This window comes from Eptesicus fuscus, chromosome 11, assembly GCF_027574615.1.
Source record: "Eptesicus fuscus isolate TK198812 chromosome 11, DD_ASM_mEF_20220401, whole genome shotgun sequence".
NCBI classification, from domain to species: Eukaryota; Metazoa; Chordata; class Mammalia; order Chiroptera; family Vespertilionidae; genus Eptesicus; species Eptesicus fuscus.
In genome coordinates this window covers 11,885,883-11,957,971 of record NC_072483.1, presented here as the reverse complement: position 1 = coordinate 11,957,971, position 72,089 = coordinate 11,885,883, and the positions used below count along the sequence as shown (strand labels likewise).

General features: G+C 41.2%; 1 long non-coding RNA gene across 3 annotated transcripts; it reads left to right on the top strand.

Annotated features, from left to right (window-relative positions):
- The first annotated feature begins 28,348 nt into the window (after positions 1-28,348).
- On the top strand, positions 28,349-43,723 carry LOC114232193 (uncharacterized). 3 transcript variants are annotated; one of them, XR_008557448.1, is made up of 6 exons: positions 28,349-28,473; positions 30,325-30,545; positions 33,009-33,180; positions 34,355-34,508; positions 41,973-42,164; positions 42,979-43,723. It is a non-coding gene; the product is annotated as an uncharacterized LOC114232193 (long non-coding RNA). The 3 variants fall into 3 exon arrangements; XR_008557447.1 differs by having other exon boundaries at positions 42,939-43,723; XR_008557449.1 differs by lacking the exons at positions 30,325-30,545; positions 33,009-33,180 and having other exon boundaries at positions 42,939-43,723.
- The last annotated feature ends 28,366 nt before the right edge of the window (positions 43,724-72,089 follow it).

The following is a 72,089-nucleotide window of genomic DNA, read 5'->3' as shown; positions in this document are numbered from 1 at the left end:
CCCAGGGTTGGGAATTTCCCAGCCACTATTTCTTTAAGTGAGCTTTCTACCCATTTCTCCCTCTCTTCTTCTTGGACTCCAGTGATACATACATGATGGTTTTCCATAAGTCTCACAGACTGTCTTCATTCCTTTCTGTTCTTTTTAATTATTGCTCTTTTGGTTGGGTAATTTTAATAGATCTTTCATATAACTCATTGATTCTTCTTGTTCAAGTCTGGTGTAACTCCCTATTAAATTCTTCAGCTCAGTCTTGCATTGTTCATTTTGTTCTTGTATGTTTTTCTGGTATTGTTAAAGTGTTTGTCTGTGTGCTCTTATAGCTTTCTGATTAGGTTTAAAGTAATTATTTTGAATTTTTTATCAAGCAATTCCTGTATCTCCATTTCTTTGGAGTTAGTAACAGACTTTTTTTTTTTTTTTCCTGTATTCCTTTAGTGGAGTCATTTTTCCCTCATTCTTTTTGATCTTTGCAATCTTGCATATTTTTCTGTTACCTCCTCCGTACTTTTTGGACTGACTTCAGTAAGGGAAGCCTTTCAACTGAAGGGGGTGGGCATGTAGGGGCATGGCTCTGACCACAGGTCTGGTGCTGCAGTCGCACCATGTGTGGGGGATGTGATATCTCTTCAGCTCAAGCTATTAGGGTCCATAAGCATCGACAACTGTGTAGTTTTAGCAAGTAATGTGGGAAGTGTGCAGTGGTTGCAAGGACTGGTGGGGTCCTCAGCAGCTCTTCAAGACAAGTGGCTAGGAATCAGGGCAAACAGAATTGGTGACCAGAGCTAGTGGTGTGTACACACTCAGGTGCAGGTGCTGTGTAGTGATGGGGGCTGGCTGTAGGCACACAGGAAGTGATGTGCCAGGGCCACCTGCAGGTGCAGAGGTCCTGGCTATCAGCATGCTGTCCTGTGGTTTCCCACTCTTCCTTTAAGTATGCACTCTGCGATGGAGGCTGTTGATGGGTATTGGACTGGAGGTATGCAGTAGGAGGGGCTTAGCACAGGTGGGCATGGTAGTGCTGGCCAATAACAGAAAGCATGGCCTGATGGGAGCCCACAAGCAGCTGCAGGGATCCTGGTTGTTGGCTGCACACTTTCCCGCTGAGCAAGTGCACTGCAGTGGAGACTGATGATGAGTATTAGGCTGGTGGGATTCAGATGCACAGCTGCAGGGGCTAACCCTGAGTACAGCACAGCTGTGACGATCAGCCTCAAGTGTGGAGGCCAGCATCTTGCATTTGCAGGGCCATAGAGGCCTGAGTAAACTGCTGCTTTTTTGCAGGAATAGGGAGGTACTCAAGTGGCCAGCTTCTTACCCCAGGATAGCCCAGAGGCCAGGTAAGGCTGCTGGTGTGGTCCTGGGCTTCTGGGGTGCAAGGTTGGGAGGAGGGATTGGGGAGACTCAGGCAGCTGGCATCAGTGGCCCAAATAACTATGGGGCAAAAATGGGTGAAGTCTGCAGGGGGTTCACAGTGGCTGTGTGGGCTGTTGGCTTAGTCAGTGGTGAAATCTGCTGAGTTTGTCTGCAGAGCAGGCTTCTGTGAACACAGTCACTCCTGATGCATGTGTGCTGATAAGAGTTTCTGCTTTTCTTATTCCTCCTCCTATACATTTTAGCTGCATTAGTCTGGGTGGGGCGAATTCGAGAAGACTTTCATGCAGTACCTTGAACTGGCTGGGGAAGCTGGTAATTCACCCAGCGCTTCCTATCCTGGCGAGGGAGACTCTCTCTGGCTGAGGAGCTCCTTTGTGTTGTTGAAGGACGCCAGCTTGGGGCAGGGGGGGTGATGCAGACCAAAATGTAGTTATCGTCCTACTTTTCTTGTGTAATTATTCTCATATGTTTTCATTCTATTATGTTGCTAAAATTTCCCAAGTGAACTCTGGAAGTTTCCGAAGCTGTTTTTGTTTGAGGGTAGCTATCCAATCATTGATCTTCGTGTGGGGGTAGGAGGCTGAGTTTACTTATGTCACCATGTTGGTCTCCTCTGCATTTCTTATTCCCATAGAACTGGAAGCTCTCTAAGTCTGTTTTCTTGTGAACTAGAATTTCACCCACCACATTCACCTGTACACATGTTAACATTTGTTCAAATTTTATACCAAGATACAGCTGAATTTAATATTCAAAATTGTGCTTCAAGAATGTAAACATTTTAGAAGAATAATTCCTAACTAGAAACTTGACAAACAGGCCTTTGTAACTAAAGTAGATAATAATTATGACTTTTTTCCTCTGGTTGAGGTTGGTTATATGGTCTAGGGTGCAGAAGGTTGTTATTTTGAAATGAATTAAATATTTGTGAAAATATTTCCACCCCTTTAACCAGAATGAAGTATTTATTGTCACCTATACCAGTATATATATATATATATATATATATATATATATATATATATATAATGCTTTAAAAACATTGAAAAGTTATTATGAGATTATCCATTTGAAACTCCTTTCTTTATAAATACAAGGTAATCAGTCAACCACATTGAAATGAAAAGTGTTTTACTACTTCGTTTTCTTATTCAGTAAACACATAAGGACACTCATTTATGTTCACTTAAAATCACTTCTCAATTGACAACCATAAAATTGTAACTTTCTCTAACAGGCAAAGAATTTGATATCCACATCTCAAAAATAACGACTGTTATATATCTTATTCAGCTGACTGGTGGGTCAAATGGGTCCTATCTGGTATCTTGAAAAAGATAGCTTTTTGCTTGATGATAAATGGTAGCTTCAAAGAAAAAAAATCCATCAATAAACTTCTAACATTAGCTAATCCTTCTAAATGTACACTTTTTGTTTGGATTCTAACAATGCATAAAAATTTTACATACTTTAGAAGTACAGTAAGTAGAGATAGTAGGTACTTAGATAAGAGAAAATATGATAGATGACTTATAGATAGATAGATGATGGATAGATAGACAGATGACAAGTGATGCAAGTTAAATATTTTTAAGGAATTATCTTCCCCAATAGGCAGTGACTTGGGGAAAGATTCCAGATGATTGAAGACTGACATAGGCATTGTTCATGGAAGAATCACATATTTCAGAAAGAGGGAAAAGTAAAGACTGCTACTCGTGATTTCAAAATCACCATAGCATTAAATATAATAATACCATGAATACGGTACTTTCTCTGAATAAGATTGAGGTTATCTCATTAGTATTATTAACAATCCACATTTTGTAAACACATTAAATGAAGTTCATTGAAGTTGGGTCCTTCTTCCAATGTCATACAGAAACAACACATTATGATAGGATTTTGATGCATGTTTTTTTAACTCCAAAGCCTGGGAGTTCTTTCCACTGTTCTATGATGCGAGATTCACAAGGGAATCAAATCCTGGAGAGTTGAAAGGTAGGGATAAAAATCAGTGTAAGAGCAGAAAGAATATAGATGCAGTGTAAGCAATTTGGGAGTGTGAAAAGCAGACAGATGTCCTGAAATCATCTAGAAAGTTCAGAATTTGAGCTTGTCTTTAAAAAGATTGATGTGAGTACATCGGCTTGATTATAGGTTCAGGGCTGGGTTGGGTAATAATTACAGTAAAACAAAAACTTGTTTTAGATGATTCTCTAAGTAGTTGAGCATCAGGAAGAAAAGGTGGCATTTATATCTGCATTTCCTCCAAAATGCTTCTCCCTTTCTTAGTTATGTTGTGACAGAGGGAATGTAAAGCTATGGATCATATGCTTTAGCTAAAATAGCTATTATAGCAATTTTCTTTCCCTGAAACATAATTTAATTGATCACATTGTATTTTCTCAACATTGTTTTTCTTTTTTAAACAGAGGAAAAAAACCTCTCTACCTGTTTGAGTTCTTAGCTGAAACCATCTGTAATAAAACACAGATTAACAAGAGAAAAGTGAACAAAAGTTTATTAACATGTATACCTCAAGTACACATGGGAGATGCCCAGGAAAACTGAGTAACTCCCTAGATGTCCAGGCCACCATCTTAAATGTCATCTTCAGCTGAGACAAAAGACAGATGTTGGGACAGGAGAGAGTGGCAGTTGTGAGAGATTACCAGGGAAAGCATGGTAAATGAGGATAGAGTTTGTTATGCAGATGTAAGTCACCTTCTCTGTTGATCAGATTCTCTTATGATTTAGTCATTTTTTCCTTCTGGCAGAGACAGAGAGAGAGAGAGAGAGAGAGAGAGAGAGAGAGAGGCCCTTACATACAGGAATTTTCTTTATGAATGTAAGGCTCCTTACAAAGGGTGACCTCTATCTGCAATTTCTCAAAATAATCCTTATCCAGAAAAGCACATTCTGGGGCTGCATATTCTGCTACTCTTCACTTTCTTCCCATTTTTAAAAGACATTGAAGTCCATATTTAAAATGGATTCTAAATAATCTTCCTGCCTAGCATTTTAAACTGTCAGTTTTTCTCCAGCATTAATTTTTACATGTTGTCTTTAAATTAGCCTTCTAACTGTCCACTTACCATTTAGCTTCTCAACTCAGAAAGCTGAAAGAGGCCCCAGGCTCATCCTATTAGGGTTAAGATACAATGCTTTCCTAAGTAATTCTTGAAAATATATCTTATTTAGTTTCTCATGCTTTCCTGCTAATGGCTCCTCAGTTTACACAGCTAAGGTCTCTAGCAGATCTCATTTTCAAGCTGAACTATCCTGTGTGTTCTGGTTGTCTCTGGTCTTTTAGCAACTGGTCATTATTCTCAGTTTTGATAAAGAAAAACTAGTCTTTGAATATGACTCTTAAACATGTTTTAAACTTGGCAGTATCTAAGTTACAATATCTTATGCTATGTCATCTGTCTTGGAATGTTTAAGTATTTCTTGGTAGTGCTAATATCAATTTAAATTTAACTTGCTTTAAATAATGCTCAAAAAATTGAGTTGTACTTTTGCAATAACATGATTTTTTTTTCATTTTGCAATAAATTTTAAAATGATCATTGATTGCATATTGTGTAGAAGACACAGCATAAAATCCTACTCAAATCCTGTATGACTCTTCTAATCTCTTTGAACACACTGGCTTTTTTCTTTTCTTAATTCCCACAGATTGCTTTTCACATAAAATCCTATTTTCTATGTTTTATGGCTCAAAATTATAGCTCCAACTATGCTAAGAAAATCTGGCATTGTTAACATTAACATATGCTTGTATCAGAAACATAAAATGTATTTTTGGTTCCTTAGTAACGTAAATGGTTGTCAAATGTGAAAAAAAAAATGCACATTTCCAAAATGTATAATATGATTTCTAATTTATTTAAAAATGAAATTGCCAGTTTGGCTCAGTGATCAGAGCATGGGCCCCATAGACTGAAGAGTCCCAGGTTTGATTCCAGTCAAGGACACTTACCTGAATTCCAAGCTTGATCCTTGACCCTGGTTAGGGCTCCTGCAGGAGGCAACCAATTGATGAGTGTCTCTCACATTGATGTTTTTTTCTCTCTCTGTCTGTCCCTCTCCCTTCCACTCTCACTAACAATCAAAGGGGGAAAAAATATCCTTGGGTGAGGATTAACAAAACAACAAAAAAATGGAAATTGCAAAAAACAAAAAGCTAAGTCATAAAATGTATTTAGTACTTAAAATAAGAAAACTGTTTCCCAGTAGCTTCTTTTGGAACTCGTAACCACGTTTGTCTAAATTTCCACACCCTGCATCTTCAGTACACAGCACAAGTGGACTAATAGCGAGCTAACTATCAACTTACCTCATCCCAAAGATTAGGCTCTCATCTTAAAAGCTGCAATAAATTCTCACATTTCCACACACAGCTTATCCTCAGTTTGCTGAATCAGCATTCTGGGCTATGCCAGCTATATTTCCAGAAATATGCATTTCCAAAGCAATATTTCCAGATATGCTGAATCAGCATGCTGAAGGACAGGCAACACAGAGATGTGTCTGAGCCCAAGTCTATGAGTGGAGATGAGTATTCATCCTGTACACAAAACATGCAAGTGGCAAGAATCTTTTACCCTAATACTGGTTACTTGTACCTAAGTATTGTACTAGTAGTTTGTTTTTTTTTTAATTTGATTAGAGAAATTCTTATTACCTGTCTATGAAAGACAGGCAAAGACAGGCAACAAAACCACAAAGTGGTTTTCATAATTCTCCAAATTTGATGCATTCATGTGATTATAAGACTTTACAAAGTGATCTCTTCTATTTTATCTTATTTAAATCAACTTATATCTGTTATGCTACCATATCATTAAAATATATTTATTTGATTTGTCATGTCAACTTCAGAAATACATGGCTATTGATTGGTAAGGCAACCACTTATAGGAACTCAAAGAGCTGATGATCATTCATGCTTATCTAAACTTATGGTTATAAAAAATCAATCTTGAGATGGTTATAGCTAACAGTTTTGGAATTGTTTGTGAGCTGTATCCATTTCTGACTGCTGTCACTATAAAAGAGCAAGTTGAAAGGCTTGATCATCAGATGTCCATCTCATGCCTGTTTCAATCCCCATCACCAAAATATAAACACAATAACACATTTACTAATTCATAATGGCTCAAATATTTTGCATTAGTACATTGTTTCCATTACAGGATCTCTTCAAAATTTCCAATTAATATGTTTGAAGAACTTCAAGAATCTTCAAAACAAGCATATGGTATACAATTTTTAAATTTTCTGGGCCAATAAAAGAATCTTATATTGATTTAAATAATATCATACATTAAATGAGAATTTAAAATCTTACTTAGAATTGGTGCTGGTTAGAAGATAGGTTGATTTATTCAAGACCTAAATAATTTGTACTTATATATTAATTTTACATAATTAATTCTATACCTCAACAAAATAATTTATCCATCTAATGGAATTTTATAATCATTCACAAAGATATGGAGACGTAAATCCCATAAATGCAAAGGGTCTATTAAAGTCACACTAATTTATTGGTTTTTTGTTTTTCTTACCAAATGTTCAAGCTCTATTTGTTAGATATTAATATTCATATCAAGTCTATTTGACTCTGCTGTTCACTCTAGTTCCATTCCTCAGATGAATAGAAAACCATTTCTCAGAAATAATTTTGCCAATTATCCTCCTTCTATATCCTAATATATAAAGAGCCAGGGTCCATAATGTCCAAAATGACCCAATAGATGACCGAACACCAGGCTGCACATGCAGCAGGCTCAGGTGGGTGGGGACTGGCGAGCAGGCTGAACTGCTGACCTCTTGGTCCCTCCTGGGTCGCCGCCACAGGTGCTGTGGCGACCCAACACTGACTGCCGCTGCCAAGGTGGGTGCGATGTGATTGGATGGGGGGGCCACCATTGCCCCAAAGAGGGAGGCCCAGGCTACCTGGCCGGCAGCGGTGGGCGGGGCCTCCCTTTGTGGGGTGATCAATCGCGGGGCTCCCAGACTGTGAGAGGGCGCAGGCTAGGATGAAGGACATACAGGATTTTCTATGTTTTATGGCTCAAAATTATAGCTCCAATTATGTGCACGAATTTAGAATAGATCCACTGAGTGCACGAATTTCATATACTGGGCCTCTAGTGTATTTATAATTTATTAAAGCACCCCCATTCCATTCCAACCCCACCTTATTTGATTGTGTTGGGTCCCTTCCATATAGATTTCTAAGTTACAGAAATGCTACCATCTTGAAGGTCAGTATGTTTAAGCATATTTAAATCTGTATCCAAAGAACTTCAGGGTATTTAAATAAATCTTGATTTTCAGTCTTCTTTTAACAGTTTGTCAAATCAAATCTTATGAATACCAACATATTAAGTAGATAAAAATGGAATAATGACAGACTGAAGGGCAGGAAGAGGCCTGTATGCTTGATGCTCCCAGCCACTACTCACCTGGGTCTTGAGGCACTTGTACCAAGTCCTGGGCTAACTCAGCACAGTAATTGTGAGACACTAAAATAGAGAATCTCTGAAGTCTCTTTTAGTTCCAGCACTTTAATTGCAATTATTAAATATTTTTTGTAATTTCTGAATTTAATCTAAATTGTATATTAACTTTTATTGTTTAAAATGTGGCTAAAATACATTTAGCATAAAGCATCATGACATTTTTATTTCCTCTTTAGACTTGAAGATACTTTTCTGTTTTCTTGTTTTTATTTTCTTTTTTCCATCACCATTTATCCCTTCTATGCCCTCTTCCACCTCCACCCACCCGTCCCCACCACAATCACCACTGTTGTCCATGTCCATGAGTTCTTTTTTTTTTCTTCTTTGCTCAATCCCTACACCACCCCAATAAACCCATCCCACCCTCACTTCCCCTCAACACACACTAGAGCTACCTGCCTGCTTTCTATCTATGAGTCTGTCTCTATTTTGCTTGGTAGTTTAGTTTGTTCATTAAATTCCACATATGAATGAAATCATATGGTACTTGTTTTTCCTCTAACTGGGTTATTCCACTTAGCATAATGTTCTCCAAGTCCATCCATGCAGTTGTAAACGGTAACATTTCCTTCCTTTTTATGGCCAAGGAGTATCCTACCTAATAAAATAGTAATATGCAAATTAACTGCACCTTCGCTATGCCCAAAGCCACGCCCACCAGCCAAAGCCACGCCCACCAACCAATCAGGGTGAGTATGCAAATTACCCAACAAAGATGTCAGTTAATTTGCATACACTGAGGGAGGGAGGAGTGGAGACTGAAGACAACTTAGAAGGAAGAGGGAGGAAAAGTGGAAAGTAAGGTGGCTGCCAGAGGGAAAGCCCAGGCGGGGTGGGGCGGGGCGGGGCGGGGCAGGGCAGGGCGGGTGGCAGCGGCCCGAGGGTACAGGCGCAGTGGCCGCTTGCAGGATTCTTCCTGCAAATGGGCTACTAGTCCCATTATAAAAAAGTACCATAGCTATTTTATCCACTCAGGGGCACTTGGGCTGCTTCCAAATCTTGGCTATTTTAAACAATACTGCAATGAGCATAGGGGTACATATAGTCTTTTAAATTAGTGCTTTGGATTCCTTAGGATACATTCCAAGAAGTGGAATTGCTGGGTCATGAGACAGTTCCATTTTAAATTATTTGAGGAAACTCAGACTGCTTTCCACTAATCTACATTCCCACCAGCAGTGCATGATTATTCCCTTTTCTCCACATCTTCACTAGCACTTGTTGGTGTGAGGTTTACTTTTATAAGGTAGTTTTTTTAAACTTTCTAGATTTAGGTCTATGCTTCATCCCAATTAGCAGTTCTATATTTTTATCTTTGTTGAACAAAATGAAAGTGAAGAAATGGTTTCCTAAGCACCAGTATAATAAGTGAAGGAAACACAGTAATATTATTAGAATTTGTTTCTTTTTAAAAAAATTATTACCTGTGTTTTCTTAACATGAAAGAGAGAAAAAAAAAGAAGCTCTAAAGCAAAAACACATTTATTGTATATGTTTAACTGATTCAAATTTGACTTGGTCTATACTTCTTAATTAATGAAAAAATGAGAAACCCTACATAATGCACTAATGCAAGAATTACGATATTTTTCTGTAAAGCGCCAGATAGATGCCTTTCAGACCATAGGGTCTCTATCGCAACACCCCAGCCTTGCCATTGTAGCACAAAGGCAGCCATAGACAACACATAAATGAATAGGCAATACAATTAAAAAAGGAAGCAATACAATTAAAAAAGGAAGCAATCGATGGGTTTGGACCGGGGGCTGTAATTTGGCAATTTTTGCTCTACGCGAAAAAAAAAGCAGCTACCATTTATTGTGCATCTACTATACAACAGCTGTTGCATTCCAGAATATAAAATTAATGTGAACATTTAAAAATTAAAAAAAAATACTTTTTTTTTTTCATTCTGACAGTCAATCAATCCCTTGGCTAGCTAGCATATAGATTAGACTGGTAGCTAATATCTGATTTGAAATGTTACAAGTTTGAAGGGGGAAGTTCTGAAGGAGGCCCTGAGCGGCACACCACAGCACACCACCCACAACAGGAAAAGTGCAGAACAAATCTGTCCTTAATGGAGTCAACAGAAAAGAACTTCAAGAAATGGAATACAGGGTAAATGCGATCTGGAAAAGGAAGCATTTTGAATTGCTAAACTTTTATTTAAAAGTTGAAATATGACTTCATCCACTCTTTCTACTTACAGTAACAGAATTTCAGCTTACTACCAGCCCTGCCTTATTTACCCACAGGCACAGTCATTGATAGTTTCTAAAAGCCTTAACAGCAAATGCTCTAACTTTTATGTTTATGGAAGGAATACTTGTAGTTGAATCCAGAAACTTTGCTTTATAAATTCAGTTTTTGCAAAGCTTCCTGTTATAATATTCTTATCCTCTCCGTTTTTGCATTCTTGCCCTGTATAATGAAACACCATGCACCTTGCAGTGCCATCAAATGACATGTAAAATATCTTCAATCCTTCAGAAAAAGTTAAATGATTTAACATTTCTGAAATAACAGCACTTTGTATCATAAATTGTCCAAAGCAATGACATTTCTGGTAATAGTCTAGTTTATGTCCAATCTCACTTAAAGAAAAGTGGATATTTATAACATCGTTTGGAAAATACAGCCTGAACATTAGTTTAGCATCATAGATCTGTGTAATCTCTAGAAATTTAATCTGAAGAACTTTAAAAGCCTTGGGGATATAATTTTAAAGATGCTAAAGTTTAAAACCAGGCAAAAGTGAAAACAAACAATATCCTATAAAATCTAAAAGTGAGACAAACAAACCCATGAAGGATGATCAGCAAAGGGCACCAAATGCTTGAGAATTCTGAAGAACGCTGGGCCCAAAGCATGGCTCCTCCTTTGCATGTGTCTATGGCATCTTTCTTTTCTCAGTAGAGGAGCGGAAGGCAGTTGAATATGGAATTCCTAACTTGAAAACAACCACGTCTAGTAAAAATAGAAAAGTAACACCTCACCACACTGCCTAAAATATTAAACCTCCATTTCTCTCTGCCATTCTCTCACCTGCACACTCTATACTTCCCTTATTCCTTTTTGTTTTGTCCGTAGCACTTCGTAATTTTATCATATACTTATAGGTTTATGTTTGGTTTTCAAGCTGCTTTTACTAAAATGCATGTTCCATGGGCATTGCTTTTTCTAGTTTTGGATTTTACCGATTTCCATCTTAATTTTCCCAGCACAGATGTGTGAGATACTGAGCTCTGATGACATAATTTATAAAACTCTTCCTTCTTAAACTCTAAGGGAAGGCTTCCCAACTTCAGCACTGTCAACATCCCAGGCCGGCTGGTCTGTACTTGCAGGATGTGTAGCAGCACCCCTGGCCTCTACCCACCAGATGCCAGTACCCCACTCTCAGTGGTGACCACCAAAAATGTCTCCAGAGGTTGCCAAATGTGTCCTGGGGAGCAAACAGGGCTATAGAGGATTTAGTCGAAACAATTTAGTTGACAATTATTAAGAACTTCTCTATACCTGAATTCTGAAGCTGTTAAGAGCAAAAAAGGGATCAGAGGAAAGATCAGACTGAGACAAATACACTCACACCCACAGGTAAGTGGGCTTGCTACAGGATACAGGTTAAATGCAATCTGGAAAATGAAACAGTTTGCTACTCCTTGATCCAAGATTAAGCAGGTTTAACTGCTCTGATACAAGTAGTCCTGGAAGCACTGACCTCCATCCCGGGGGCCGGCCCGCGCTGCCCTGAGTTCCACATGGGAGATTGCTCTTCCATGGGAGTAGATGAGAACACACCTTCTCCGCAGGTTGGCAGATACAAAGAAAGATAAAGGCGTGTTCTCACATGCTCGTTCTTTCCAGCCTCAGGAAGGAGTAAAAAGTGCAAGATGCAAGGGTCCACTCCATGTGCTGGACAGTCTTTCTGTTCCCTTCAGTTCCACTCTCCACCCCATCCCAACCCATTCTGTGTCCCAAATGACTGTTGTCTGTGGAATGTATCAACTGAGATTTTCTGTTCTCCAGGTTTTGGTTGAGTTCACCCAGAGAGAGGCCCCAGCAAGACAGTAGAGGACAGGAAAAGAAACACCATAGCATTTGTTCCTTCAGCTACATCTCAGCTCTGGCTTGTATTCCTCCACACAGTCTTCCTCTGTGCCAGAGAGTCAATGCTCTGGGTTCCTCCTGGTAAAGTTTCCTCCAATTGGACCTTCAGACCATGAGTTAGCGTAGCTTTCTTGTTGTTGTTAGTGGTGGGGTGTTTTGATAACTTTTTTTGAGAGAGAGAGAGAGGAACATTGATGTGAGGAGGAGAAACACCAATCGGTTGCCTTCATTACATGCCCTGACTGGGGACCGAACTCCCAACTTGTGTGTATGCCCTGACCAGGAATCAAACCAGCAACCTTTTGGTGCACTGGATGATGCTCCAACCAACTGAGCCACTGAGCAGCCAGGGCATGTTTTATTATTTTTGTTGGTTTCGCTTTACCGCACCACCCCCTTCTTTAAGCTCTGTTTACTTGCACCCACCTTTTGTTAAATCATTAATTTTAAAAGGATTTTAAAAGTATAGGTAATTTTAAAACTTGATATGAGAAATCTTATGATCTTTCATCTAAATTCACCAATTTATTATCTTATTATATTTGTTTTAGCATATTCATACTACATATGGATATATATTTATAAAATTAATTTTTATAAACCATAATACTTTAATGTGTCTTCTTTCTAACAAACATAGTCTTTTACATAACTATACCAAATTTAGGAAATTTAGCATTGAAACAGTGGTCTATAGTTCATATTAATTTTATTTTTCAATTATTCTAATAATGGTGTTTTTTTTATGTTTGAACATTTTTTAAAATAAGACTGTGGGGAAAAAAGCACAGATTCAAAAGTGGAAGGCTGAAAGACTGGAACACATTTTATTTTGGTTTGTAATGATAGAAAGTTAATTTATATCATTGTAGTTGAGTAACTCACCTCTAAATTTGAACAATATTGTGAAAGGTTAGCAAAAAAAAAAAAAAGTGGGGGGGGGAACTCAGCTAAAAGGTCTCTGGGCCAGATTCCCAGCTGCCCCAAAGTGTTTTTCAGAGGGAGCTGCTTCTGCTCAGACCCCTCTGAGGCACACATCCCTGATTGGGGCAGGGTGCTCTTTGCAGCAGTTGTTTTACTCTTGGACCGGCTCTATTGCAGAATACCGTATTGGATTTACTGTTAGGTCTCAAACCCACTTGTGAATGTGCTTTTAGCTCATGGGCCCATGAGTAATCTCTATAATAATAAAAACGTAATATGCTAATTAGATCAGACGTCTTTCCTTCTGGACAAAGCCACAGTGGACAGGGACTGAGGCAGAGGTGACAGAGGCCCCTTTGGCCCTGGTGGTGGGTGGAGGCCGGGGCCAAGGCCCCTTGCACGAATTTTGTGTATCAGGCCTCTAGAATTCATATAAAAGGGATAGCCACAGAAGTCCTTCAGTTATTCATATTTTCTTTTGGAGCTTCACACGTAGTGCCTCAGAAAAGAGTGTCCTCATTCATTCAGTTTTCATTAAATTTCTGCTCCATGCAGAACCATCAGAATGGGCAAGAATGAAAGAAATAGAAAAAATGAAAGAAATAGAAAAAATAAGAATGAAAGAAATAGAAAAAATAACCCTATGAGTTCTAAACTTAAAAGGTATGAGGGTTTTCATTTTCCCTCTGAAACTTAAGAATGAATATAACTTGAATTTAAAAATTCAAAATGTTTTATTGGACAAATACCAGCACAGACTTCTGCTATTTCAAAAGCCTTGCTTGACAGCAGACATCAAAAACTAAGCATGGAACATTTCTCCTGATTCCAGTCGTGATCTCAGAAGCTTTCACAATACAATAAACTAAGAAGTTATTATCAACTGATCAAAGCAGACATCCAGAATAAAACAATTCTCCCATCTCTGATGTAAATTCGAATAAGCAGCATATTGTGAAAATCCTTTGAAGGCTCCAAGTATGAATGAGGTACAAAACCCCAGCCAGATCAGCCTGTAGACTGCTGATTCTGTAGAAAGAATCGCCCAAAGCAGGATTAGACCAGTAACTTCAAAAATATAAACAAAAATACTTTTACTCATGTACCAGGCAGCTTTCTTCTCTCATGTTTAGGGAAATCTGTCACAAGATTGCTTTTACACTTGGGCACTGAAGCAGGATCTGGAAAGGTGCATATAGCCTTTAAAGAACATGATAATGACCCAGCCTTACTCACCAGACTTACTACACAGTGGGTAGAAGAGAGTCCCCAAGTAATATGCAAAATGACCCAGTCAAAACAGATGTAAATAATATCAGAACTCTAAGCCATTCAGCTGAAACCAGCAAAAGTCACTAAGAGGAAGCAGAGTCCCTAGCAGTAATATCTGAGCCATGGTGAAGAATTTTAACTACCAATAAGTTTCATGTGAAAGCAAATAAAGTTTGTTTGTTTTCCCCCATTTTCCTATGTAGGCAGATGTCACCAGATCAGAGGCTGATTAACATTCCAGAGATGACTAATCAACAGAGACAAACTCAAGAGATCTTGGATTTCCCCACGGGGGTAGCATGATTCCATAAGGCTTATGTGGGTGAACAGAAGGAGAACATTTTTATAGGCTTCGCCTCAGGACACTCAAACGAAAATCACATTTCACTGTAGTAATTGCATTTGCAACACAGAAAACAAAAGAAAAGAATGTGACAGGTTGCACATGAAGCAATCTTGCTACCTATAATGTTCTTGTCCTCAAGGTAAATCTAACTAGTCATGCAAATTTCTCACTTCTCACTTGGAAACACACACACACACATACACAAACACACACACACACACACAACCTATATATATTTAAAGCCCCTGAATTAAAAATAAAAATGACAGAAACAAGAAGGAACAATTTTTGAAGCAACAGCATAGTCACTTTGCCAGTGAAAAATGCTATAACTGATAATAGAATAGCATGTAGGCTATTGAATCAGGGCCTTTCCTCCTCAGTAAAAGTAAGTGTACAGTTGTGAGTACATGAAACAGAGTTTATTCTTGCAGCCCCGGCTTCTTACAGAAGATCATCTGGTCTAATTAGCATTTTACACTTTATTATAATAATCTTTATAATAATTATTACCACCTGTGGTAGAAATATACCAAATTTACTTTTTTGGTAATTCTAGATGCCATAAGTATTTTATTTCTTTTTAGAAATTTTTGTAGGAAGTTCTATTTTTAATATTAAGAATTGATATTAATATTAAGAATTGATGGATTCTAGGCAATGGCCAACTGGTAAACTGGTTCTCAAAAAAAAGAAATTGCCTTTATTTGTAGTTTTTTCAGGTTACTATAATTTAAACTCTCCCTCCATGGCCAATGTCATGTCACTACATCAGAAATTTGCAAGACATGCACAGTCGGGTTTAATAGACTAGCTCACACTGGCTCTAGGTCAAGTAAATAGTAGCCAATTATTGGAATGGCCAATTCACTAAATGAAAAAAGCAGCAAATGATTAACTCATCAAATAGTAAATATGTTAAATAACTGATTCACAAGATGGCAAATTTATTAAAAGCCAATTTTCCACAAGGTAAGTTGCAAAATAAATAAATAAATAAATAAATAAATAAATAAGCCATATAATCAATTCCCAAGTGACACTGCTTACAAAACATATCAAATATCTTAAAGAGAAACTAGGACAATTTCTGTGGTCATTGTGTTTTTAGTGGCAAGCAAATGCAGGGGCAAAACAAGATAGGCTTAAAATATAAAAAAAGATAGGCACTTGCACATATGGGAAAACCCATTGGAATATAAAATATGCTACCTGGAATATGTAACACCCATGATACTGACATTTAACCAAACTAGACTCAGAACTATGTAGCTAAAATGCTGAGTGGCAATGAATAATTAAACTTTGAAAAGAAATCCTAATCTGCCGAAACTGGTTTGGCTCAGTGGATAGAGCATCGGCCTGCGGACTCAAGGGTCCCAGGTTCGATTCCGGTCAAGGGCATGTACCTTGGTTGCGGGCACATCCCCAGTAGGGGGTGTGCAAGAGGCAGCTGACCGATGTTTCTCTCTCATCGATGTTTCTAATTCTCTATCCCTCTCTCTCTTCCTCTCTGTAAAAAATCAATAAAATATATTAAAAAAATAAAAAAGAAATCCTAATCAATTTGGCAATAGAATAATTTGCTATTTTAATCAACAAGCAAATCGATTTTTCAGTGAATTATTTTTATTTATTCTTATCATTGTTATTATATTTATGTGTTTTATATCTGACTATCCTGAAACACAGAAACTATGAATAATAGCAGATTTAGTCACTTTTAAAAAATATTTTTTAATTATTTAAATTTATATTGAGAGATAGAGAGGATGAGAGATAGCGAGAGATAGAGAGAGGTAGAGAGAAAGAGAAAGAGGTAGAGAGAAAGAGAGAGAGAGAGAAATATCTGTTGTTCTACTCATTGAGGTCTTGATATAAACTTTCAGCCATTTTTAAGGTCTATTGTCAAATAATTTTATCTAATTATTTTAAATGTAATTCTTCCCATTAGGGATAGAAGAACTAGGAAAATATAGGATATAAATTCTCTGGTTTACAGTCCACTTAGAACTATCTAGGCATGATTTAACTTACATAAATCACTCTGAACACAATTATTAAATACTAGGAGCCCATTGCACGAAGTTTCGTGCAATAGACTTTTCCTTCACCTGGCTGCCGGCACCAGTTATTCGCCAGCAGCAGTTTTTCTCTGGCCACCCGCCGATCAGAGCGCCTCCCGCCAGCGCGATCGGCCACCCCGAGAGGAACTCCCATCGGGAGGCGCTGCGATCCGGTGGTTGGCCAGAGGAAAACTGCTGCTGGCGGAAAACTGGTGCCAGCAGCCACACAATCGGCCACCCCGAGTTCCGCCACCAGCGTCTTCCGCAGCGCCAGCCTAAGCAGTGCTGGCCATTTAAGCCTGAGGGAGGAGCGGGGGTCGGGGACTCACGAGTCCCCGCCCCCCGCTCCTACCGCCAGCCAATCGGCCACCCTGAGTCCCGCCCCCCACACCTCCAGCCGGCCCAATCGTGGGCGTAGTGGAGTGATGGTAATTTGCATATTACCATTTTATTAGGTACTAGAGGCCTGGTGCACGAAATTCGTGCACGGAGGTGGGTTGTCCCTCAGCCCAGCTTGTACCCTCTCCAATCTGGGATCCCTCTCACAATCCAGGACTGCTGGCTCCCAACTGCTTGCCTGCCTGCCTTCCTGATTGCCCCTAACTGCTTCTGCCTGCCAGCCTGGTCACCCCCTAACCACTCTGCTGCCAGCCTGTTTGCCCCCAACTTCCCTCTCCTGCTGGCCATCTTGTGGTGGCCATCTTGTGTCCACATGGGGGCAGGATCTTTGACCACATGGGGGCAGCTATATTGTGTGTTGCAGTGATGATCAATCTGCATAGTACTCTTTTATTAGACAGGATAGAGGCCTGGTACAGGGGTGGGGGCCAGCTGGTTTGCCCTGAAGGGTGTTCCTGATCAGGGTGGGGTTCCCTTGGGACGTGGGGTGGCCTGAGTGAGGGGCCTGTGGTGGTTTGTAGGCGGGCCATGCCCCCTGGCAATGCAAGCAGAGGCCCTGGTATCTGGAATTTATTTTCCTTCTACAATTGAAACTTTGTAGCCTGGAGCGGAGCCAAGCCTAGGGCTCCCTCTGAGGCCCGCAGACATTTGTGTTGTGTCCCGGCCAGGGTGTGTGGAAAGCTTTGCTTCCCCTGTTGCCGGCAGCAACCCTGGCCTGCTCTCTCAAGCTCCATTCTGCCGCCATTTGTTTGAATTTGTTTACTTTCTATAATTGAAACTTTGTAGCTTGAGTGGAGGCTTAGGCCTGCAATGGCTGGCAGAAAGCTTGGCTTCCTCTGTTACCTAGGAAACCTTGCTCTCTGTGGCTGTAGCCATCTTGGTTTGGGTTAATTTGCATACTTGCTCTGATTGGATTGTGGGCGTGGCTTGTGGGTGTGTTAGAGGTATGGTCAATTTGCATATTTGTCTATTATTAGATAGGACTAGCTTTCCCGTTGCAGGAAAAATCCTGCAATAGGATTTCCTGCTGCACTCTACCCGGCCTCCGTTCCTCCCTTGTTCGCCTGCCTCACCTTCTCCTCCAGCCTGCCCGCATTTCCCTTCGGCCCCGGCCCCGCCTCCGCTCCGCCTTTATCACCGCCTCACCTTCTCCTCCAGCCCGCCCCGTTTCCCTTCGCCCCGGCCCCGCCTCCGCTCCGCCTCCGCTCCGCCTTTATCACCGCCTCACCTTCTCCTCCAGCCCACCCACGTTTCGCTTCGCCCCCGGCCCCGCCTCCGCCCCGCCCTTGTCCCCTGCCCCGCCTTCTCCTCCAACCCGCCCGCGTTTCCCTTCGGCCCCGGCCCCGCCTCCGCTCCGCCCTTGCTGCCCGCCCCGCCTTCTCCTCCAGCCTGCCCGCGTTTCCCTTCGGCCCCGGCCCCGCCTCCGCTCCGCCCTTGCTGCCCGCCCCGCCTTCTCCAGCCTGCCCGCGTTTCCCTTTGCCCCCGGCCCCGCCTCCGCCCCGCCCTTGTCCCCCGCCCCGCCTTCTCCTCCAGCCCGCCCGCGTTTCCCTTCGCCCCCGGCCCCGCCTCCGCCCCGCCCTTATCCTCCCCCCCCACCCCCCCCCGCTTGCTTGCTTCTTCGAAGCTTTACTCCCTTCTGCAGCTCTTGACTTCTTTGGACGCTGTCTTGATATGCAAATTAGCCGCCATCTTTGTTGGGGCAATTTGCATACTTGTCCTGATTGGTTGGTGGGCGTGGCTTGGCTGGTGGGCGTGGCTTAGGTGTAGCGAAGGTGCGGTCAATTTGCATATTTGTCTATTATTAGATTAGATGATAGTCTGTCTAATCTCTATCCCTAATTCCCTGTCAGTGGCCATCTGTAGTTTTTCTGTAATACAGGTTTATGCTTTCATCTACTTGCAAGCTTAAACACACCCTCAGCTCAACACCTACACTGTACTTTCTTCTCAGCTTAATTAGTCTCAGGAAATGGCACATTAGAAACTATCTTAGAAGTATACATACTGAGAGATCTGAAACAAACTTCAGCATGTCATTTAATTTAAATTGAATTTTATTGGTGATGAAACTACATTCCAAATAAGTGAAGTGATTTACAGAAAGTAATAGGGAAGTGACTTTATTCATCAGAATTTCACTATGGATAGAATATTTATGCTCATTTTCTATAGCTCCACTCAAAAAAAAAAAATGAACTCTGTTTTTTTATCCTCTTGAATCATGCTTCGTCTTGTTACTTGATCTGACAAATAGACTAAGAAAGGAGTTGTGTTGTGTAAGTTCTAGAGCCTAGGATTCACAAGCCCTTCAGATTCTGCCGTTTCCCTCTTATTGCCTTGAGCACACCAGGTAAGAAAGGCCACTTAGCCAGCTGGAGGATGAGAGACCACAGGAAGGAGAATCAGGACCAGCACCAACTTCCCAACATAGCCGCGGGGCCATCCTGGCTGGTCCAGACCAGCTGAATGAAGCAGCATGGAATGAGCCTAGATGAAGCAGCAAAGTAATTAGCAACTAGCCTTTGGAATTGTGAGAATTAATAGATTCCCATTTTTTTAAGTCACTATTTTGAGCTGGTGTGGTGTATAGCTAAGGTGACCAGACGTCCCGCTTTTGGCGGGACAGTCCTGTTTTTTAACAATTTGTCCCGCGTCCCGCGGCGTTTTAAAAAAGTCCCAATTTTTGGAAAGAATGCACGACAAGCTAGGGAACGGCGGGAGAACGGGAAGGGAATATACAGTTTTCAGCGGCCATGTGGTTATTTAGCCAGGATATGAGTTTTATATTATTTTTGTTAATTTTATAATGTTAAACTTTAATAATAACAAATAATTGTTGAGAACTGATTATCGAGAACTGCTTATCAAAGTTCACATTGTTGATCAGTTGTTAGAATTCGTCCACCATTGTTTGGACTTAATGAACAATGGCATTTTTTGGGATTGGCAATGATGAAAACATTTTGTAACTGTCTCTCAGACGATACACATCGTACTGCCTGCTAGTAAGCTAGTTAAACAAGTGATGTCATTACAAATCAGCTATTCAGATAATTTAGGTAAGTAATTTATTTATTTATTTTATAAATACATAAATTTTCTTGAATTTAGCAGACAGTACTCATATTATTTATATTTTATAGTGGCGGCAAAAAGTCTAGTGCCGGCCTTGAAAGTGACACTTATGACTTACATTACGGCAAGTTCAGAGGAAAAATAATACAAGTTAGTATTGTTATTATTTAGAAAGAAAGATAGGATTAAAATTAAAATAATTTTTAAATTATAGTTACTTTATAACAATCAAATCAATTTAATTTATAAACTAACAATAAAATATGTTCATGTAATTATGTACCTACTTACTGTGTTTTTAAGCAATATGTACATAATAATTTATAATATAATTTTAAATTATTTTTTTTAGATTTTTAACATAATGAGTAAGAAAAGAGGATGCAAATTCAACGATGACCTAAGAAGTGAATTTCCTTTTATTAAAAAAACCAAAAGTGATTACATGGTAAAATGTGAGAAATGTAATGGTGAATTTTCTATTTCGCATGGCGGGAAGAATGATATTTCAAAGCACTTGGAGACACAGAAACATAAAAGATATTTAGATACTGCTGCATCTTCCTCCAAAATACAGGAATTTTTTCGGAAAACAACTTATGGAGACGAAGAAAAGAAATTAGCATTAGCAGAAGGACTTATGTCTTTTCATGCTATTAATCACAATCATTCCTTCAAATCTATGGACTGTACATCACAAGTTGTCAAAAACTTATTCAACAAAAAATTTGCCTGTGCTAGAACAAAATCCGAGGCAATTGTGTGTAATGTGCTTTCCCCATATACGTTTTCAGAATTAAACAAAAATCTAGAAAAACTTAATTTTATATCCATATATTCTGATGCATCTAATCATAAGGATATAAAGTTATTTCCAACCATTATTAGATTTTTTTGATTCAGAAACTGGAATAAAAATTAGAATTTTAGATTTCGTTTCTTTGCCCGGCGAAACTTCTGAAATAATTTTCAGTTCCATTATTAATATTTTGGAAAAAAAAACAATTTAAAACATAAAATGATTGCATATTGTGCAGACAGCACAAACGCAAATTTTGGAGGGAAAGCGAGAAGAGGTACAAATAATATTTTTTATAAATTAAACAAAAACCTTAATAAAAATATTATTGGTGTTGGTTGTGCAGCGCACATAATACATAACGCCATTCAAACAACTGCTGACTTGTTGCCCATAGATGTGGAAAATATTGTTATTAAAATATATTCTTATTTCTACATATACACTGTGCACATTGAAATGCTTAAAGAATTTTGTGAAACTGTGGAAGTCGAATATCAGAAAATACTTGGATACAGTAAAACGTGCTGGTTAGCTCTTTTGCCAGCTGCGAAAGAATTTTGAAAATATACAATCCTTTGAAATCCTACTTTCTATCACAGGATAAATGTCCTAGAATTTTAGAAGAGTTTTTTGAAAAAGAGTCTTCAAAAATTTGGCTAGAGTTTGTATACAATCAAGCAGCTCTTTTTCAAAACACTATAAAACTTATTGAAGGTGACAAAATTTTGGTAATCGAAGTAGCAAATGAAGTTAATAATTTAAAATGTCAGTGTCAAGAGCGGTTAGAAAATAATTTTCTTCCATTAACTATCCGTAATAGTATAAGCCAGCTAGAAGAACAAGGTGCAATAAATCATGCAGATATCATGAATCACGTCAAAAAGTTCTATAGTAACTGCATAGATTATTTAGAAGAGTGGACGGTACATTACAATGATATTGAACATTTTCATTGGGTTACATTAAAACAAGAACTTAATTGGAATGATGTGCAAATATCATTCGATCATATTACTCAAAATTTCCCATATAGTAATATTTCCGAAAATGATCTTTTTAATGAGGTATCATTATTAAAAAAAATATATTGATAAGGAAAAGGTTAAATCTTGGGCATCAGCAAAAATCACAATAGAGAACAAATGGTTAGAAATATTTCATCATTTTGAAACAAACCATGTTCCATACAATAATGCACCAAAAATTGTGGAATACACACTGTCCTTACCAGGAACTAATGCTGCGACTGAGTGCGTTTTTTCTACGGTAAATAAAGTGTGGACATCAGAAAAATCACAATTAAGTGTTGAGACTTTGAAAGCCATTTTATGTGTGAAATATAATTTAACAAATTCTTGTGAAAAATTTCATGACCGTTTAAACAACGACAGCAATCTACTAAAAAATATTCACTCAAATGAGAAATATGCCAAAGAATAAAATAATACTATACATAATTTTTTTATTTATTATATTGGTAAATTGTACTTAAGTTGAAATTTAAAAATATATATATTACAATACTATTTTTGCATTCTATGAAAATTTTTGTTGCTCCATATAGACCAAATTTTTAATCAAGAACCCCCCCCCCCCGCACCCCCCCCCCCCCCCCCCCCGGCAATGGTGTCCCGCTTTACCAATGTTAAAATCTGGTCACCTTATGCATAGCAGTTAACTGATTTTCCAAAATAAGGACATTTCAGGTGGCCTATAAAAATATGTACAAATGTTCAAAAGCAAGGCAAACAATTTAGAATATCAAGATGAAGAAAACAGTAAAGGTAGTAAGAAAAAAAGATGTGTATAGGTAGAGAAAAATATAGACTCATATCCAGGCATATGGTTAACAGTGGCCTAAACAAAAGCATATGAGCTACTCAAGAGAAGTCAGAGGCACCTGAGAGATGCCATTCCATGAAGAAGGGACACTAGACCTCATGAATGTTGGAAAACCATTCTTCCTGGGGTTCTCACATTTCTTCATGTTTTACTAAAAGGGGCACTGCCTTTGTTTTGGACTATCTTTTCAAAACTGTTTATATAGTGAAGAGCTTTGGAAGATAGAGGCAATATCCTCTTAGAGGAGCAAAGAAACACTTGCTTACAATGAGTATAAATACTCAGTTTCCTTAAACGCAGGTTTCCATTTCTGTAAGACAACCCACACTGTGTGCAGAAATCATCTGCTCCTCTGAACTGAGGCTAAGGAAACCAGTGTCAAACATGCTGATGCTGGGTGCTTTCGGTCCTGTGAGTAATAAAGTCATTTGTTTCTAACCCAGGAATCTTGTGTCATCTCTAAGTATCCATGAAACTCCAGCAGGCAAGCTTGTTAGCTTGTAAAAAGAAAAGAAACCTCAAATATTTTGTAGTTTTAACAATGAGATCTTCTAAGTCCTGGCTGGGTGCTTGGTTGGGTTGGTTTATAGCATTGTCCTGATATGCCAAGGTTGCAGGTTTGATGCTCAATCAGGGCACATACAAGAAGCAACCAATGAATGCATAAATAAGTAGAACAACAAATCTCCCTCTCTCCCTCTCTCTCTCTCTCTTTCTCTTTCTCTCTCTGTTTCTCTCTCTCCCCCTCAAGTTAAAAAAAAAAAAACACACAAAAAATGAATCCAAACAAACATACAATGAAGTCTTCCAAAACATCCTATCCAATAAAGAGCTAATATGCTAATTAGACCAGACTGCAGAACGACCTTCCAGAACAACCTTCTGGAATGACCAGTGGGCAGGGCTGTGGGGCAGAGAGGCAGCCAGAGCCACGAGGCAGCTGGGCTGTGAGGGCCGAGCCCCTTGCACAATTTCATGCATCGGGCCTCTAGTATTTATCATAAACACCAAAGTAAAGTTGTTTGTCTTGGGAAGTGTGTTTATGTATCATCCATTATTAAGAAAAGGGGGAGAAAATAATATAGATTACTGAACCCCATAGTTAGTATTGTGTTTTATTATGCATAGTAGGAAATGTTATGATAAATACTTACCAAAATGCTAATAAATGGTAATAGTTTAATTCATTATTCCTTTCATGCTTTGTAATTTGTAATAAGAGAAAATGCCTTAATCCAAATAATAAACAACCCATGGGTAACTGCAGGATTAAGCAAATGAATGAGAAAATATTTTATGGCAGAGATTTCAGACTTCCCACAGTTCACATGCTTCAGCCAGCTGTTTATCTCAGCTGCAATATGGTAAAAAGTTAAGAACTTGGCTTTGAAGTTAAAGAGACCAAGTCCAATTGTGATTGAAGAGCTTCTAAGTTGTGCAACTTTGGGCAAGTGATATAGTTTTATTAGTTTCAGTTGCTTATCTTTAAAAAGGTGATAAATTGTTAAATGTAATGACACAAATCTGACTGCATTATTTTGAGTATTAGAAAAATTTGTGGTTTATTTTACATATTCAAATAACTCAGTAAATGACAGCTTCCATTATCATTTCACAAATAGGTATTACTGGTTCTTTTTGGCAAAAATGTACAGAGGCCCATGGCTTCTAGTTTATCTCAGTTTACCAAAGTGGGGAGCACACAGGACATAACTGTGGAGCACAAAGTGACTTCATCATTAGATAGTCGCTCCAGGAGGACATGAATTCTGCCCTACACTCAGGCATTAGGGCAATGCCTAGCACACAGAAGACACTCAGTAAATATTTACTGAATGAAATAGTAAATAAATGGCCTGGATACTTTGGATTTTAATTCCAGGAGTTCTGAGAGCAAAATTAGAAGATAAGATTCAAATAAACCTATGATGGATATCACTGAATTCGTGCCCCTATGACAGCCATGGTGGCACAAGGTTGTCCTGGGGCACAAGAAAGTAGGAGTTACCTCTGAGGTAGAAGTACTGGTGGGGAATAGTATAGATTGCAGCACAATCAGAGGAAGGACCTTTCTGTAGTTCATAATTGCCAAAGGCCTGGGTTACGCATCTATAGTAATGGGATGGAGGCCACAGAGGAATTGGAACTCAGATGTCTCTTAGGTATACCTGAACACAAAATAAAGACAGATCATAACTCAGAAATTAAAAAAGTTATTCTTTTTTAAATATTTTTATTGATTTTAGAGAAAGATAGAAACATGAATCAGCTGCCTCCTGCACACCCCCCAAATGGGGATTGAGCATGCATGTCGGGCATGTACCCTGACCAGAAATTGAACTGGTGACCTCATGGTTCATGGGTCGACACTCAACCACACCAGCCAGGCAAACTTTATTATTTTTTACAAAAGGAAAATAAATAGTATTTTTGTTATGTTTAAGAAACATAAACTTATTTGGTTAAAAAATGAAGGGAAAAAATGAAAGAAAGAAAAGAAAGAAAGAAAGAAAGAAAGAAAGAAAGAAAGAAAGAAAGAAAGAAAGAAAGAAAGAAAGAAAGAGAGAGAGAGAGAGAGAGAGAGAGAGAGAGAGAGAGAGAGAAAGAAAGGAAGGAAGGAAGGAAGGAAGGAAGGAAGGAAGGAAGGAAGGAAGGAAGGAAGGAAGGGGGGAGAGGAGAGGAGAGGAGAGGAGAGGAGAGGAGAGGAGAGGAGAGGAGAGGAAACCGGGCCCTAAATCAAGAAAAAAATTAAGAGGAAAGAAGAAAATAAGAGTTATAAACTTCACCATCTTGAGATAAAGTCTCTTGAGGATCACTGAATTTTAAAGCTCAGAATGCTTATCTACTCGAAATCCTGTTTTTACAAATGAAGAAAGAGAAGCTGGGAGAGGCTATTACTTTCACAAAGTCATATTCCAGTTCACTATCCATATATTTTTTTTAATATATTTTATTGATTTTTTACAGAGAGGAAGAGAGAGGGATAGAGAGTTAGAAACATTGATGAGAGAGAAACATCGATCAGCTGCCTCTTGCACACCCCCTACTGGGGATGTGCCCGCAACCAAGGTACATGCCCTTGACCGGAATCGAACCTGGGACCCTTGAGTCCGCAGGCCGACGCTCTATCCACTGAGCCAAACCAGTTTCGGCCACTATCCATATATTGATGACTAAGGAAATAACTGAAAGAAAATTGTACTTACCAGAAATGCGTCTCCAGCTGCTGCCTGGGTTCCTCCTGTATGCTAATCAGTTAGCATTGATCCAAAACTGTTCAGGCCAAAAACATTTTCCAGAGCTGAGAGTCCCAGTGATTTTGATTTTTAAATATCAAAGTTAAAAATAACCTTTATAGAACTTCACACAGGAGTAAAACCCTTCACATTTGGCACCTTCCAGGCAAGCACGGTCTTCGCAGAACTCCAGCTCTGTGCCGCAGCACCGACATTCCTGCCAGATTAAATGCAACACAATGAACAGAAAAAACAAGTCTGGAAACACTTTTTTGTCCTCGTAAAATGGAGAAAAATTAGAACCAGGAAGTCATCAAGTGTATTTAATTTGGATCCAGTCATCATGTTTGGAAAGCCATGCTATTTGAAATCATATTGCCTCAGCTCTCAGATGATTCATGGGGTTTGTTGTCTAAATGTCTGGCAAATACTCCAGGCCATTGCTACTGGCATGCATGTCTAACAGATGTTAAAAATGAAAGGCTGACAGTTTTTACAGCATAATTAAATCTCTCCTTATTTCTCAAGTGTTATTTAATTTAATTTTAATCAAAAGTAATAACCATCCATACGTGCTGTGATAGTGGCATTGATGTTCCATGTAAGGCATTACCTATTGTGCTTTAGGAAGAAGTCTTGCAATAAGGAAGTCACTTGATAAAGTGGTTTTAATACTTTCAAAACATTTAGAAGCAATGAACATACTCAAGGCAGATAAAGCTTCAGGTTGCCCCATGAAATGTTAAAAAGGCCACGTGGCCAATGCTCCAATATGAGATATTGTGCCAGTGTCCTGCCTTCATAACTAAAATGGGAGGAGAGTTTTTTTCTTAGAAAGACTAGCTTATGAATACACGTACTAGAAAGAGGCGATTTTTATTCATCAAAGCTAATGAAAGTAACTGAACAGATGATCCAAGGCATTGATTGGTCTCTTTGTCTATTAGGATTGTTATGGTAAAAGAGCACAGACTGGGTGGCTTAAAAACAACAAATTTATTTCTCACAGTCTGGAGTGTGGACATTTAAAATCAGAGTGTCCATATGGTCAGCTTCTGTGCCTGGTGATGTTCTGCCTGCTGGTGCATAAATGGCAGTGTTCTTGCTGTGTCCTCTCTTCCAGAAGGGAGAGGGATCTCTCGGGCCTCTTTATAAAGGCACCAACCCCACTCTTAATACGATCACTGAGCGCATAAAGTTCTCAACATATGAAATTTGGGAGGACACAGACATTTAATGTATAGCAGTCACTGAGAAGTCACTGAGTTTAACTTGCAAATATTTATTTCATTGGCTTGGTTATGAGCATGGCTTAAATAGACACAATGCTTAGGATAAAATGGAATCACACATTTCAAAGCTAGAAGGTACATAGAGTATGAGTTGGTCTAACCTTCATATTTTACGAACAAGGAAGGTAGAATCCAGGTGGTGAATTTGATTTACCGTATTTTCCGGCATATAAGACGACTGGGCATATAAGATTTTCCTGGTTAAAAAGTCGTCTTATATGCCGGAAAATAGTGTGTGTGTGTGTGTGTGTGTGTGTGTGTGTGTGTGTGTGTGTGTGTGTGTGTTTGTATACCATATTTTCCAGCGTATAAGACAAATTTTTAACCCAGGAAAATCTTATACGCCCAGTTGTCTTATACGCCGGAAAATACGGTACCCAAGTACCCATGACTAATGAGTTGAAGAAACAGAATCTTGGTGTCATGATTCCAAATCCAGTAGCTCTTTCATCTAACTACATTGTCTTTTCATTAATGATAGTATAAAAATAGTTGGCAACTATGTTATACTTTTCTATGTAAAACTTCCATAATTATGACTTTAAGTAGAGGTAGTCTCCATCTCCCTCTTAAATTGGTTTCTATCTGGCTCACAACTTTATTAGAGTTATTACAGAGGCTATTATACTGGCCATTGTTTGGAATTAATTCATACATTTTAAGTTAATTTAGGCCCAAGTCCGTGGTATAACTTATTTTAACATACCAACAAGAAAGCTGTTGTACTTGAGATAGTTGTTATGTATTGTCTGGCCATAACTATGTTTCATATAATAAATTGTGATAGTCTTGTTGGCTTTTCATTGGTTGACTATAAAGGAAACCCATTTAGGACAAATGTTGACAATACTAGAAAATATCACATGAGTCACTCTTATATAACATAAAATTCTCATGTAATCAAGCCTGAAATGATGGTTGGGCAAGAGGTACTGTAGTTTTGAATCCAATACTAAAGATGTGGAATTTAGAACCTCTTGGTAGAAACAAAAGCTCTGTTACACGGTACTAGAGTGGGGAGCCTAAGCACAGAGCATCTGGCACTTGTGGGAGGCATGATACAAACATCTAAAGACTGCAACATGCAACCCTCATAGTCAGAGTAAATATATAAAGTAGATTCATTTTAAGTGGATATACCTGATAACCTGACACCTGAACTTCTCCCTGAGAACAGATTGGAGTGATTAGAGGTAAAAAACATTGAGCAGTAGCTATATGGGAAATTTTGGGATAGCTTTATTATTTAAGTGGGCAAAAATAAAATTAGGAGTTAGGTAAAAACTGGGAAAGCCTTTGAACAATTCAAAAAGAGGACGGTTAGAGCTATTTTGGGAGGCCAAAATATATTGTTTTGAATGCAGTAATTTGGCCTGGATATGAGAATGTCAACCCTTGAAAGAAAGGATTGGAGTACTTAGTAATTTTTGTGATTTGGTATGGGGCATTGTAATAATAAAAATAAGTAATATTTTATTAATATAATATTAGACATAATATGAGAAAAAACAAAATTAGGAAGTCAAACAGGGAAATAGTCATTAACTAGCACTGTTTTATAAGGAGATAACCTTTTAGGAAAATAGGGACTGTCTAATAGTCATTATAAAAGTTATTCAGAAGGCGTATCTATGACTTAGTATTTAGGAAAATTAAATATATCAGGCTTAGTTATTATAAATCAATAGAGCTACATTTCTAAATTTAGTAGAAATTATACTGGTAAACAAAAATAAAAAATTAAAATTAAAAATATTTAAATCACACAAACACACACACACAGGAAGCAAGCATATTTACTTCCTTGTGACTTCAAATTGAGATGATCAAAATACTCAGTGACTGTTGAATCAAATAGAGTTACTCTCTCAGCAAAAATTGCAGTGTCACTATGTTCCTAATTACATAGCCAATTGACAACTTAGATTATCCTATCTAATAAAAGAGTAATATGCAAATTAACCATCACTCTGATAAACCCACAAGCCACACCCAACAGCCAATCAGGAGAGAGTATGCAAATTAATCCAACCAAGATGGCTGTGGCCACGGAGCGAGCAGGAGGCTTGGGTTTCTCTGGCAATGGAGGAAGCCAAGCTTTCCGCACATCCTGGTGGGCCCAGGCCTCCACTCAAGGCTACAAAGTTTCAATTATAGAAGATAAATAAATCCCAACAAAAATGGTGGCAACCATGGAGCAAGCAGGAGGCTTGGCTCCACTCCAGGCTACAAAGTTTCAATTATAGAAGATAAATAAATCCCAGATACCAGGGCATCCGCTTAGGTCGACAGGGGGCATGGCCAGCATGCAAATCACCACAGGCCCCTCGCCCAGGCCACCCCATGCCTCAAGGGAACCCACACCCTGATCCAGGACACACTTCAGGGCAAACCAGCCAGCCCCCACCCATGCACCAGGCTTCTATTCTATCTAATAAAAGAGTAATATGCAAATTGACCATCACTCCAACACACAAGATGGCTGCCCCTATGTGGTCAAAGTTTCTACCCCCATGTGGACACAAGATGGCTGCCACAAGATGGCCAGCAGGGTAGGGCAGTTGGGAGGGGCCAGGCCTGCAAGGGAGGGCAGTTGGGGGCGACCGGGCCTACAGGGAAGGGCAGTTGGTGGGACCCAGGCCTGCAGGAAAGGGCAGTTAGGGGCAATCAGGCTGGCAGGGGAGTGGTTAGTTGATGGAAACAAATCAGTTTCACTAAAAAGAGAGATGTTGACAGGAAGCCAGGAAGGCTGGTCAACAACCTTAATTGCTCTAACCACTCACCCTTTAGTTGAGATATTGTTAGCTGAAGCAGCTTCCACCTTGGTTTGTCCCATCAAGTTTTTGTTATTTCCTGCCTAAGGGCTACATGTATATTTCTGTTTATCTTGCCTAAGATGTTTTTCCCCAAAGCCTCAATAAAAGGGATGGCAGAGCCAGAGCAGTCAGTAGTTCTCCCACTAGAGGTGGACTACCGCCTGGCCCCCCATTTTGCCAAATTGAATTTCTTCAGTCTCCATTCATTTGTGTGCAGCCCTTCTTCAGAACCCGAACCCTGAACTGGAACCCTGGACCACGCGGGACGTGGAAAGGGATTCCTACATTCTGGCGCCTACCGAGGGACTTCTGGAGGAGAAGGTATTTTTCGCCTAAGAGCGAAGGAAGGAAAAAGTACACCGAGGAAAGGTGTGGAAAATTCACTGGAAAAAAGGTGAGGGAAGTTCACCGCACACAAAAGCCCACGGCCAGCTGCAGAGTCGCGAACTGTAAGTAGGGTGGGAACATCTTTTTTAGCCAGGCTAATGGGGAAGAATTAGGTTATAAATATAAAGAAAACTTTATTATAGACTTTTGTTTTGCATGCTTAAAGAATGTGGTTTCTTGTTCAGATTGGAATCTTGATTGATATTTGGAGTCTGAAGTCTATAAAGGGAAGTGGGACTCCACTGTTGAAACCGCTTCTGATGTGGAGAAATTCAAAGGTGGCAGAAGAGGGCAAGGCTATCTGCTCTCCTGCAATGAGATTACTTAGGGTTTCATTTAAAAATTAAAAAAGAATTCGCAGAGAGATGCAAGTCTTGGCCAAACTGGGTGTTAGTTATTACTTTGGAAAGCGAAAAAGAAAAAATTTGAGATCTGTCTTTATCTTTTAAGCATGAAAAGAAACCAGGCCAGATCTGTTGCTGATGCTTCCCCCAAAGCAAGCAGGATGTGGGGAAAGGGAGACACGTGGAGATCCAATATGGAAGCCCACTCTCCCAGTATGCTAAGGAATGTGGTAATTTGCATTTGAATGGCTACAAACTTCTTCCAAACTCCTGTGGCAGTAAAACATTTTTTTGGAAGTTTGCTTAATTATATAAATAATAAAGTTAAAGGTTTAGATATTTTGAAATGAAAAAATGCTAAATATATTTGACTGTCCAGCTCTGAAAAGTTTAAATTTGATATAAGATAATTATAAAAATATTATAATCTTTAAATCATATATGGATATATATATATATATGATGGGTTTTTTTCCATGTTAAAATTTTAAGGTCTTAACAGAGATGATTCTCGGAAAGCTCCAAGGGCCCGGAGTAATACAAGAAATTTATCCTCTCTTCTTAAAGGAAATCTTTTTTAAAAAGATCTAATATACTTGAAATTGCATGGAAAGCCTTATCAAATAAAAATTAATAAATATATTTTTAATGTTATGAAGGATTTTGGCCCCAAAAAGTGCAAAACGAAGTAACTAAATATTTCTTTCAGTTTAAAATTGAATTGTCTTGGCCTAGAGCAAAGAAAATCCTTACATGATATTTTTTCTACAATGTTATTATAGTTTTTGGTATTTTATAACAGCATATACCAAACAAACTTACAAACTAATTCTTTGAATGTTTGGCAGCAATTTTAAAGCACATGAAAGGATTTAATTCCTTCCACTATGTGGAAGGCCCCCTGGGAAGGCACTTGAGCATTCTATATTGGCCCTTCTTGCTCTTTTTGCCAAGAGGGACCCTCTTCTCACCATCCAATTGCCCACAGCTGTTGCCTGAGCTCTCTGTTCCTGCTGAGGTTGAAGCCTCGTAGTGGCTGGTACCATGGATCTGTCTCTCACACAATAGCGTGAGCTGGGCCCTCCCTCGGGAAGAAACCTTGGTTCCCCAAGATATGTGATCAATGCCAGGGCCCTGCCAGCAGGCGAGGGGATCCCAAGGCAGGTGCTGGGCATGGAGGCCATAGGGGCATAGGCTACCAAGGAGACAAAACTGAACCTCACATCACCCTGCTTGGCCCCGGAGGATGGCTGGTTAGTCAAAGACGGGTAAGATTCCTCAAGGGAGGAACAACCTAAGACAGGCACAGTCGCAGAGGGGCCATCAGGAGAGAACTTGGGGGTCAACAGAGGTGGGGCACAGATCCTCACCCCCCCAACATTGCAGGGGCTTGAACACTCGCCCCTTCTGAGGGAGGTCTCCTGTCCATGGATGCTTCGCGCTTCCCATGTCCAGCTCAGATCGGGACCCAGGTGGCCGACAGAGACTTATCGGGACCCAGGTGGCCAACAAAGACTTGTCCAGCTCAAATCAGGACCCAGGCAACAGAGACTTGGCTGACAGTAGCAGCCCTATATCTAAATCCAGTCTAATACCAGGAATGCTTAGAGCCTTCTCAAGGATGCAAATAATCCTTTGCATTAATATTTACAGGGTAAATGAAGATTATTATTAGAGTATTAAATTTGACAGTAAAATAGTCAAATTTTCAGATTAATTTAAATTGGCTAATTGAAATAAGTAAATATTCAAGAAAAATTATACTGGACAAAAAGCTGTTTCTACAGTATTAACTAAAAATTCTTTTGGTAGTTCATTTCATGGTAACATTGCTTAACATGCAATGAACCTAAAACAGTCATATTTTTGTACAAAAAATTAAAATTTAAAGTGATCAAAAATGCATTATAAAAATTTTCCAAAAGCCTCCTAATAATTAAATAAAAAAGGAGGGATAGTGGAAAAATATTATGTAAGGAAAAATATCCAAAAATTTTTTTTCTTTGAAAACTAATTTTCATTTGTAATACTAAGGGCAGGACACCTATGAAAAAACACACATGGTGTCAGAATAAGCCAAAGGAAAATCATTTGGGCTCAAATAAAAAGGATCCCAAGTAAAATTTATAGAAAAGATTCCTTTATTAACTTTTGGTCGAGAATATGTTTGTATATTTTCAGAAAACAACTCCAAGACCATGTGGATTCCTGCAACAGAGAGAAATTGAAAGGACTGCTCCAGCCATGAAGACAGAAGAGAAGCAGTCCAGAGATGGAGGGCACTGACGACACCTTGCCGTGCTGGCTGTCAGCGGCTGTGCGTCGCTGCGGTTTGCCCAGGACCGGACTGGAGGTCGGGCCTGCATTGCCGCCGTTTGTCCACCATCCAGATACCATTGCTGACATGTTCTCAAAAAACTGTTGGACATTGAAACTGGGATTCAAAAACTGTTGGCCCAGAAAGAAACTTACTGCAGACTGATTTCATTTGAACTCTCAGCATAGCCATTGTTGCTTGTCTCATTTTTTGTTCTTATATGTTTATTTCTCATCTGCATATGCAAGATTTTTTAAGGAAAGAAAACGGGGGAGATGCCGGAAACAAATCAGTTTCACTAAAAAGAGAGATGTTGACAGGAAGCCAGGAAGGCTGGTCAACAACCTTCCTGCTCTAACCACTCACCCTTTAGTTGAGATATTCAGCCACATTAATTGCTCTAACCACTCACCCTTTAGTTGAGATATTGTTAGCTGAAGCAGCTTCCACCTTGGTTTGTCCCATTAAGTTTTTGTTATTTCCTGCCTAAGGGCTACATGTATATTTCTGTTTATCCTGGCTAAGATGTTTTCCCCAAAGCCTCAATAAAAGGGATGGCAGAGCCAGAGCAGTCAGTAGTTCTCCCACTAGAGGTGGACTACCGCCTGGCCCCCCATTTCGCCAAATTGAATTTCTTCAGTCTCCATTCATTTGTGTGCGGCCCTTCTCCAGAACTCGAACCCTGAACCGGAACCCTGGACCACGCAGGACGTGAAAAGGGATTCCTACAGTTAGGGGGTGATCAGGCTTGCAAGAAAAAGTGGTTAGGGGCAATCAGGAAGGCAGGTAGGTGTGCAGTTGGGAGCCAGCAGTCCTGGATTGTGAGAGGGCAGTCAGACATCCCTCGAGGGGTCTCATATTTGAGAGGTTGCAGGCTGGGCTGAGGGGCACACAACCCCGTTCACGAATTTCGTGCACTGGGCCTCTAGTTGTAAATAACATTATATAGATATAGAGTAAGAAAAGAAGAGGATGACATAAGCTTTTTCTTGGGAGGAGATTTGGAGAGGAATTTAAGAAGGATGGAGCCACAAAAAGTAAGCCATAAATAAAGGGAATTTTATGTTAAGGCTGGTGTGTGTGGGGGGCGTGTTAAATTTATTCTGTATGCCTGAGGCAAATTCTGGTACCAGATATTTTTTCTTTTATTTCACCTACTAACCATTTTTCTTCATTTGTGTGATCAATAATTCATTCTATTTTTTTGCAGCACTATTCAGAAAGGAACTCCAAGACTACAAAGTGGAGGAAGCTCTTTCTCTGAGTGGCCTGTTAAAATGATGAGATTAGACCTACTGATGTGGCTCATGTCTTTGCTCTTTCTGTCATTTTTATGATGGATGGATTGCACCAAGTTAGAGGAGGTATGAGAGAAGAATAAGGAGCAAATGATGGATTTAACATACTTAGATCAGTGATTTCTCAACCAGTGTGCCCCAGGAATTTTTAAAACATGCAATACCTGATAGTTTAGTGAGGGACACTAACCATTTTTGCCTTAGATTGTCAAATAAAAAAATGACAACAAGCAACAAAATGATAGCCATCTGGTATAAATGACTTAAAATTATATCTATTTTTTTGTCAGATCGGCAAAAAAATATATTTTTTGGTGTGCCGTAGAAATTTAGTAATTAGTTTATGTGTGCCATGAGATGCAAAGGGTTGAAAATTGCTGACATAGTCTATATTAATATTGAAAAACAGTTAAAATCAATATAGTAAAGACATATCCTATCTGATAAAAGAACAATATGCAAATTAACCATCACTCCGCTATACCCACAAACCACACTCACCAGCCAATCAGGAGAGAGTATGCAAAATTAACCCAAAGAAGATGGCTGCAGCCACGGAGCAAGCAGGAGGCTTGGGTTTCCCTGGCAATGGAGGAAGCCAAACTTTCTGCACACCCTGGCCGGCCCAGGCCTCCGCTCAAGGCTACAAAGTTTCAATTATAGAAGATAAATAAATCCCAGATACCAGGGCATCCGCTTGGGTTGCCGCGGGACATGGCCGGCCTGCAAACCACCACAGGCCCCTCACCCAGGCCGCCCCACGCCCCATGGGAACCCCCACCCTGATCCAGGACACCCTTCAGGGCAAACTAGCCTGCCCCCACCCATGCACCAGGCCTCTATCCTACCTAATAAAAGAGTAATATGCAAATTGACCGTCACTCCAACACACAAGATGGCTTCCCCCATGTGGTCAAAGATAGCTGCCCCCATGTGGAAACAAGATGGCCGCCACAAGATGGCCAGCAGGGGAGGGCAGTTGTGGGGACTAGGCCTGCAGGGGAGGGCAGTTAGGGCAAACATGCTGGCAGGGGAGCAGTTAGGCATCAATCTGGCTGGCAGGGGAGTGTTTAAGGGGTGATCAGGCTGGCAGGCAGAAGCAGTTAGGGGCAATCAGGAAGGCAGGCAGGCGAGCAGTTGGGAGCCAGCAGTCCTAGATTGTGAGAGGGATGTCCGACTGCCCATTTAGGCCCGATCCTACTGGGATTGTGCCTAAACAGGCCATCGGACTTCCTTCAAGGGGTCCCAGATTGGAGAGGGTGCAGGCTGGGCTGAGGGACACACACCCCCGTGCACGAATTTCCTGCACTGGACCTCAAGTCCTATATAATAAAAGCCTAATATGCTAAGTGTCCAGTCGACTGGTCACTGCTAAAAGCCTAAGTGTCCGGTCGACCGGTCGGCTCTTCAACCAATCAAAGCATAATATGCTAATGATATGCTAAGGCCAGTCAACCACTTGCTATGATGTGCACTAACCACCAGGGGGTAGACGCTTGGACCTGTAGGTTATCTTGCTGTTGGGAATGGCTGATCAGGACTTAGCGAGATGGGCCAGACACACCCTGGAGCCCTCCTTTGGTCCCTCCCTGGCCCCAATCATGCTCCAGTGGGGTCACTCAGCCTGGTCTGCACCCTCCCGCAATCTGGGACCCCTCAGGGGATATTGGAGAGCTGGTTTCAGCCCAATCCCACAGGCCAGGACTAGGGACCCCCCTGGTGCACGAATTCGTGCACCAGGCCTCTAGTTACTTGATAATAAGATTTGCTACATATAAAAAGTTTTAAAATGATGAAGAATTACTGATATAAAAATATGAGGAGAAAATTATTTTAAAAATTTTGCACACCCCAACAAATTAACAAGTGACAAGTGCTGGCAAGGATGCAGAGAGAAGGGAACCCTCGTGCATGCTGGTGGGAATGCAGACTGGTGCTGCCACTGTGGAAGACAGTATGGAGTTTCCTCAAAAAGTTAAAAATGGAACTCCCATTTGACCCAGTAATCCCACTTCTAGGAATATATCCCAAGAAACCAGAGACATCAGTCAGAAAGGATATATTTGTGGAATATGATGAACAGCAAAAACTGATGAACAAAAATATATCCAGAGACATAGAAACATCGAACAGACTGTCCAACCTCAGAGGGAAGGCAGGGGAGAGTGTGTGTGTTGGGGGAGGGTAAGAGATCAACCAAAGGGCTTGAATACATGCATATAAGCATAGCCAATGGACACAGAGAGTAGGGGTGTTAGGGCATATGTTGGGGGGGTTGTCAGCAGCAGGGGTGGAGGTTAATGGGGGAAAAAGGAGACATATGCAATACTTAGACAATAATTTAAATTTTTAAAAATATAAAAAATGAAACTTGCACATTCACTGTATTAGTTTTATATCACTGTTTGTCAAATTATCCAGAAATTTAGTGCCATAAACAACAAATATGTATTATCTCATAGTTTCTATGGATGAGGAATCTGGTCATGGCTTAGTTGTGTGCTTTTGGCTCAAGGTTTCTCATGAATTCACAGCCATGAGGATTTGAATGTTCAGATGGATTTGTGGAAGGAGTGGCTTCTAAGCTCATTCACATGATTGTTGGCCACCCTCATTGTTGGCTTTCACTGCATGGATCTTTTCAGAGAGGTGCCTCATAATATGGCAGTTGGCTTCTCCCAGCATAAGAGAGCAATGAAGGGGAAAGCATCCAACACAGAAGTCATAGTCTTTTCAACCTAATCTTGGAAGTGACATTCTATCATACCTGTCTACTATATTCTACTCTATTCCTGATATGTGGCCCATTATTCGATTCTTACTACAACCTTATATGGTAAATATATCAACTGTCCTTGTTTTATAGATGTGCAATGGAAAGCAAACCCTGAATAATTTAGGTTTGTACCCAGGTTGTACAGATTTTGAGTAGCAAAATCAGGATTCAAATCTAGTCAGTGGATGCAGAGCCTGTGGCTTAAAAGCCATGTTATACAGCATCTGCGTATCTTAGTGTTCAAAATGTAACACAGACGATAGGTGTTCTTAACGGCGTGGAAAAAAGGCCATTTATTTGTTTTAATTAAAACGTTCCAACATGAGAACATCTTCAAGATCTATGTTTAAAGAGAAGTAATAAACTTAAATATTTGCCAGGAAAGAGTAAGAAATGTTATTCACAGTTTAATTTTGGTCAGTGAAGTGTTAGTTTTTCAAATTCATAGAAGGAATGGGACATGTAGGTTGTATTAACACAGGATATAATGGAAGATGTAGAAAGCCTGATATCACAGATTAGCAGCCAATGGTTGGATATACTTTAGCAAGAGAGGTGGGAAGGACAAATTCAGTCTGTCTTGCATATATTCTGATAAATGTTTCAGCTCCTCAAGATCTGATGAGTGTATTTTTTCTCTGAATATTTTATCTTATATGTTACTATATTCCCCATTTCAACTATGCCATATCCAAGCTCATATTTTCCAGGTCAGAAATCATTCTGCATGATGAATTTTGGCTGTGGAAGTTTAGTTACTTTCCTTTTTTTTTTTAAAAATGTGCTTTGGTGAGTGTAGCAGAGATTCAACAGCACATGGTAAATTTACTGGGTTGAATAAATGAGAATAAAGTTCATTTACTTTATTTTATTTTACTTCCTAGTGCAAACCATGCTGAATAAAACTAGCACTCAATTGGTAGTAACTAGAGCTCAGTACTACCTTAGCTATACAACCAGTTAATTGAACCTCAATTAAGACTACAACCTCAATTTTGTAGTGTGTAAAAGGAGGCATCAAAATAGACATGACCTTAAGTTTCTCTTAGGTTTACTGTTCTCTGATTTTATTAGTTTTCATTTCTCACATACTGACCTTTTCACTTCATTCAAACTTTTTTCATTTTCTGATCTTTCCAATTATTATTTTGAAAGATTTTTAGGAAAATTTGATGAGGCACATCTGATCATTACTTTTATTAGTAGTAGTAAGAGTATTTTCCAAGATTCATTTGGAAATGATTTTCACATAGTCATTTCTTCCAATAAACATTGAACTTCCATTGGTGATGGAAAAACCATGCCCATCTATATAATAAAAGGGTAATATGCTAATTAGACCAGACATCATCCAGATGTCCTTCCGGACAAAGCCATGGTGGCAGGGACCGAGGCAGAGGTGATTAGGGGTGATCAAGCCATCAGGGAAGGGTAGTTAGGCATGACCAGGCCATCAGAGGTGGGCAGTTAGAAGCAACCAGGCTGGCAGGGGAGGGCAGTCAGGGATGGTCAAGTCACCAGGGGAGCAGTTAGGGTCATCAAAGATTAAAGGAATTTCTCAGCAACTGCCAATAATTCTTTATCTTAACCTTTTGCACTTGGATGTCGAGTGTGACTCGACACGGTTAGCATCGGTAGCAGCTCGTATGTTGAATTGTATTGAATGTATCAATAATTTGAAATATAAAAAAATCCAAATAAATAAGTTTGTATGAAAAGAAACTCCAGTTTTTTATTCTACTGCCGTGCTTTGTAAAATCTGGGGTATTTAAAAAATTAAATCCCGAGTAGAATAAAGGAATTGAGAAAAAAGTAAGCGAGTGCAAAGGGTTAAAAAATCTTTTTCTTAAAAAATAAAAATAAATAAAAATAAAAATTGAAAAAATAAATAAAATAAAAACAGTAGATGCTAGACCAATACTGAATCTTCCCCCTAAGAAACCAGGAGGTGGGGGAAGGGAGACACGTTGCAATCCAATATGGACGCCACTCCCCAAGAAAGCCACTTTGAAAGGCCTCATCTTTGCCATCTTTATTTATTTTCCAGCTAATGACTTAAAGCTTTTACGAATTCATAAATGCATCTGGGATTTCTGTGCACATGTAGAGGGAAAAGGCCAGTTTAAAAATGAGTGCGCATAGTTTTGAGCTGAACTTGACCTTTTGCTGTGTACAAAATAAAAACCCGAGACTTTTTTTTTCTAAGAAAAATGGCGGATTTGACCAAAAGGAAAGAACGCAGGCTAGTTCCAGCAGCAGATTGGCATTTCCATAATAAAGAGTAGTTTTAAAATGCTAATGAAAGGTGTTAAAAATTTAACCTTTAAGGTCTTCAAGACAGAATTTATCCAAAGTAAATGCCTTAAAATAATTGGAATTGGATTTGAAACTCAAAAATTGTTGAAAAACATATTATGAAGTAGCCTAGATAAAGACTGGCTATTGAACTGCTAATATTTGAATTGCAAGCTCTGAAAATTTAGAGTGCAAATTGAATTGAAAAAAAAATTATGTAAAAGTGGTAATAATACCTAAAATATAAAAATGTGTTTTTGAGAAAGTAAAATGTTTTCTCTTAAATAATTAGAAATTCAAAATATGTTACTTCTTGGTCTGATTTTAAAAAGAGAATTCTGTGATACAGTTTAAATTTAATTGATATTCTTTAAGGTAATTTAAGTATATAATCTTTAAATCATATATATTATATGTTTGATTTTTCAAGTGTATTTCAAGGTTTTGAGAGTAGCTTTTGGACATTTCATTGGGCCCTGAAATGTATTTCAAAAGTCTATTCTCTCTTAAAAGAAATATTTTTTAATTAAACCGATTGATACTTGAAATCTCATGAAAAGCTTTATCAAATAAAAATTAATTAATGTATTTTACTTATATACATATATATTAAATGTTATGAAAGTTTTCACTTGTAAGAAAGACAAAAACAATATATTTCTTAAATATAGCCAAAATTTTCAACAGCAGTACAATTTCAAGAAAGACAAAAGCCTCAAGCAGCCTGCATTTTTGATTTGGCTGGAGGTGGGACACTGTTTATGCTTTTAGATCAGACCAATAAAGTATCAAATAAGTTTACTGAATAAGTTTCTTTGCTTTTTTAAATAAAGACACCTACTTAAGTTACCCTATAAATTGGATTTTTAAAATATAATCAATGTCTCATAAATTAAGTTACATGAGAAGCCATTGTTTTTATAAGTAATTGAATCCTGACTCGTAGCAGCCTGCATTCTTAATTAAGCTAGAGGCAGGGCAACATATGCCACTTGTGAGACAGCCGCCATCTTGCCTGCCCCTCTGGCCATGTGGCTTTTGGCCACCATCTTGAAATAACAAAGGCCAGTCCCCTGCTTTTAAATAAGCCATTGTCTTTGTAAGCAATGTAAATGAGTCTTCTAAAAGGGTTACTGAAACCTTCCCATGATCCTTCTGTATATGCAAATAAACCTAAGAGGATACTTTAAAAATATAGTTATAAATTTAATAAAAAGGAGAAAATTTTTAAATTTTGAATTCTCTTTCACTAATATTTACAGGGTAAACTAAGATTGTTATTAAAATGTTAAATCTGAAAGTAAATTAGTAGTCACCCTTACTGTAAGAGTGTTTGTAATATAGCTAGCTAGTCACCTGAGGCTTACCTTTCAAGCTGCAACCATACAGGTTGCTTATTGTAAAAAGAAAGACAAAGATTCTTAAATGAAACTCTCTGTAGCCTGAAAATTATTTTGGAAGAAAATGGAGATTTTCTTCAAATATCATAGAGAGTATAATTGATAACCAATGCATTAGGCCTCAGAAGGTGGAGATAAGAAAAGATTAAATGACTTTTAGAAATTATTAGACTTTAACTGGTTTAAACCTTTTCTATACAAAAAAGAAATTGATAGCCATTTTGAGATTGAATTGCCATGGCATAAAACAAAGAATATTCTTACATGATATTCTACAATTTCATTATAATTTTTGATATTTTATAGCAGGATATTGTACAATTATCCCAAACTTACAAACTAATTCTTTGAAGGTTTCGCAGCAATTTAAAAAGGACATGAAATGACTTAATCCCTTCCACGGTGTGGAAGACCCTTTGGGAAGGCATTTGAGCATTATATATTGTCTCCTCTTGCCCTTTTTGCTAAGAGGGACCCTCTTATCACAATCCAATTGCCCACAGCTGTTACCTGAGTTTTCAGTTCATGCTGAGGTTGAAACCTCGTGGTAGCTGGTACATAAATCTGTCTCTCACACAATGGTGTGAGCTGGGCCCTCCATGGAGAAGAAACTTGGGTTCCCCAAGATATGTGATCAGTACCAGGACCCCGCCAGCCGGCGAGGGGATCCCAAGGCAGGTGCTGGGCGTGGAGGCCATGGGGTCATAGGCTACTAAGGAGACAAAACTGAACCTCACATCACCCTGCTTATAAAAATTTTCCAAAAGCCTCCTAATAATTAAATAAAAATAAGGGGGGACAGTGGAGTAATATTCTGTAAGGAAAAATATCCTGAAAGTAAATTACATCTAGAAATTTTTTACTTTGAAAATTAATTTTTATTTGTAATGCAAACAGCAAGATACCCATGAAAAACACACATGGTGTCAAAATAAACCAAAGGAAAATTGTTTGGGCAAAAATCAAAAGGATCCCAAGTCTAATTTATAGAAAAAGAGTTTCTTATTAACCTTTGGTCGAGAATATTTTTATATTTATAAAATATGTTTATATTTCCAGAAAACTCCAAAGCCCATATGGATTCCTGCAACAACGGATCCCAGAGAGACCTGATAGGACTACTGCAGCCACATAATAAGCAGTGACCCCCGCGAACAGAGGAGAAATAGTCCAGAAATAAAAATAGTGAAGATGCCTTGCCATGCTAGCAGTCAGCACCTGTGCATTGCTGCAGGTTGACCAGGACCAAGGGTAAGGAAGGTCGGTGTGCACACTTACAGACCATGTGTGCACACCCTTCTGCATAGAAGACAATGTTTGATGTTTTGTGTTTTTACCAGGACCCCTGACTTGAGGGTCTTGCTTTATTTCTAACACAGGGAATAGTATTAACTGCCACATTAAAAGAAATGTTATACCTCAGGCATTAACCATTTTTACAGATGGATCCAGTTCTGGAAAGGCTAGATCTACTGCAGCAGGGGAGCAAATTTTCTTCCAACTTTTTATATTTCAGTAGAAATACAAGCTCTTATTTATGCCTTAACAGATTTTGCTACAGAGCCCATCAACCTATAGTAATACTGCTTATGTGGTAAGTATGGCAAAAATTATTGAAACAGCTACTATAGGGCACACTAACTCAGTGGAACTTTACATTTAATTTTCAGCCTTTAAAATGTTATTAGAGAAGGGCAATTTCCATGTTTTATTGGAAACAATGTTCTCAGTGTGTTATCCACCTCTCTGTACCAACTTTAGGAGGTAAATCCCCAAGGACTTAAACCTAATCAAATAGACAAAATGGATGTCACTCAATTGTAGAAAGAGCCAATTGTACTCTTAAAATCATTTATTAAAACAAAAAGGGGGAGATAGGTGTTATGTGTCACCTCTAAAGAGGCTCAGTCATGCTTTTTATACTTTAAAATTTTTTTAATTGTAATGCAAAGGATTGTACAGCAGGTTAAAGGCATCAGGCCTCCTGTACAATAGCCTCCACTGAGTCAGCTTTATCAAATTCAGTAATAATGTGGGGAAGAGGTTGTGTTTTATATCTTTCCAGAAGGAGCAATGCAGCCAATTCGGGTGCCAGAGCGTTACATCCGTCACCACAATGGACTCAGAGAAGCTCCTGTGTCCCTTCACTCAAAGGACTGAGAGCTGCCCTGATGACAGCAAAGCGGGGGAAGAAGAAAACTGAAAGCTACACAAGGGACTGAGGTGCCAACATGGAGTCGTCTGAAGAAAACGACTGAAGCACAGGAGATTGTGGAAAAGCAAGAAGTTGAGGCTACTTCTTCAACCATGTTCCTGCTCATGCTAGCATCTGTTAGCTGCCAGTCTTCTGCAAAGTCTTGCGCAGCCAAGTCCAAGGACTCTGAGTAAATATACACCAGCAGCAAGAGAGACTTTCTTTCATTTAGTAGCAAAAAATGTTAACCTGTCCATAGTTCTGATTTGTCTCATTGTTGTTTTGCATTGGCATTGTTTGCAATTGTGTTAATATTAGAGCTTTATTCTTAATGTTTAAATTTTACTTTTATTATAGTAGCTTAAAAACAAAAGAAAGAGTGAGATGTAGAGGGCCGCCTGGGAGGCACCTGGGCATTTCCTTAATTATCATCAGTTGAACTCAGGGCATAGGCGGAGTCACACCCTGGGAACATGCTTCCCCAATGAGGCTGGACATGTTAATCAGTTCTGACTTCATAGCAGCCCAGGTGTCAGCAGGAGCAGGTCTAGATATGTAAATCCAGTAATGCTAGGGCCTACTTAAGAATGCAAATAAGCTCCTTTGATCCTAAGTTTTGGTGTTACTTCCTGGATTTTTGGGATATAAGATAAACCTGCTGTGTGGCTCAGGGTTGCCGTCACGCTGCCTCTCCATCAGAGAGGAAAGATGGCATCCCACCCAGCCCCAGCTTCATGAATCTATTTTTGCGTCTTGTTTTCTTTATTTCTATTATTTCTCAATCCCTGGCCGCCTCCATTTAGAACCGGTTCGTTCATCTCTCTTTCCGAGCTGGACGCGGAAAAGGGAGATCCCTGCAGCATCAGGCCCCTGCAGGAGGCGGGGTTTCCATAACGTAAGATGGCACCCACAGTGGAGGCCGAGTTCCCGTAACAAGCCTTAACAAGCAATCAGCAGGGACCTGAGGCTTCGTGGCACTGGATTGGGGCAGGGGACCTGAGTCTGCATCCCCCACCTGGTGGGGCTTGACATGGGACCTCAGGCCATGCCACCCGCCCCAGCACCATGCCGGGGGACCTCAGGCCAGAACCCCTGCCCAGCAGGGCTTGACAGGGGACCTTAAGCCATGCTCCCCACGCCCAGTAGGGCTTGACGGGGAACCTCAGGCCACACCCCTACCACAGCACCAGGCTGGGGGACCTCATGCTGTGCCCCCCACATGTCAGGGCTTGACAGGGGACCTCAGGCCACATCCCTGGCACTGGGTCAGGGGACCTGAGGCCGCACCCTGCCCGGCGGGGCTTGACAGGGGACTTCAAGGTGCTCCCCCTGCCCCAGTGCCGAGCCTGGGGACCTCAGGCCAAGCCAGGGGACCTGAGGGTGCACTGGGGAACCTGAGGCTGTGCCCCCTGCCTGGCAGGGCTTGATGGGTTTGAGGCTGCGCTCTCCCACCTGGCAGGGCTTGACAGGGGACCTGAGGCTGTGCCCCCTGCCCAGTGGGACTTGACGGGGGATCTCAGGCCATGTCCCCCACCCGGTAGGGCTTGACAGGGGACCTCAAGGTGTGTGCCCCAGCCAGGCCTGGGCTGGGGGACCTCAGGCCGTGTCCCCGCCCCCCACCCCAGCATCAGGCTGGGGGACCTCAGGCCGCACCCCCTGCCTGGTGGGGCTTGAAGAGGGACCTCAGCCACGCCCCTGGCCCAGTGGGGCTTGACGGAGGACCTCAAGGCTCAACCCCCACCCCAGTGCCAGGCCTGGGGACCTCAGGCCACACCACCTGCCCTGGTGCCAGGCCGAGGGTGTGCTGGAGGACCCGAGGCTGCACCCCCCACCCTGCGGGGATTGACAGGGGCCCTGAGGCTGTGCCCCCTGCCCAGTGGGGCTTGACAGGAGACCTGAGGCTTCACCCCCGCCCAGTGGGGCTTGACAAATATGGGGCTGGTTGGGTCTGGATCTCGCCCAATAGGGGTGGGGCTGGCTCAGTCTGGATCTGGCATGATTTTGAGGTGCCACAGGTGGGCAGGGACTTGACTCTGGGTCCCAAGGCACGCCCCAGACTCTGACAGGAGGAAGATTTAAATATACATTTTACTAATTTTCTTTCATCTCTGACACTTCTATTATAGAGAAAGGGCAAATAGCGATATTAAAATATTTTCTTTAATTAATCTCCTTTTAATGTGCATGAATTTCATGCACTGGGCCACTAGTTACTTTATAAAAGAGTTAATATTTGGAAAATAACAGTAAATAAAGATGCTTAGGATTATTTTATGCCCACTTTAATATCTTGAAGCAATAGATTTCAATAAAAATCTATTTTTTCTGATAAGCATCACCAACTTTATAATTTTTAAAGTTCAATAATTAGATGAATTAACTATTTTTTATTTTTTTATTTTTATTTTTTATTTTTTGAAACTTTTTACTTAAGATAATTGTAGATTCCTCTACAGTTAAAAAATAATACAGAGAGTTCCATTGTTTCTCCCAATGGTAACACCTTGCAAAACTATAGTACAATATCACAGCAAGGATATAGACATTGATATATATGGTCAAGTTGCAGCACTTTTCAGTCACTGCAAGGATCTCTCTATTGCCCCTTTATAACCATATCTGCCTTTTTTCCTCCTCATCCCTACCCACCAGCAACTATTACTTTGTTATACATTTCTAAAATTTTGCCATTTCAAAAATGTTATGTAAATGTTATCATACAGCTTGTAATTTGGAAGATTGGCTTTTTTTTTTTTTTCACTCAGCATAATCCCCTGAAGATTCACCCAAAGTCTTTTTGTATGTGTGTTTCAATAGTTCATTCCTTTTTATTGTTGAGTAGTACCATAGCTTGTTTAACCATTCACCTGTGGTAGGATATCTGAGTTGTTTTCAGTTTGGGGCTACTATGAATAAAACTTCTATGGACATTCATGTACAGGTTTTTGTGTGAACATAATTTTCATTTTTCTGGGACAAATGCCCACTAGTGAAATTGCTGAATCATGTGATAGTTGCATGTTTCATTTTTTTATACTAATTGACAAACTATGTTCTAAAGTAAATGTGCCATTTTACAACCCCATCAATAGTTTATAAGTCATCCAGTTTCTGTACATCCTTGCAAACATTTGGTATTGTCAGTATTTTTTATATTAGCTGTTCTGAAGGTATAGTAACTCATTGAAGTTTTAATTTGCATTTTTTTAAATGGTTCATGATGTTGAACACATTTTTGCCATCTAAATATTCTCTTCAGCAAAATGTCTGTTCATATTCTAATTGGATTGTTTGTATTTTACTATTGAGTTTTGAGAGATGAATTTCAGAGGGAAGGTGGGGGGGGCGAGATTAACTAGGGAACTTATATACATACTAGAGTCCTGGTGCATGAAATTCGTGCACTGGCATGTGGGAGGGGAGCCCTCAGCCTGGCCTGTGCCCACTCACAGTCCAGGACCCCTTGAGGGATATCTGCTGGCAGTCAGACATCCCTCTCACAGTCCATGGCTCTCGTAGTCCTGAACCCCTTGCTCCTTACTGCCCTTCTGCAGCGGAGACAGGAATGGCTTCCATGACAATCACTGTGCTCACCAGCCATGAGCCCAGCTTCTGGATGAGTGGCACTCCCCCTGTGGGAGCTCACTGACCACCAGGGGTCAGCTACTGAATTGAGCATCTGCCCCCTGGTAGTCAGTGCATATCATAGTGACTGGCCTTTTGGTTGTTCCACTTAGGTCACTTAGGCTTTTATTATATAGATATGCATAACGCATGGACACAAACAATAGTGTGGCAAAGGCTTGGGAGGGTCAGGTGAAGGGAGGAGGAGGTCAATGGGGGGAAAAGCAGACAACTTTAATCAATAAAGATAAATTTTAAAAAAGAAAAACTGATAAATTAGACTTTATCAAAATTAAGAACTTTTATTCTGTGGAAATTCTGTAGGGGGATGCAGAGGAAAGCTACAGACTGACAGAAAATATTTGCAAACCATGTGTTCACAAAGGACTACTAACTAGATTAGATGCATTAACTCTTGTATGTTGGAAGGATGCTTTTTTATTGTACTAAAGTAAATGTATAATACTAGAGGCCAGGTGCACGAAATTCGTGCATGGGGGGTGGGGGGTGTCCCTCAGCACAGCCTGCACCCTCTCCAATCTGGGACCCCTCAAGGGATGTCTGACTGTGGCTGCCGTCATTTGCTGCTGTCTAGCTCTGTGGCTGCCATCAGTTTTGTTGGGATTTATTTATCTTCTATCATTGAAACTTTGTAGCATTGAGTGGAGGCCTGGGCCGGGCAGGGCAGGGGGAAAGCTTGTCTTCCTCCATTTCCAGGGAAACCCAAGCCTCCCTCCTGCTCTCCGTGGCCGCAGCCATCTTGGTTGGGTTTATTTGCATACTCGCTCCTGATTGGCTGGTGGGCATGGCTTGTGGGTGTAGTGGAGGTACAGTCAATTTGCATATTACTATTTTATTAGATAGGATGCCATTTGCTAATATTGTGATAACTGCAGTAGTCATTAATGATTCCCAGAATTGTTTCCTGCCACTTACCATCTAGGCTCATGAAGAGATTGCACTACCTGTCTTCCTCTGGGTAGATAGGACCATGTGCATTCAGCCCAATGAGTTAGGTGCACAATTGATGAGTATTACTTCCTGGCTATACAACTAATTGCCAATTGTGAGCTTTCAGCACTGTTCCCTCTGCCACAATGTGGATGTGATAGATGGGAGTTCTTTTATCAGTCTAGATTCTAGAGTAAAGATAGTAAAGATGTACAGCAGAGCCCTAGTCCATCAATCAGAGGGAAGGAGCATGACCATAAATAAACATATGTTGCTTTCATTTGTTTAGTTCTTGTCATCACCACATTACTAACCTATTTTGACTGATAAAATAGCTACTAATATCTACTATATTTATAAACTCATGCCAGGGATACAACCAATCCTTTCTACCCCTCCAACTACCACTAGGAATGAGAGGGAAAAACCATTTTAAAAAATTACGATGCCACCAGACATTTTTATTAGAAACTTAAATAGTAAACCTCTTTCTACAAATATTTTAAAAATTTCTTTGGTTGTATTATTCTAGTCAAAATATTAAGATATTGTGCCATTAGATCTATTTCTTTTTAATTATTTTATTTGTATATCTTTCTAACTTTCTATTAAGGAAATTAAATTGTTCAAATTTATTGAGTATTTACTATGTGCCAGACACAATTTTAAGCCCTTTAAGTCTATTAACTAATTTAATTCTAACAGTCACCCTATCAGATATGTACTATTAAGGTCCCTGTCAACAGTTGAAAAATAAAGGTCTAGAGATGTTAAATGAAATGCCCAAGGCTATCTAACTAACAAAGTGTGTAGCTAATACACAAATCCATATAGTTTAGGTCTAGAATTTGCACTCTAATCATTAAACAAGATTGTACCACAATCTATTTTATTTAAGATATAGAAAGGATTCATAGCTTTTGACTGGGGGCTGATAATTACTAATTAAACTTCTGAAGGAAAAATGTGATATATATCTATACTAATAAGAGAGAAATATGGTAATTGACCGTCACTCCAGAACGCCCACAGCCAGTCAGGAGGGAATATGCAAATTAGCGGGACAAAGATGGCTGTGGCCATGGAGCCAGCCAGAGCAGGCAGGAGGCTTGGGTCTCCCCTGGCGATGGAGGAAGCCAAGCTTCCCGCTCACCTGGGCTGGCCGCCGAAGGAGGGGCTTGTGGGTGGTAGCCACAGAGTGAAAGGCTTGGGTCACCCATGCTGGCCGCCAAGGGAGGGCCCTGCAAATGGCCCTCAGCCAGGCTGGCCACGCCCCCCCAGTGGGGCCCTCACCCCATGGGGGTATGGCTGGCCTGTAAACTGCCCCATCCCCTTGCCCAGGCCATCCTGCCCCCCAAGGGAACCCCCACCCTGATCTGGGACACCCTTCAGAGCAAACCAGCTGGCCCCCATCCGTGCACCAGGCCTCTATCTATACTAATAAAAGGGTAATATGCTAATTAGACTGGGAAACCTTCCAGAAGACCTTCTGGACATTCCTCTTGACAAAGCCATGGTGGCAGTGCCAAGGTAGAGGAGGTTAGGGGCCAAGAAGGGAGGGCAGTTGTAGGTGATCAGGCCAGGATGGGATGGCAGTTGTGGGTGATCAGGCCAGTGGGGGGGAGGCAGTTGGGGGTGATCAGGCTGGTGAGGGGGTAGTTGGGGATGAGCAGGCTGGCAGACAGAGTGGTTAGAGGCAATCAGGCAGGCAGGCAGGTGAGTGGTTAGGAGCCAGCAGTCCCAGATTGAGAGAGGGATGTCCGACTGCCAAATTGGAGAGGGTGCAGGCTGGGCTGAGGGACCACCCCCCCCCCAAACTCCGTGCACAAATTTCGTGCACCAGGCCACACTAGTGTGTGTGTGTGTGTGTGTGTGTGTGTGTGTATCCTACCTAATAAAAGAGTAATATGTAAATTGACCACACCTTCACTATGCCCAAGCCACACCCACCAGCCAATCAGGGAGAGTATGCAAATTAACCCAACTAAGATGGTGGTTAATTTGCATACATGCCTGGGTCCAGGGAACCCCCTCAGCACCCAGGTCACTCCCAGCCAACCATCAGGCAGAGGCTTTAGGCTTGGGAAGGGGCCCAGCTTGCAATTGGATGGACGGGGGTCCCCTTCCCAAGCCTAAAGCCTGGGGCGGAGGCTTTAGGCTTGGGGAGATGCTGGGGGGGACCCCTTCCCTGGCCTAAAGCCTGGGGTGGAGGCTTTAGGCTTGGGAAGGGGCCAAGCCAGTGATCGGAGGTTCTGGGCGGTGGGGGGCAGGGGAAGACCCCTTCCCAAGCCTAAACCTGGGGCGGAGGCTTTAGGCTTGGGTAGGGGCTGAGCCTGTGATTGGAGGTTCTGGAGGCGGGGGGGTCCCCTTCCCAAGACTAAAGCCTGGGGTGGAGGCTTTTAGCTTAGGGAGGTGCTTGGGGGAACCCCTTCCCAAGCCTAAAGCCTGGGGTGGAGGCTATAGGCTTAAGAAGGGGCAGAGCCTGAGATCAGAGGTTCGGGGGGGGGAGGTGGGGAGGGACTCCTTCCCAAGCCTAAACCTGGGGAAGAGGCTTTTAGCTTGGGAAGGGGCTGAGCTTGGGATCCAAGGGAAGGGGAAAAAATCAATGGAAACATATCCTCAGGTGAGGATAAAAAGAAAAATAAAGAAAATGTAATATTCTATGAAAGACACATCTTGAAAATGCTTAAAGAAAGTTGTCATTTTTTCATGGTGAAGGGACTGGAGTCCGTGTTGATGAAAATACCAGGGTGGCTGCGGACACTGGCAGTGGCTGCAGCAAAGGAGTGATGGGGCGGTGCGCCTTCCCCTGATCAGCCCGGTCGCCTCAAGCAAAGGGAGGCCAGACCGCGGCATAGGTCCGCTCCCAATGGGGAGTGGGCTTAAGCCATCCATAGGACATCCCCTGATGGCTCCCAGTATGGGACAGAGGGCAGGCTGGGCTGAGGGACCCCTCCCCAGTGCAAGAATTTCGTGCACCGGGCCCCTAGTATATATACTATACACACACACATATATATGTCAAAATCTTTTTCCAAAATCTGAATGTTTGAGTATTTATAAGCCTCCTTAAGTTTCTGAGGAATATGCTGATAAAATAAAGATAGGAATAAACTTTCAAAATAATTGCTCCTTTGAGCCAAACCAAAGGTGAAAATTCTTATCAGCACACATTTTCACGTCTAAGTGCAGAATGACTCCCATTCACTTCATAAAACAACCGAAAAACCTAATACAAAAACAACTACTGAAAATACTGGAGAGCAAATAAAAACAGAGAGATTGGGGGTTGGGGTGTACCTCCACTTTAATGATGGCAGACAGAGGACAACACAAGTAATTTCCTAAGTCTACTGTTTTTCATCAGATGCTAAATATTTCTATCTTGCAAGAAAGTGATTTGCATTGTGACTAGGAACTGGAAAAGTGAAGCTAGAAACCTGTGTACACTGAAAAGAGTGGAGAATCTGGGGATGGAATGAGCCAGACAGAAAATCCACAGACTCTTCCAAGCCACATCATATTTTATTTGAAAACTGGATTAATGTAAAAACAAACAAAAAACAAGTTCAAGTAGGGAGATCCAGCTATTTAAAAATGTATTTTTGGCCTGGATAGAGCCAAGAGTTAGTGATCAAAAAACCCTCTCTAATTTCTCTTCTAAATCATATGTCTAAAGACTGATTTTAAAAAGGAAAGTGAGAGAGGTACTTTTATTCATCTTGGCTGTTGTTACCTTTATAATTAGTTCCTCCTAAGAGAATGGATTTTGGTTTCAGACATACGCTAATACTATAAAAAATACAAAGCTCATTAGGATCACACTAATAAAAGTAACATCATTGTGGAGACAAAGAAACGCTAAGACACAGCTTACTATTCTGATATGTTCCAACCTAATGGAGAGCTATGTAAAAACAACACAAAACAAAACACAATCAAACAAACAAAAAAAAATACCATGTCATTTCTCCCCCTAACACTGTCAAAAGAAGCATAATGGCAAGCTATTTCTTCATTTGAGGCCTCAGTTTCCTAATCTAAAAATGGAGTTACTTGAATTTGGTAATTTTTTACACACCTTTCCAGCTCATCCTGAGCCTGAGAAAGTTGATTGTAAGTGTCATAGAGACTAGTTAGTGCCTATGTCAAGATTTCCCAGAATTTAGATTTCATAAAAGAATAAAGTTTGAAAGTCACATTTTGCTTAATTAGTGTGACCATATTTTACTTTTGTTCAGTTAGGAGATTTATGAAAATTGTAGAATAAAAATAAAGCTATCATATATCATCTAACTTCCTTGTGTAAAAGATGAGAAAATTTTAATATAAAAAAGGAATAAAAAGTATCAGAATAAAGCATATAGTTTTAAAATTAAATTTATGGAAAACTTGTAACATTTGGCCTTCTTTTATTCACTGGCCAAGAGAAATTTTAAATAAAAGTGTTTGGAACCTTTGGCCAATTCTGTTGTATTTCTCCTACTTATTCAAACTTGGGTGAGAAGCTATTGTGTTCATAAATCAGAAAGCCTGCTTCTTTATTACAAGATATATCATTTTTATCCCTCTCCTGATAGTCATCTAGCTAATATGAAAAATATTGTTGGTCTTTAAGAACAAATCAGACTAATATCTAGAATATCAAATGTAGACAAGGATATACAACTGGAACCCTCATATATTGCTAGGAGTAATGTAAGATGGTACAATTCTTTGAAATTATTTGATAGTATCTTATAGACATAGATCTACCATATGATTGAATAATGTCATCCCTGGGTACTTGTTTACCTGAGAAATAAAATAATGTAAAAACAAAGACTTGTATTCAAATATCCATAGCAATTTTATTTAAGATAACTTAAAATTGGACAAAAATAATTTCCATCAACTGGTAAATAGATTATCAAATTATGGTATATCTTACAATGGTGTAGTACTCAGCAGAAAAAGAATAAAACTACTCATGCATGCAGCATCTAGAACAAATCTTAAAAACATTATTCTGAGCAAAAGAAGGCAGATATAAAAGAATTCATCTTATAAAATTGCACTTGTTTGAAGTTAGGGAACAAGCAAAAGCAATCTATGGTGAGAGAAATTACATCAATGGTTGCCTGGGGTCGAGGGCAATGGTGGTTGATGGCAAAGCAGTGGTTACATAAGCATATTGGTCTGTCAAACTCATCTGACTATATATTTAAAATGTGTGAATTTTATTATCTGTAATTATTCTTTAATAACATTAGTTTTGCAAAGCAAAATAGTGCATATTCAAAATTTAGACTTTTCTTTCCCAAAGCTTGTTATATCAATTTTCACTTAAAAATAGAATAATTACAATATTAAATTACTGCACACTTAAAAAATTAGTTAGAAATGGAAAAAGATGCAAAGTGTATATTCAACAAAGTTAATTTAATACATGTAGTGATGCCTTTTCAGTGTGGCCCAGTGTTTGAGCGTCGACCAAGAGGTCATGGTTCAATTCTTGGTCAGGGCATATGCTTTGTGGTCTTAATAGGTTGTGGTCTTAATTCCTGATGTGGGGTGTGCAGAAGGCAGGCAATCAATGATTTTCTCTCATCATTGATATTTCTAGTTTCTTCTCCCTCTCCCTTCCTCTCTTAAATCAGTAAAAATATATTTTAAAAAATACATGTAGTCATTTCAAGATGACTGCTTTGAGGCAGAAGCAATATACGGAACTTGATATGTATTTAATGTTCCATTTTAGTTGTTGTTTTTTAAATACAGGTTAGCTAATGGTAAAATTTGTAAGTGTTCTTCTTTAGGCTACTTTTATTATCTATAATCTGATTGTCGTTATAAATGTACCTATAATTTATTAATGTGTAGATACATGTTATTGAAACATTTTGCCAGCTACCTTAGGAGAAATCAAGAATGGGTCTTATTATTTATCTGAAAATACCTAGCAGATCAACTTACATTACTGAATATATTGAATTGTATTATGTTGAACTAGTGTTCGAGCCCTGGCTCAGCTTATATGTAAACTCAGATGAATTATTTCATTTCATTAAACTCAATTTTTCTCAATCACTGAACAAACATGTCAAATCCTACTTTGTGTTCAAAACCAAATCTATAAGTTAAGAATAATAGATCCATGGAAGGCCTGGCCCCTGACATGATGCAGATGACAGTCAAATGAAAGATACATAAATGCACTAACCATAACATAACACTGTGGGAAGTGCCATGATGAAGAATGTGAAGAAAGATAGGCATGAGATGCTAGAATCTGGCCTAAAAAAATATCTGGAGAGGTCACAGAATTGAGAGTCACTCTAGATTTTATCACTTGTATGTAGAGGTGGAAGCCAGAAGCATCTTCATATATAAGGGAATTGCAGCCTAGAATGCAAAATGGTCAGATGTCACAGATGCATTATATGTTGGAAGAGAGCATGTCTTATTATCCTTTCTATCATGTGAAGTAGAAATGCAGCAGTGATAGTCAATGCCAACCAGAGGTAGGTGGGTCACTTCAGGACTGGTGCTAGAGCATGGCTGGGGTGGAAAGTTGACAATGGGAGCAGATGGAAAGGCCTACTGTTGAGTGTTCCCTTTTCCCAATCTTACCCATGCCCAGGTGGCAAGCTATAGAAAAAAAGATTCTTCCTTTTTATAGTGCTTTCCCATTTCTTCTATTGTATTTTCTGTGTTGTTTGCTAATTTAGAGGAGTTCCTAGTAAAGTAAAAAAAAAATAGTCATTTCTCATTTGTAAGCAATGTCCATATCTTCTCAACTATCCACTCTTCTGATGACTTTACCTTTGCTGGCCTTTGTTGAACAAAAATATTTTATTAGTATTCTTTCAAGTTCATCAAATATTTTTTCTAAATATCATGTTTTAAAATCTATTAAATTCTTCCCAATTTGTATGTTCTATTGTTATTTTTATTATTTTACAGTACTCATAAAATTCTTTGATCTATGTGGAGACAAACATTGCCTATGCCATGGTGTAATAATCAATTTTGGTTGTGAATCCATTAAGCTTATCGATGAATAGGGAGAAAATTTATGTCTTTACAATATTTAGCCTTTTTCTCCATGAACATGGCCTGTGTCTACATTTCTTAGACACACTATTTAACTATCAGATACATTCAAATTCCAAATACAAAAACATACCATTACATTTTCACACACACACAAAAATGGTTAAATTAAAAAGATTGATATTATTAAGCTTTGGTAAGAATTTATAGCAACAGGATTTTCATTCACCACTAATGATAGTGCAAATTTATTAACCACATTGGAAACTAGAATTATTTACTAATATTGAATATATAATACCCTAAGCATATAAATTTCAATTCTATGTGTATACTTACATCTATACAAAAATAATTACATCATTTTTTATGTGTCATACATTAAAGCTGAAAATAACCTTATTAAAATGGCTCACTAGGGCTTTTGGTCAAAATGACAGTGTAGGTAAATGTGGCATGCAAATCCTCCTACAACCATAGCAAAATTACAACTAACTACAGAAAACCATCATTCAGAACTACATGAATTCTAGCTAAACAGAAGTCCTACAACTAAGGATACAAAAGAAAAACCTCATCAACATTGTATGAGGTAAGGAGACACATAAAGGGCTGATCCCACACCATGTGTGGCAGATAAAAATTAGGAGGAATATCTAGGCTGCAGAGATCTTCTGTGAGGGATGATCCCAGGCTTTCAGTGCCAGGAAGAGAAGTCCCCATAACTTCAGCTAAAAAACCAGTGAGGGTTGTGGCTTAGTGAGAAGGAGGAAGGCTAGAGTCCCAGGCAGTTCCTCTTAAAGGACCCCCACATGGCTTTACTTGGACTCACTACTTTTGAGATCCAGTGTTGGGATGGCAGTTCAAAGGGCACCAGGAACATATGAGGAAGAATTGAAGTGTCTAGAATCAGAGTGAGAGCTGGAGAGATATCTTTCTCCCAGACAGAAGTGCTAGCAGAGGTCATTATTCTTTCTCTGAGCCTACTCACCACAGAGCTGGCAAGCCAGTGATTCCTTGAAACCACAGACCACCCAAATTGTGGACCCACTCAATTTATTTCCAGTGGATTTTCCATACAAATGTCATTCCTTGACTCATGCTTCACATTTGCCTAAAATCTCTCAAAAAATCAGCATTTGGCCTTGGCAAGGCCCATACCTCTCACTAAGAGGCCCCAGGGATGGCAATAGTTTCAATTAACCTAAGTTTGCAGCTTGCCCTTTACTGGGCACCTCCAAGTCCAGCACAAGTAGCAGCCATTGCAGATCATTTTGTAGTTCCTACTGTATGGCCCTAGACAGAACACAGATAGTGGCTGAGTTTGACCTGCACCTACTAGTAGACCCCAGAGTCAGTGAACCTGGTGGACAGCTTCAGACCACATTGAAACACCACTCAACCACCTCTACAGTCAACACAGTAAAGGGGTGGACTCAGCAGGCACCAGAACCCTGAAGATGTGTAAGTCCTGCTCAATGCGGTGGTCTCAGCTAGTCCATGCAGCTGATTCACCTCAGGGTAAATCTCTCTCACCAACATGACAACAGCATTCAAGGCTCTACTACAATAGGAGGGTGTACACAGCCCACATGGGATGGGAAGTAGGGGAGGAATGGGAAGATGCACATGGAATACCCAGTTGGTGTGATTGGGAAGGCTGTGCTATGGAACCCTACAGAACATCTACTGCATAAGTCAATTTTACCAAGCCTAGGAGACATAGCAGCTCTATTTTAAATATACGAAGAAACACAAGGAGGCTGCCAAAATGAGAAGACAAAGAAATATGTTCCAAATGAAATAACAAATATAAATATAAATAAATAAATAAATAAATAAATAAATAAATAAATAAATAAGAAAAAGAGCTAAACAAAATGGAGACAAGTAATCTACTAGAAGCAAAGTTCAAACATTGGTTATAAGGATGCTCAATGAACTTAGGGAAAGAGTGAATGAACTTAGTAAAAATTTCAACAAGTAGGAAGCAAATAAAGAAGTAGAAAACATGAAAAAGAACCAGTCAAAAATGAAAAATACATTAACTGAAATGAAGAATACATTACAGGAATAACAGTAGAGTAAATGAAGCAAAGGATCAAGTCAGAGATGCGGAACATACAGATGCAAAAAACAAACAAACAAAAAGCAATCAGAACAATAAAAAGAAAAAGAATCCAAAAAAGTAAGGATAGCATTAAGAATCTCTGGGACAACTTCAAACATACTAACATTCACATCATGGGGGAGCCAAAAGGGAACAAGAGAGAGTAAGAAATTAAAACTTATGTGAAAAAATAATGACAGAACACTTCCCGGTGAAGGAACTAGAAATACAAGTCCAGGAAGTGCAGAAATCCAAAACAAGATGAACCCAAAAAGACCAACACCAAGACACATAATAATTAAAAATGCCAAACATTAAAGACAAAGAGAAAATCTTACAAGCAGCATGAGAAAAGCCATTAATTACCTTCAAGTGAGCTCCAACTAGTTACCTAGTTAGTTATCTTCAAGGGAAAAAAACTGTCAGCTGATTTCTCAACAAAAACTTTGCCTCCCCCGCCTCAACGTTAAGGATGTCCAACTGATGGAGTCCCCCAAGGGCTCCCGGACTGCGAGAGGGCGCAGGCCGGGCTGAGGGACACCCCTGCCCAAGTGCAGGAATTTCATGCACTGGGCCTCTAGTGTAGATATCTACACTAATAAAAGAGAAATATGCAAATTAACCATCACTCTGCTATGCCCACCAGCCAATCAGGAGGGAATATGCAAATTAGAAGGAGAAAGATGGCAGCCACCCAGCTGCTCCAGGTGCAGAGTGGCTGGGCAGGGCAGGACGCCTGCTATGAGAGGGAGGGTTGGGGGCGAAGGGATCTACAGGAGCGGCACTCTGGCCACAGCGAAGACGAAGACTGCAGACTCCGGAGTCTGCAGCAAAGATGAAGACAGCAGACTCTGGCCTGAATCTGCAGTGAAGAAGGCAGACTCTGGCTGGAGCGAAGGCTTGGGTCCTGGGTGCCAGAGGAAAACTAGAAGCCAAGGGCAGGAAGGCCTATTGCATGAATATTTTCGTGCAATGGGCCTCTAGTAAAAAAATAAAATAGGTCCCCATTCTGTACCACATACAAATATAAATTCTAGTTGGACTAAAAAATATATGTCAAAACAAAAATAAAATTTTAGAATAGGTGAATATATATATATTGCATAGAGGAGTGATTCTTAAACAAGATAGTATAGAACCAACTAAAAGAGGGAAAAAATGATAAATTTAACTATATAAAATATTAATTCTTCCAGCTTACCAAACCACACAAAAGAATAAAAAAAGACAACTCACAATGGGAACAGGATTTAAGAACATGTATAACTGACAATGAATTAGTATTCAGAACATGTAACAACTTCTGTATATCAATAAAGGAAACATTTAAAAATGATTAAAAGATTTGATAGGGTACCTTACAGAGAATTCACAAGAAGCTAATTCATATGTAAAAAGATACTAAACCTTGTCCCAGCCTGGTGGCTCAGTTGGTTGGAACATCGTCCATATACCAAAAAGGGTTTAATTCTTGGTCAGGACATATAGCTAGGTGGCAGGTCAGGGTATGGGAGGCAACCAATCAATATTTCTCACTTTGATCATTCTCTCTCTCTCTCTCTCTCTCTCTCTCTCTCTCTCTCCCCTCTTCTCAAACTTCTCTCTCTAATAAATCAATATAACATAACTTCTGGTGAAGATTACAAAAAATTAATTAATTACTTAAAAAATTAAAAGATACTCAACTTCAACATAATCAGGGATTTTTCAAATTAAGCCCACAAAGAAATAGCATTGTATACTCAACAGATTGGCAAAAACTAAGTCTGGCAATATATAGTGTAGGTTAGGATTGAGAAGAATACTAACATATGGCTAGTGTGAGTGCAACTTGAAAAACAAAAAGAAAAAGAAACAAACAAAAACATATCAGGGGAAAAATTCCATTAAGTTGGAAAAATTTAAATATTTATACCATAAGATCTAGGAATTTCTCTTTTATTTTCATACCATTGAGATACTTTTGTGTATCTCATAATATAGGTACAGGATCTCCATTACAACACTGTGTATAATAGTAAAAAAAAGTGAAACACCTTCAATGTTCACCAATAATAGGCTAAATAAAATAACAAATGTTTATAGCATGAAAAGCTAAACAACAGTGAAAATAAATGAATTAAACTGATACCCGATAACATGGATGGTTCCCAGGAACATGATATTGAGTAAAGAAAAGTATAGAAAACTATATCTGCATAACTCTCAAAAATGTATAAAATTAAATACATATTATATTGAAATATAAAAATGTACCATGGAACTTTAAAAAAAAAAATCAAGAGGAGCCAGACTGATATGGTTCAGTGGTTGAGCATCGACCTATGAACCAGGAAGTCATGGTTCGATTCCTGGTCAGGGGCACATCCCCAGTCAGGGGCATGCAGGAGGCAGCTGATCAATGATTCTCTCATCATTGATGTTTCTATCTCTCTTTCCTTCTCCCTTCTTCTATGAAATCAATAAAAATATATTTTTTTAAAAATCAAGGGAAAAAACATTTAAGGAGTATAAAGGAGAAATAAAAAATTTATAATAAAATGCCACAGAGAGGAGTCTTGGAGGGACTAGTGACTCTGTGTGCCATGAACTGAAGAGTGTGATTATCTCAATCCCACACAACTGATAACCCAGATAATCACAGGCTCCAGTGGGAGCACAGAAGAAAGCATCAACCCAGCCACAGAGGAGGAGATGCCTTGTATTTTCATTCTTCTCGACACTTTATTCCCTTTTCCACCTACACACCTTGGGCAATCCCATACGATGAGGATCTTGGGTATGGAGTTACCTCCATTTATAACATTTTAAAATTCCATAAAATGATGAGTTCAGATAACTACCAAAAACAGAGTATAGAGATGAAGTAACACCAATACTCATTGTATTCCATGTGTCCAGCAAGTTCTCAAATTGTATTAAGGCCTGGAAAATATGAGGGACATGATTTATGATATTTAATTTTTGATCAGGAAAAGTTGGGTCTAATATTTATATTCAGTTAATCAGGGGTGGTTAGAGAAAAAATTGCCCTCACCCATCTCTCCAATCCTATTGCTTTTTCTTTGGATTGGGCATATTCACCGTGGGGCTACTGTGCTGTGGCTTTTGTTTAGGTTAAAGGTCAGTGGTAGTGGACTCTTCTTGCAGCTTCTAAATATAGACGGTCCCAGCCTTACTATGATTCAACTAACAATTTCTTTACTTTATGGTGATGCAAAAGTGATACACATTCATTATAAACCATGCTTTAGATTTTGAATTTGCTTTTTCCCAGGTTAGTGATATGCAGTATAACACTCACTGTGATGCTGGGAAGCAGCAGCTCAGAACTGCAGCGCCCAGTCAGCCACATGATCAGGAGGGTAAAAGCTGCTACTCTATAATGTACTGTGTTGCCATCACTTTTTTCTTTTTGATATTGCGCTTTGTGTTTCGCATCCAATCATATCTACAAAATGCCCATCTGTGTCTCCTGCTTTTGGTGAGAACAGGAAGGCAATTATTCTTAAACTGAAACTCAAGATTATATTGCCCCATCTTAGGCTAATGCATGAGCACATTTTAGATAAGTTAGGATAAGCTACTAGTATGATATTGAGTAGGTTTGGTGTATTAGATTCATTTTCAACTTACAATGAGTTTCCTGAGATGTAACCTCATCATTTATCAAGGAACATCTGGAGAGTGGATGGTGGTAAACTGAGGGAAAGACATTTTCATCCTCAAAGTTTACCTAACCTTCACTGTTCCTGACCCTGAGTTGTCAGGTTCAAAGAGCCGCCATCAGTAGTCCTTCACTCTGAGGACAAGATGCCCCTGAGTTGCATGCGTACTGCTGTGCCTGCTGTAGCTCCTAGGCTATAAGTCAGTCTCCAGTTCTGAAATCAATTGTTGAGACTGCATGTGACAGGTGTGTGACATCAGCCATCTGGTCTCCCACGGAGGAACAGCAGACTTCAGACTGCTCCCTGCATTTTCCCCTGTGTAATCTTTGATCATTTTATCTTTCATTCTTTTTCTATCAACAATTCTTTACCTCTCCCAACCCTTAGTGGAGAAAGAAGGGCAAGGAAAGGATGTTCCTTGTAGATACCATCAGCCTCTAAATCTCCTGAAGATTTTAAGTTTTATAAACCTACTAGAGGCCTGATGCACAAAATTCGTTCAAGGGGCTCAGCCCTCCCAGCCCGGGCTTTGTATGGAAGGTCATTCAACTGTCCAGTCTAATTAGCATATTATGCTTTTATTATTAAAGATGTCAGGAACAAATTTCTGCTTTTGAAATCCTTTTGTAGATGGCAGAGGTTAATTTGACCCTTCCTTTTAAGTCTTTCTTTCTTTCTTTCTTTCTTTCTTTCTTTCTTTCTTTCTTTCTTTCTTTCTTTCTTTCTTTCTTTCTTTCTTTCTTTCTCTTTCTTTCTTTCTTCCTTCCTTTCTTCCTTCCTTTCTTCCTTCCTTCCTTCCTTCCTTCCTTCCTTCCTTCCTTCCTTCCTTCCTTCCTTCCTTCCTTTCTTTCTTTCTTTCTTTCTTTCTTTCTTTCTTTCTTTCTTTCTTTCTTTCTTTCTTTCTCTTTCTTTCTCTTTTTCTTTCTTTCTTTCTTTCTTTCTTTCTTTCTTTCTTTCTTTCTTTCTTTCTTTCTTTCTTCCTTCTCTTTCTTTCTTTCTTTCTTTCTTTCTTTCTTTCTTTCTTTCTTTCTTTCTTTCTTTCTTTCTCCATCTTTCTTCCTCTCCCTCTCACTCTTGCCCTCTGTGACCCCACCTGTTACTGGTGGAAGTGAAGCTCTTGGGGTGCCACAGGGAAAGGCACTTCCTGAAGCCCCCTGGGACAATGAGGTACGGTGGAAAGCTCTGTTTCTGTGGAATTAAACCCCTAGGTTTCCATTGTTCCATTTCCCTCTGTTCTGCCATAGAAAAAGTCCCATGTGGTCTTCAGCAGGGCTCATATCAAAGCCACTGCCCAGGACTCTGCTCCATATTAAAGTCCAGCTCAGTCCGTTATCCAGGTAGCATAGCTTGTGTCCCCAGCTGCAGTCCATTATGTGTGGGATGGCATGGCCATGGGCCATGTGGCTGCTAAGGGCACATGGCTATGGAGGCACATGGGCAAGTGCTGGTCACAGAGTCATCAGGGAATAAGAATGCAAGAGCAAGCATGAGAGCAAGAACTCATAACTAGGAGCTTAACCAATAGCCCTTCTGGATCCCTGTGCTTGCAGTAGCTCCACTTCCCTCCCCTCCCACCAGGCAATTATCTTCTTCCCAGTTTAGACTGACAGACAAGCACCTTCCCTACATTACCCCAACTTCACTGCACATGTGCCCACCTCCCCCTTTGTTTGATCCCTTTCCCTAGTGACCTGCAGGTAATGGACTGCAGATTCCCTGGGGAGTGTAAAGTTGCACTTCCTGGTGAAGCTGTGCAGATGACCTCGCTTATAACGTCTGGCCTTCCCTTTGCTCTCTTCCTATTATTAATATTAACTAGGTAGTTCCCACAGTAACAACTCTGTCTAGCAGCTTAGATCAAAGACAGTAAACAAGATTATACAAAGGTCAGTTGGAACCCTCCGAAAGGCTAACTAAGGTGGAAACCAGCAGGTGGTCAATCTCCTGCCACACAGTGGTGTCCTGAACTCCCAGGAAGTTTCGCAATGGCATCTATTTCTCCAAATAACAGTTTTTTTTTTTTTAGTTGAAGATAACCTTAAGGAAACCTTATTCACTCAGCAAGGAAAGAATACAAGTAGTCAACATTCTGAGACACTAAAGCACACCCTTCGAACTATCCTTCTTTTTTTTTATGAAAATATTTGTGAAATGTATTATGTAATTTCTTACCTTCTTAATTTGAGCATTTAAAAAATGAATGTCCTGAAGGGTTAGGGGGTAGAGGGGAGATGGGAGATATCTGTAATACTACAAAATATATAATAAAAAATAAAATAAATAAAAAATGAATGTCCTTGAGACAGAGTTGTCACTACAAGCATATTTCCTGCTACACGCAATCATAGAGTGATACGCTCCAGAATTGGAGCAATGTAGAACTTCTTTCTCCCATACTATATTTCCACATTGTAAAATTTTTACACATAGAAATTTATAATTTTCTATAATTTAAAAGTATTCGTTCACAATTACTAAAAATTTAAATTGAGGTAAGAAAAATTGCTATAATAAAAACTTTGTAAGTTACTTGATTGAATGAAAATGGCACTTTTTTTCTGTGTTTGGTTTCTAGGTATAGCGTATTTATTCATTAAAAAAACTTTTTAAAATGTGTAAAACACATACAATACAATTTTTAGAATTAACAAATCTTATCTGTAATTTAAGCCATGTAACCACATTGTAGGGCAAAATAACTGCAAGCCAGATCCAGAAACTACACTGCTACACTAGAATGTTCCCCTGAGCTTATCCTACATTATAATAGAGAAACATGCAAATTGACCGCACCTCCTCTATGCCCATGATTGGGCCTGCCAGAGGCTGGGGGCTGGACTCCGGGTGGCCTAACTGGCCATTGAGAAAACCAAGATGGCTGCGCCAAATCCTCTTAGTTCCGGGGGTCCTGGTGAGTGATGGCAACCCTAGAGGGGCGAGGTATGCACAGCCAGCAGCCTCCCGGGGGTCCCGGGCTGGATAGCGACCCGGGGGGGCGTGGCCGGGCCCGGCCAGCAGCCTCCGCGGGGTCCCGGGACCCATCGCGGCCCTGGGGGGCGTGGCTGGGCACAGCCAGCAGCCTCCCGGGGGTCCCAGGTTCAATCACGACCCGGGAGGGCGTGGCCGGGCATGGCCAGCAGCCTCCACGGGGTCCCGGGACCCATCGCGACCCGGGGGGGTGTGGTCGGGCACAGCAAGCAGCCTCCCGGGGGTCCCGGGACCCATTGCAACAGGGGGGGGGCGTGGCCGGGCACGGCCAGCAGCCTCCGCGGGGTCCCGGGACTCATCACGACCCGGGAGGGCGTGGCCGGGCATGGCCAGCAGCCTCCACGGGGTCCCGGGACCCATCGCGACCCGGGGGGGCATGGCCAGGCACGGCCAGCAGCCTCCCGGGGGTCCCAGGTTCCATCGCGACCCTGGGGGGCGTGGCCGGGCACAGCCAGCAGCCTCCCGGGAGTCCCAGGTTCAATCACGACCCGGGAGGGCATGGCCGGGCACGGCCAGCAGCCTCCGCGGGGTCCCGGGACCCATCGCGACCCGGGGGGGCGTGGCCGGGCACCCCAGCAGCCTCCCGGGGGTCCCGGGACCCAACGCAACCCAGGGGGCGTGGCCGGGCCCAGCCAGCCGCTCCCGGGGTGAGGTCCCCGGGCGATCGCCACCCTCGCCTAAATGGCTGGTGCTGAGAGGGATCAATGGGGCCAGTGGAAGGAGCAGGTGGTAGTTGACCACAGAGGCCATCTGCAGCAGCCGGATGCAGAGCTGGGGTCCACGTTCTCCAGGTTGGCCTCCGTGGGGCCCGTGTCGCACCCATAGTAGCCGAGTGGGCATGCTGGCATAGTAGCCCCAGCATGAGGCCAGCTTCCCAAGCCAGGCTGCGGAGGGAGGGAGGGCCTCTGGGCTGGGAGCACTCCCCCACCCCAGTGGACAGGGCACAGAGAGCAAGCAGCAGAGAGCTACTAGAGGTGGTGGGTGTGGTGGCCTGGCTTCCAAGAGGCTGGCTTCAGCTGCTGTGGCCTGCGCTGAGGTGCCTGGTGGTGGGGGCAACTGCATGGGCGCATCCGAGGCTGGGGCACTGGGAGACGTGGGACTGCAGCCCAGAAAGCGAGGCTCCGGAGGACCTGGTCAGCGACCCCGGGCATTAAAGCCGCCTCCTACAAGATGTATCCTAGCCTAGGTGTGTGGGAAGCAGATTCAGGAACCTCTCCCTTTGCGGCGCCAGAGCCCAGGCCTGCCAGCACCCCAGAGGAGACCCCCACCAGGATCGGGGGCGTGACCAGTCTCTAAACCAGGGTGGCCATTAGCCTAGGCCTGCCAGCACCCCAGAGAAGACCCCCACCAGGATCGGGGGCGTGACCGGCCTCCAAACCGCCAGTGACCCTAACCCAGGCCTGCCAGCCCCCCAGAGGAGTCCCCACCAGGATCGGGGCGTGACCAGCCTCTAAACCGCCCGCAGCCCTAGCCCAGGCCTGCCAGCACCCCAGAGGAGACCCCTGCCAGGATTGGGGTCATGGCCAGCCTTCAAACTGTGGCGGCCCCTAGCCCAAGGAGGCCTCCTGGCCGAGGACGCCTGAGTCTGTTCTTGACCTAGGGCCGGACTCTCCCCACAAGGGACTCAGAAGCCACCAGAGTCTAACTGCCAGTCTCTGGGAGTGCATCCACTGTCCACCAAAAAGTAGGGCCATCAAACCATTCAGTCTCAGTGCAGGCACAGGTCCGTGGCTGACGGGGTGGAGGCCAGACCAAAACAAAACAGCAGAAACACCCTGCCCACCTGGGCGGGTACTGCTGTAGTCCACGTGGCCTGGGCAGTGTAGAAAGCACTACCTTCTCCCAGGTCCTGTGCTGGCACCGCCGCCTCGCTCACCCTCAAGCCCCCCTGAGTCCTGACAGCAAAGTGTGTGGGGCATTCTGCAGGAGTTGTGCCGTTCTGGGTGCTTTTGCCCAAAGACACACTTTGGGATGAATTCAGAGCCACATCTCATTTCCCATGACACTGGAAGAACCATGTAAAAGGATTTTGACAAAAGCTTTCCACATCTCTGTTTATTCTTTTGAATCCATAAAACGACCTTAAAAAAAGCATCCAGGCCACCTAAGAAAGAATGCACTTTCTGGCCAGAGCACGCAGGATTCTTTTGCCCAACAGGTTAAAGGGAGCAGAGCTGGCACAGTGGGAATGGCCCTGGTGCCCTATGAGGAGACCGGGGAAATGGGGTTGCCGAAATTCCATAAGCCTCTTGCCACCTTCTCCTTTGCAAACCACACCATCCAGATCCACCAGGACTGGAGGCAACTGGGAATCACAGCCGTGATTTGGGACATGGTGAGCAAATCTTGAGGGGCCTCGGTAAACATCCGCAATTGATTATAAGACTGGTCTTTATTTAAAAAGAAATAAAAGAACAGCTTTGTTGAGATATAACTCATATACTGTACATGTCACCTAAAGTGTACAATGAACTGGTTTTTTAAAGTAAATTCAGAGTGGTACAACCATCACCATGCTCAATTTTTAAATATCTTCATGACCCATCCCCTCCAAAAAAAACTTCTACCCATTGGAATCACTTTCCTGATCATCTTCCCCAAAATAGATTGCACTTTAAAGGTGGGTAAAGGAAAGTTGAGGGAAGTTAAAACACTGCACAAAGGATATTGTAAGATGACAAAGCCCAAAGTGAAGCTCATGTGTTTTCTTTAAAAAATATATATTTTTAAAATTTCAGAAAGGGAGAGGGAGAGAGAGATAGAAACATCAATGATAAGAATCACTGATCAGCCGAAACCGGTTTGGCTCAGTGGATAGAGCGTCGGTCTGCGGACTGGAAGGTCCCAGGTTCGATTCCGGTTAAGGGCATGTACATTGGTTGCTGGCACATATCCTGGTGGGGGGTGTGCAGGAAGCAGCTGGTCGATGTTTCTCTCTCATCGATGTTTCTAGCTCTCTATCCTTCTCCCTTCCTCTCTGTGAAAAATCAATAAAATATATTAAAAAAAAAAAGAATCACTGATCAGCTGCTGCCCACAGGCCCCCTACTGGGGATTGAGCCCAAAACCCAGGCATGTGTGCCCCTGATCAGAATCAAACCTGGACTCTTCAGTCCACAGGCCGATGCTCTCTCCATTAAGCCAAACTGACCAGGGCCATGTGTTTTCTTCAAGTTCTGCGTGGTTGTAATGGTCCCCAAATCTATACTAATAAAAGGGTAATATGCTAATTAGAGTGGTTGTCTTCCGGACATCTTTCCAGACAAAGCCGCAGTGGCTACAAAGGCCAAGGCTCAGGCAGCCATAACCAGCTGCAGTGGCAGCAGCATTGGGGTTATGGGGGTGGTGCCTCCAGAGGGAGGCCAGACTGGGGGCCAAGGCACAGGCAGTTTGGGGTGATCAGGCTGATAGGGGAGGGCAAGGTAGGGGCAATCAGGCTGGCAGGAGATCAAGGTAGGGGCGAGCAGGCAGGCAGGCAGTGGGGTTAGGGACAATCACGCAGGCAGGCAGGTGAGAGGTTAGGAGCCAGCGGTTCCGGATTGTGAGAGGGATGTCCGACTGCTGGAAGTTGGACATCCCCTGGGGGGTCCCAGATTGAAGAGGGTGCAGATTGGGCTGAGGGGCACACCCCCCCACCCCCACCCCCAGTGCACGAATTTCGTGCACCGGGCCTCTAGTTTATCATAACTGATATCTCCAAGAGGTAATTGTTATCCTAACTTCCACTATCAATTGGTTTCTACCTGTTCTTGAACATCATATAAAATGGAGGATATGGTATGTATTTTTTTGCAATGACATTTTTGCTTTGCATAATAAAAATGTCTCTGAGGTCCACCCATGTCGTTGCATGAATCAGTAATTATTATATTTTTATTGCTGTGTATCAGTCTAGTGTATAAAACACCCCATTTTATCTATTCTTTTATTTATAGAGATTTTTGTTTCCAATTTTTGGATAAAACTGCTATGCACCTATGTTTAGTAGACATATACACTCTATTTTCTTGAGCATTTACCCTAAGAATAGGTAGTATTTAATAAATTCTGCCAACTAGTATTACAAAATATCCGTAATGATTTTTATTTCCAACTGCAATGTGTGAGTCCCAACATTCCCATATCCTTACTAATAATTTTGCTTTGCCAAACATTAGTTCTTTTATAAATATTTTAGCCATTTTGATGAATATGCAGTAGTATCTTATTATGCTTTTGCCTCATATTTTTAAATTGTAATCTTTATTTTTTTTTGTTTTTTTAAAATATATTTTTATTGATTTCAGAGAGGAAGAGAGAGGGTGAGAGAGCTAGAGACATCAATGATGAGAGAGAATCATTGATTGGCTGCCACCTCCACACCACACACTAGGGATCGAGGCCTCAACCAGGGCATATGCCCTGATTGGGAATTGAACCATGATCTCCTGTTTCATAGGTCGACGCTCAACCACTGAGCCAACTGTGTTGGTTTTATTTTCATTGATTTGTTTCCTTATTTGTTACCTTCTTTATTAAATAACTAGAGGTCAGTTGCAGGAAGATTCCTACAAGAATAGGGCTTCCTGCGGCCTTCTCTGTCACCCCACCTACTTCCCTCCCTTCTCTGCAGCCCCGCCTGCTTCCTGTCCAGCCTGTTTCCCTCTCTTCACAGCTCCGCCTACTTCCCTGCTGCCCTGCTTGTTTCTCCACAGGTTCGCTCCCTTCTGCAGCATTTGGCTTCCTTCTACACTGTCTTTAGTCTTCGCTCTGCGCCAGGATATGCAAAGTAACCACCATATTGGTTGGGTTAATTTGCATACTCGCTCCTGATTGGCTGGTGGATGTAGCAGAGGTATGGTCAATTTGCATGTTTCTCTTTTATTACATAGGATTTTTATTAATTTTAGATCCATATGCAGTTTAAACAGATATTTGATATTACTGTTTCTTTCTCTAATGCATCTATAGCTTTATATCTTGTAATTTTAATGTGATTTTGTTGAGGTTAACACAAAATAGGCCTATCAGTAAAACAAAAGTACATAGGTTTTGAGAGAGTTTGAGAATTACAAGAAAATGAATGAGATTTTAGTCATGGCCTTTGTGATCTTGAGGGGAGGTACTCTAAGAGCTCCTGCTCTAGTTTGCAAGTAGGAATAATCTAGTATCCAAATAATGCATCAAAAATATTATTTAGTTAGGTGCAGAATATCTTGAAACTAGTTAGTATATAGTTTACAAGTGTTTGCATAAGCAAGAATTCAAAATAGCTTAGAGTTGAGTTGTCTGAAAAGGCAGTACTACTGTGACTTTGAATTAATTTTATTCTAGACCACATCTTTCTTTCCTTAGCCAAAACATTTATTTGTATTTTTTATTGTGGTAGTTGATAATTAAAGTATTTAAAAAACATTGGCTCTAGTAAACCACAAAAATCTTCTGAAGAATATCGTTTAAATTATTTTCTACATTATTTCTAACCAGGACCCCTGGCTCAAGAGCAGAAAAGTAGCATATGTCACAAATGGAGTAGAGTTAGCCCCTTCAATACAAATGGACAATTGTGCATCTATATTGATTCCATAACAAAATTAATATGTTTCAATATTTCAGACAATGACTATAAATGAGAAAAAGTGTGTTAAGCTGAATAAACAAAATTAAACCCAACTTCTTCTTGCCTGAGAGAGATTAGCTTTATCCTAAGGATATTAGTTCATTTCCTTAGAAAATATGCTAAGTTTCTATTAATCCTATTTAATAAAAGAGTGATATGCAAATTAACCATCACTCCACTACACCCACCAGCCATGCCCACCAGCCACACCCACCAGCCAATCAGGAGAACTTATGCAAATTAAACCAACCAAGATGGCTGCAGCCATGGAGCGAGCAGGAGGGAGGCTTGGATTTCCCCAGTGATGGAGGAAGCCAAGCTTTCTGCACACCCTGGCTGGCCCAGGCCTCCACTTAAGGCTACAAACTTTCAATTATAGAAGATAAATCCCAAGAAAAATGGTGGTAGCCATGAAGCTGGAGAGAGCAGGCTAGGGTTGCCCCCAGCGATGGAGAAAGCCACGCTTTCCACCTGCCCTGGCTAGCTTAGGCCTCCACTCCAGGATACAAAGTTTCAATTATAGAAGGTGAATAAACCCCAACCTGCAAACCACCACAGGCCTCTCTCCCAGGATGCCCCACACCCCAAGGGAACCCCCACCCTGATCCAGGACACCCTTCAGGGCAAACCAGCTGGGCCCCACCCATGCACCAGACCTCTATCTTATCTACTAAAAGAGTAATATGCAGATTGACCATCACTCCAATACACAAGATGGCTGCCCCCATGTGGTTAAAGATGCTGCCCCCATGTGGACCCAAGATGGCCACCACAGATGGTCAGTAGGGGAGGACAGTTGGGAGGAACTATGCCTGCAAGGAAGGGCAGTTGGGGGCGATCAAGCCTGCAGGGGAGGGCAGTTAGGGGTGACCAGGCTGGCAGAGGAGGGAAGTTGGGGGCAAACAGGCTGGCAGGGAAGCAGTTAGACACCAATAAGGCTTGCAGGGGAGTGGTTAGGGGGTGATCAGGCTGGCAGGCAGAAGTGGTTAGGGGTAATCAGGAAGGCAGGCAGGTGAGCAGTTGGGAGCCAGCAGTCCTGTCCCATTTAGGGCAGTCGAACATCCCTTGAAAGGTCCCAGATTGGATAGGGTGCAGGCTGGGCTGAGGGACACCCGCCCCATGCATGAATTTCATGCACCGGGCCTCTAATTCTATATATAATATTCTTGGTAAAAATGCATACAGATATACACACATATTTCATAAAATAAAACACTGAGAACACTGAGTTCTTTTATAAACTCACTAGAGGCCCAGTGCATGGATTTGTGCACTGGTGTGGGTCCCTCAGCCTGGCCTGCACCCTCTCATAATCTGGGATCCTTCAAGAGGTGTTGGACTGCCAGTTTTGGCCAGGCCTGTGGGGATCGGGCCAAAACTGGAAGTCCGACATCCCCTGAGGAATGTAGTACTGTGCGACATGGCAGGCAGCCAGGGATGCTCCCGGTCATCCCAGTCCCGCTGTGCCAGCCTCCGCCACCACTTGGTAGCACTGCTGTGGAGGTGGAAGAGGCTCACGCTGCCACAGCTGCCCTTGCCAGCTGTGAGCTCGGCATCTGTCACCCGTTGGTCAGCTGAGCAATGCTACCACTGTGGGAGCACACTGACCACCAGGGAGAAGCTTCTGTGTTGAGCGCCTGCCCCCTGGTTGTCAGTGCACATCACAGTGACCGTTTGTTCAGTGTTCGGTTGTTCAGTCATTCAGTTGCTTAGGCTTTTATACATATACTAGCTTTCCCGTTGCAGGAAAAATCCTGCAATAGGACTTCCTGCTGCACTCTACCCCGCCTCCGTTCCTCCCTTGCCTCGCCTTCTCCTCCAGCCCGCCCGAGTTTCCCTTCGGCTCCGGCCCCGCCTTCTCCTCCAGCCTGCCTTCGTTTCCCTTCGCCCACGGCCCTTACTTCGCTCCTTCCTTCTCCTCCCCCCTGCTCCCCTGGCTTGCTTGCTTCTTCAAAGCTTTACTCCCCTTTGCAGCTCTTGGCTTCTTTCGACACTGTCTTGATATGCAAATTAGCCGCCATCTTTGTTGGGGTAATTTGCATACTTGTCCTGATTGGTTGGTGGGCGTGGCTTGGCTGGTGGGCGTGGCTTAGGTGTAGCGAAGGTGCGGTCAATTTGCATATTTGTCTATTATTAGATTAGATTAGTGGCCTGGTGCACAAAATTTGTACATGATGCGGGGGGATGTTCCTCAGCCCAGCCTGCACCCTCTCCAATCTGGGACCCCCCGAAGTATGTCCTACTGCCAGTTTACAGGGGTCGAGCCTAAACCGGCAGTCGGACATCCCTCTCGCAATCTGGGACTGCTGGCTCCTAACCGCTCATCTACCTGCCTGCCTGCCTTATTACCCCTAACCACTCTGCTTGCCGGCCTGCTCAACCCCAACTGCCCCCCTGCTGGCCTGATCACTTCCAACCTACCCCCACTGATGGCCTGCTCACCCCAACTGGCTCCCCTGCTGGTCTACTTACCCCCAACGGCCCTGCCCCCCACCAGCCTGATCACCCACAACTGCTGTCCCATCCTGGCCCGATCACCCACAACTGCCCTCCCTTCTTGGCTTCTAACTGCCTCTACCTTGGCCCCGCCACCATGGCTTTGTCCAGAAGAATGTCCGGAAGGTCTCCTGGAATGTCTCCCAGTCTGATTAGCATATTACCCTTTTATCAGTATAGATAGAGGCCTGGTGCACAGATGGGGGCCCGCTGGTTTGCCCCGAAGGGTGTCCTGGATCAGTGTGGGGGTTACCTTGGGGCATGGGGTGACATGGGTGAGGGGCCTGTGGTGGTTTGCAAGCTGGCCATGCCCCCATGGGGTGAGGGTCCCCGCTGGGGGGGCATAGCCAGCCTGGATGAGGGGCTGAGTTCTGTTTTCAGGCTGGCCACACCCCCTTCAGGGTGGGGATCCCCACTGGGGTGCCTGGCCAGCCTAGGTGAGAGGCTGAGGGCCGTTTGCAGGCTGGCCAAGCTTCCCAGCAGGGACCCTCACCCCATGGGGGCATGGCCA